The 72,089-nt window shown below is 48.9% G+C and overlaps 1 protein-coding gene and 1 pseudogene across 1 annotated transcript; both read right to left on the bottom strand.

Moving 5' to 3' along the window:
* Nucleotides 1-3,951: 3,951 nt before the first annotated feature.
* LOC144126360 (uncharacterized) lies at nucleotides 3,952-7,882 on the bottom strand (annotated as a pseudogene).
* Nucleotides 7,883-25,337: 17,455 nt separating this feature from the next.
* LOC144123930 (uncharacterized) lies at nucleotides 25,338-60,477 on the bottom strand. The gene is made up of 6 exons (XM_077656641.1): nucleotides 60,234-60,477; nucleotides 59,383-59,476; nucleotides 58,773-58,848; nucleotides 56,609-56,738; nucleotides 52,124-52,206; nucleotides 25,338-25,376 (listed from the first exon to the last, which is right to left on the bottom strand). Exons 1-6 carry the CDS (start codon nucleotides 60,247-60,249, stop codon nucleotides 25,338-25,340), a joined length of 438 nt encoding a protein of 145 aa, XP_077512767.1. The 5' UTR covers nucleotides 60,250-60,477.
* Between the last annotated feature and the right edge of the window lie 11,612 nt (nucleotides 60,478-72,089).

The following is a 72,089-nucleotide window of genomic DNA, read 5'->3' on the forward strand; positions in this document are numbered from 1 at the left end:
GAGCAGCCCGAACAGCACCAGGGTTGTTCATCCTGATAGCACCACCATCCTTAGACACCAGCGCGACAGGGATACTGCCGACACCACTGCGCAAAAAAGCTTCCAACGGTAGGAGATCAGTTGACAGAGAAGCCGACCAGAGGGAACTCCCCTGGCGGGAGACTGGGTGGACATAGACCGGGCTTACTGCCTTACCGCGCAAAGACGCAGAGAGAAAATGCCACAATCAGCCACCCGAAACTTAGCCGATCGTTCCCAGCAGAGCAGAGCCGTCGGGGCAGCGATGAACAGGACGAACGCCACTGGGTCGAACGATGTCCTCCTAACAGAGCCAAGCTGGTGACCGGTATGATAGGCGACGACTTTCTCTTCTTTCACTCCCGCCTTCCGCCCGTTCCTTATGGCCTGGTTGAGGCGTCCACCATGAAGTGAGACAGTTACTGGGACATTTCCTTTCCTCAGTTTATTTTCCTCAGAACCAATTCTCATTACACAGCGTGGTTGAGGTGTCCGCTAAAGTAATGGAGTTACTGCGCCTTTTTTAAAGATGAATAGTTAGTAAATTCTCACCTGCTGCGTTTTCCTCGGAGCGTCCAACGTAGGCGACCTCGAGTGGACCGAACCTGTACCCCAAGATAATTCGGCGATACTAAATTACTACAAGGGCTGCAGAAAGCGGTATCCACCACCGCACAACTTCCTAAGCAGAGAGGACTCTGCCGCGTGGAGGCAGCTACAAACGGGCTCGTACCCGAACCTAAACGTACTCAGCAAAATGTATCCCACACAATACAATGCCAAATGCCCCACGTGCCACGAAACACCCAGGCTGTATGACATAACGTTGGTATGCCAGAAGATAGACGTGGTAACCGTTATATCAAACCCGAGTGCGGAGCAATGGGAGGGAGTGCTCTTCAGCGATCGCCGGGTCGACCAAGAAAGTTTGATTCGGTGAGCACAACTGGTAGCTTCATCCAGCGGAGCCCTGGACTAAGGGCGACCGACCGTTGTGAAAGAAGATGGACGAAGCCATCTGAAGACCGCAGAAGACCAGCGAATCTAGAGCTCAATAAAGTTTTTAACTAACTCACTCCTTGGAGCTGCTTTAGGTCTAGCCTTCTTGTACATCACTTGTTATTATGACGTAGCTGTGAATTATTAAAAGAAGTTATTATCAGCACAGTGATATGTATGGTCTAATCATCCGATCCGTGCAGAACTCCTGCTTTTAAACTTTGTCCATGAGCTCGCGCCGAGTAGTAAAGACTGCCTTTGGAAACCAACGGAGTGAACTTTGGGCAATATATAGCAAAAAACTTAAAGCGTCCCGAAGGCTGATCTGCGGATATATTGATTTTTGTGGAGTAGATTTAGGATATGTAAAATATTGCATTCATCAGCAGCGTCACGTTGAAAAAATTCGTTTTTTCAGAATTTCTGGGTGCGGTAAAACTTTCAGTATTTCCTCTTTTGTTATCGCAAGAATTTCGCTTCTTCCGCGCCACTATTTTGGTTATTATTGCAAGTTATTTCGTCTCGTTTTAATACCCTTAGTACACCTTGTTACCTTTGCCATTTTATCCAAGGTGTTAGCACTATGGCTGTACATGTTGCGTACTCCAGGCGTCTGAATTTTGTCCATGCCTGACATTTTTGTAGCTCCTTTAAAGCTTCGTTTTTAGAGTCTTGCTAAACGCTTTATGTATTGTACTGTAGCACCCTCTCTTGGGCGGCGCCGACAACCCGTCTAGCGCGCGCCACCCTGCGAAGAGAATAAAGACGGCACCTGGTCGTGGCTCGTGCGGCCAAGGCTGGCAGCTCTGTTCTGGTGTCGGCTCGTAGCAGTGGTCTCGTTTCCTTCGCTCCTGAGGCGTTAAGCCTACAGATTAATGGTGATTGATGGAGATTGACGTTGGATGCCTCCAGCGTGGCCATCGGAGCCGTCTTACAGCAGTACATTAACTCCGAGTGGAGACCATTGTCTTTTTACTCTCGGAAGCTACTTCCTGCTGAGACCCGCTACAGCGTCTTCGGTCGAGAGCTCCTAGCCATCTACTCCGCTATCAAGCACTTTCGGCATTTTGTAGAAGGATACAAGTTTCACGTGCTAACCGATCATAAACCGCTGGCATATGTGTTCCGGACCAACTCATCGAAGTACGTGTCACGTGAACTCCGTCAGCTCGCTTATATCTCGGAGTTTACTACCGACATCCGGCATGTGAAAGGTGCAGCTAACACCGCCGCTGACACCCTCTCTCGTATAGTCGCGGTAGACGCTCCATCCTCCACCGTCGACCGGGCCGCATTCTCTTCTGCCCAGCAGAAGGACGATGAGCTCGCCGCTTTTCGAGCGAACCCTCGTTCTCTCCGATTAAGGCTTGTGCCCCATCCTTGCTCGCCTGAGCCCTTGTGGTACGATGTTTCGACGAACTTTCCTCGCCCTTTTGTTCCGGCTTGACTACGTCGCCCTATCTTCCATTCTCTCCATGACATATGCCATCCAGGCATTCGGGCCACTCAGCGCCTTCTCACCCAGTGCTATGTTTGGCCCGGAATCAACGCTGATGTGCGTGCTTGGACGCGCCGGTGCCTACTCTGTCAGTCGACCAAGATCTGTCGACATACGAAGACACCTTCCCAAGCCTTTCTACCCCCTGGCCGTCGTTTCGACCATGTTCATCTCGACATCGTGGGCCCTCTACCCATCTCTCGAGGCTACTGCTATATCTTGACCATAGTCGACCGTTTCACTCGCTGGCCGGAGGCAGTCCCATTCCTGACATCACAGCAGAGACTGTTTCGCACGCCTTCATTTCTGCGTGGGTATCTCAATTTGGTTTTCCTGGCACTGTGACAACCGACCGTGGACGCCAGTTTGAGTCCTCCCTGTTTGCTTCCCTTAATATTATTCTCGGCGCCAGGCATTGCCGTACCGTGGCATATCACCCGTGTGCTAATGGCATGGTGGAACGCCTTCACCGCCAGTTGAAGGCCGCCCTCGCTCCCCGCCTCAATTGCGCCTCCTGGGTCGACTCCTTGCCCCCTTGTGCTACATGGTCTAAGGGCCGTCATCCGAGAAGACTTACAGTGCTCAGCTGCAGAGCTCGTGTATGGTAGCGCTTTGCGTCTTCCAGGCGACTTCATTACATCCCAGCAGCTTCTAGCCCATCCCCAAGAATTCCTCCAACGCCTGCTGGACTGCGTTAAAGACCTCCGGCCTACTCCCCCACGTCCGTCCTGCCACCATACTATTTTCGTACACCCCGACCTGGCCACTTCGACCCACGTTTTTGTGCGCCGCGACGCTGTCCGAGCTCCACTCACTCCGGCTTACGACGGACCTTTCCGCGTTCTCCGCCGCACCCCGAAAACCGCCACCATCCTCCAAAACGGCCGCGAAAAGACCGTCAGTCTAGACCGCCTTAAACCGGCTTACATGGAGACCGCCCTGGAACGACTCCCAGCGCCGCCTTACCTAGTGCCCGACTGCCATCGCCGGCCCTACGTCCGTTTCGACTTCCAGTCCAGGCGGGGGCCCTGTAGCACCCTCTCTTGGGCGGCGCCGACAACCCGGCTAGCGCGCGCCACCCTGCGAAGAGAATAAAGACGGCACCTGGTCGTGGCTCGTGCGGCCACGGATGGCAGTTCTGTTCTGGCGTCGGCTCGTAGCAGTGGTCTCGTTTCCTTCGCTCCTGAGGCGTTAAGCCTACAGTACTGTTACATCGTTACGACACACGTGGCGTGTCTTACTGTATAAGACAGTACGCCGTTCGAAGGTTGCAACATGAATCTTTATTTCTTCCGGCTCGGAGCGCAATATATACGAAACAGAGAGGGGGAAAGGGGAGAACAAGGGAAGGATATCAAACGATAAACGCACGTGCCGTCAGCGCTGGCAAGGCAGTCTGATTGCGGCTGACGTCACTTTACAACATCTCTTCTTCCTTAATAGTGAAGTCGCTGTACCGGTTTTCTTTGACGTGTAGAGCGCCGCAAGACTTGGGGTGATCTGACGGGTTCAGCGTTGCTCCCTGCGAGTTCCGGCTGAAGTTCATGCTCAGGTTCTGTTATGCCCCCTTGTTCGGCTGGCGTTCTCGGCAACAGTGGGTAGTCGCTAGGAGTACCTGTTATCGAGTCTCGTTTTGCCGCTTCTTGGTCTTTACCAAACGGTGGCGTCGCATCTTCCCGGTCCCACACCTGGTCAACATGTCGTCTTACTGATCCGGCTGGTGTTCGAATGCTCACCATCCGAGAGCCTGTTGTAGACTCTACAATTCCTGGAGTCCATTTCTCACCCCTTCCGAAGTTGCGGGCGTACACGGTAGCTTCAGGCAATGGCAGTGACTACTCGTCTGCTTCGTTCGCTGGCCCTGCGTGTACAGGAGGGAAACGTGTATCTAAACGGGATCGAATTTTATATCCGAAGAGCAGCTCTGACGGCGATTTTCCAGAGCGGTTAGGTGTCCTTCTGTAATTGAAAAGGAGCTTGTTTATATTATCTTCCAGCCGCCCCTCACCAATCTTCTTGAGGCCGTCCTTAATTGTCCTGACAGCACTTTCTGCTAGGCCGTTCGATTGAGGGTGATATACAGCTGTGCGCATATGCGTTATCTTGTTCCTCTTGACAAAAGTAGCGAACTCGTCAGCGGTAAACTGCGTTCCATTATCGGATACGATGGTTCGTGGCACGCCAAATCTGCAGAAGGTACCGCGCAGGCAGTTGATTGTGCATGAAGCGTTTGCTTGTCGGAGTGGCACAGCTTCAATCCACTTACTGTATGCGTCCACGACCACGAGTATCATGTTCCCTGCAATAGGTCCCGCAAAATCGATATGTACCCTTGCCCATTTTTCAACAGTATCGGGCCAGCCTTTTGGCGTTGCTGTAGCTGGCATGGGCAGGTTTTGGACACAACTCTGACATGACGCTGTCACTGCCTATATTTCGCGATCTAACCCTGGCCACCAGAATGACGATCTAGCAACCGCCTTCATAGCGGACGATCCCTGGTGCGTCTCATGCAAAAGGTATAAGATGCGACGTCGCGCCTCCATCGGAACAACTACTCGCCGGCCCCAGTATAACAACCCGTGGGCCAAAGAAAGCTCCAATTTCTTGTCAAAAAAAGGTGCAACACTCGTGTTCAAGCCTTTCGCGCAGGGCGGCCAACCGTTCTTGGTGAATCGCATAACTTGATTCAGAGCAGGGTCGCCCGCAGTCAACTGCCTTAGCTCCTCAACTGACACAGTTCCCTCATCGAACACACTCAAGGCCAACAGATAGTCTGGTGGGTCCGCTTCTGGTGGCTTCGGCTCAGACGTCCGTTGTGGCAGTCTACTAAGGGCGTCAGCGTTGAGGAGTTGTTTACCAGGAGAGTATTGAAGCTGATAGCGGAATCCACCTAAGTACAGCGCCCAGCGCTGTATTCTGGCGGCTGCCAATGCTGGAGTTGGTCGATCCGCCTTCAGCAGGCCCACGAGCGGCTGGTGGTCGGTGACCAATACAAATTCTCGGCCTACGAGATAATCACGGAATTTGGACACTCCAAACACAAGAGCAAGGACTTCCCTCTCAAGCTGGGAATAATTTTTCTCAGCCCTTGTTAGCGTCCTAGAACGGAAAACGACAGGTTTGTTTACCTTTCCGAATGTATGGAAAAGCACGGCACCTATTCTGTCCTGTGAAGTGTCACACTCTAGCTTGAGGGGTCTCTCGGGATCATAGTGAGCCAGCACAGCCGCTTCCCGAAGGCATTTTTTTGCTGCACAAAAAGCTGCTTCTTGCGCATGTCCCCAGAACCAACGTGTGCTGTTCTCCAATAACTTGTACAGCGGTGCAAGTACGGAAGACATGTTGGGCACGAACTTCGAATAAAATGTAATCATGCCCTGAAACGACCTCAACTGCTGAACATTTTGTGGGTTGGGGGCTTGCGCGATTGCTTCAACATGCTTCTCTATCGGATGCAGACCTTCACGATCAAGTTTATGACCCAGATACGTCACTGCCTCTTGGCGAAAGCTGCATTTCTCAAGTCTGAGCTTCACTCCATGCTCACAAAAACGCTGCAGTACTTGTCGTAATCTGTCGGTGCTACCAAGTTTTTCTGATACCAAAACGTCGTCACGGTAAGCCTGAACACCTGTCAGGCCCTGCAGAACTGTTTCTATTTTCCGCTGGAAGATGGCAGGCGCGGAAGCTATGCCGAACGGCAGTCGGTTGTAGCAAAACAACCCACGGTGTGTATTGATTACGCACATCTTCCTTGAGTCCTCATCGAGGGGGACTTGGTTATACGCGTCTCTTAAATCCAGCGTGCTGAAGCAGTCCCCACCGTTCAGGCATGCGAAGATGTCATCAATAGCTGGCAACGGGTACTGCTCCAGTTCACAGACGGGATTCAAGGTCACCTTAAAATCAACGCAGATTCTAACCTCGCCGTTCTTCTTCATTACAGGCACAATGGGAGTAGCCCATTCGGCGTGCGTTACAGGTGACAGTACTCCAAGCGTTACGAGCCTATCAATCTCTTTCGAAACTTTGTCGCGTAAAGCAAATGGAAGGAAACGGGCCTTACAAAATTTCGGCATGGCGCCTTCCTTGAGCTTCAGATGAACAGGGTGTCCGTCAATTAGGCTCAGCTCGGGGCTGAAGACGTCTTTGAACTCTGACAGGACGGCATGCATGGCGGAGGTATGGCTGCTTCCTGGACCAGAGTTTTGTTGCACTGATACGTTCAACACCGAGGTTCCTGCGTCATTGAACTTGGAAATCAACTCCCGTCCACAAAGGCTCGGACCTGAACAGTTCAGGACCATCAAGGAACTCTTGACCGCCTTGTCGTTGTAGGACACTGACATACCCAGTTTCCCTAATACTGGAAGTTGTCCAAGATAACAGGACAGTTTAATGAATGCGGGTTCTAATTGCGGCCAATGTTCACGGTTTTTCTCAAAAATTTCTTTGGACACAACAGACGGGTGAGCCGGTGTCCACAATCATAGGTGCGTCAATGCCACACCATGTGAAAGTACGAAGAATAGGTGGTGGTAGCCGACCATTGAAGGGTGCGGTTAGTGTACAAATGTGCGCATCGTCTCCATTTTCCTCAGAAACATCCGCTGTTACTGCAAACGCTTCTCCTTGCCTGCATTGTGAACGTGCCTTTGGGCGTCCTTTCCGCACGTCGCTTTGGCACATCTTCGCCATATGGCCGTATACACCACAGCGGTAACACCTCGCTTTCGCCCAGTCGCAGGCGTTTCTGTTGTGTTTCTTACTTCCGCAACGCCCACATACTGACACCAGTTCATCAGCTTGTCGTGCATTGACCTTGAGTACGGGTTCATTGTCAGAAGACATCTTCTTTGTATCGTTTTCCGCTGCTTCTGCTGATATGGCAATTGTTTCAGCCTCCTTCAACGTCAAATCTGTTTTCGCTAATAGCTGCTTCTGAATAGCGCTTGACCTCACGCCACAGACGATTCTGTCGCGAAGCATCCGGTCTAGCATGTCACCGAAATTACAGCCATCCGCAATCCGGCGAACTTCAACGATGAACTGTTGAATGGGCTCACCTTCCAACTGGCAGCGATTGAAGAACCGATAGCTCTCCGTTATCTCATGACGCTTGGGGTCCAAGTAGGCATCCAAAACTTTGACTGCTTCCTCGTACGTCAGCGAGTTTGGCTTCCTCGGTGCAACCTGTCCTGAGAGCACTTGCACGGTTCGCGTACTCAATGCTGCTACCAGCAACGCCCTCTTCTTTCCCGAGTCGCTGATGCCAGTTGCCTCAAAATTTGCTGCTACCTTCGTGATGTAGGCCTTCCAGTTGTCGGACTGGTCATCGTATTCCTGTAGTTGATGATGAGCCATGGTCGGTATTTCCGCGGCCGCTGTTTCCTGCTTAACTGCCTGGCTTACATCATTTTTCACCTCAAGGGTTCTTTCTGGCCTCGTCGCCACTGTTACATCGTTACGACACACGTGGCGTGTCTTACTGTATACGACAGTACGCCGTTCGAAGGTTGCAACATGAATATTTATTGCTTCCGGCTCGGAGCGCAATATATACGAAACAGAGAGGGGGAAAGGGGAAAGGGGAGAACAAGGGAAGGATATCAAACGATAAACGCACGTGCCGTCAGCGCTTGCAAGGCAGTCTGATTGCGGCTGACGTCACTTTACAGCAAGTACCTTCCGGTGTCACTCGCCTCCCCTGGGCCTATTGATTAACTTGACAGCAATGGCCTATTGGCGCCTGAATGTCCTATTGCTTTCATTATGCCTATAAGATCCGAGTTTCTGAAGCGGCAATAATGTCTATTTCTTCCTTTTCCGCAGGAGACTCCGATGGGCATACCAGCTCCGGAAAAGGTTAACAAGCACACTGATCAGCGATCCTTAGCAGCGCACTGTGGAAGTAGGCCAAAGGCTTGTCGACAATTTCGATGCAAGCAACTTATACCCCTCTAACACTAGCATTGAGGGGCACCATCAATAAATAAAAAGTGGATGTGGCTTAACTGCACGCAGACACCTCGGCATTCTTCCCTATGGTGCCTGCGCTCGCACGCTCCGGCGCGCCAGCTCGCTCTTCCTCGGTTTCTGACGCCAGCTTTGCGCGGACGTAGTCAGGCGGCGACCCAGCAGCGGAGAGCGCATGAACCACGCCCGGCGGCGGCGCAGAAATAAAAGTCAAACTGCAGCCCACGGCGAAATCGGCGCTGCTATGCCTGTAAAGCTTTGGCTTTAAAAAATTCAGGGGGACACTTTGTTGACCTAAAGTGCGGTGAGGTGAAAGCCTTTTGCGCGGTGTTGCTGCTTGTGTCACTGATGTGGGGTTAAGATGTTAATTAAGTACACAATTGTTCGTGAATTCTTAATGCTGGAGACACTGGAAGGCGTTTGGGAGGCTTTCGTCTAATTGGACGCCTTTCCGAGAAACACTCTCCAGCGTCCTAGACAAGAACTACATATGCGTTGGCAAGAAGTAGCATAGTCATTAGCACGCACGGCTACGGAACGGAGCGATGGTGGTTCGAATCCCATCGTGTACAATTATTTTTTCTTATCGGGTGGAAGAGCATATCTAACGGACGGACGGACGGATGCGAGCGTGAGCCGTTAAAGGCTTTCGGCTTCAAAACATGCCCTATGCACCTTGGGTTCTGTGACTGCTTCCGTCATGTATGTCATAACGGGCCCCTCTTTTTCCTTCCCTTGTCTGCTGAAGAGCCAGCGAAGGCCTCGATTCCTGTATTCGATGTGACGCGCTTTTTGGTCTCTTGGATAGAAATGGTCCACACATAATTGTCCAAAGACGCGGTCTCTACGCACGACGTCGTTATCTTGAACCGGAAAAGGTATGCGTGCGACGCGACCTTAGCGGCGGCAAAGACTGTTCGGGTTCGGCGGTTCGGGTTCGGCTCCCGGCGTCGAGCCCCTGCGACCCCCGGTTCCCGGCGCCGAAGTTTGCGGCTTTGTAACAGATGTCACTTTTTCGCAAGCGCTACAAGAACACGGACAACGAAGGAACAGACAGGACGAGCGCTTCTTTGTCTGTTCACTCAGTGAAAAATGCCATGCGTATGGCGACGTGCATCGCCATCTATTTGCGGCTAGCTGCGGTAGATCTGCTAGTCACCCAGTTTTCCTTTGCAAACATATTCAGCCGCAGTAGGAGCGGACTTACGAAAGCCAGCTACCTGCAAATTGAGTTTGGGCCCTCCGGGAACGGGAGTTTTGGTTACGACTTATTAGGCCACACACTGCACATTTACTGAATGGAAAGAAATAATTATGAAATTGTCGGAAAATTGTAGTTCTAATTTACCACTGTTCTTCGCTTGCCTGGCTATGCTTTTGCATTGTGAACGACTAAAACTTAAAGCGACACTTTTTAAAACTTACAGTTGCACTTCACACGGCTCCACGATTCCAGGAAGGCAGCCACTTCGCAGAACGGAGAATGTAGCATTGCTATAAAGCAAAGCATTGCTATAAACTGCTCTCAGTTTTATCTCAGAAAAAAAACATGATTAAGCCTTCTATCAGAGCACTATTTAAACGAGTTCTGTTACCATTTCACAAGCGGTAAAAATTTCTTATTCCTCCACGAAAGCGAAAACTATAACAAAAAAAGTGCGTGTCACTGATGCTCATGGAGTTGTCATTGGTTGAATGTGTTTCGTGAATTCATAGCTGAGTTACTTTGAATTGCATCGACAGCAGCGCTAGCTTCGATTTGACGTGTGTCACTGCTGTCGTTGAGTTTATGACTGCCAGCTTATGCCAGTTTATGATATCTGATCAGGAGCACCGACCGAAAATCGAGTTCCGCGCGCGAGACAGCCCGCCGACGATTAAGGTCGGGGTTTTACTGTTTTAAGGCGTGTCAGTTCTGGTTCAGAGCGATACGGCACGGCGTTGTGCTTTTTGAGAGCAACTATTTAGCTGCCACGAACCTCGCTGTCAGAGATTCGGATATCCACGTAAAAGTAATTCAAATAAAGTGGAAGAGAATTGCCACCGCACACCGCTTTATTTACAGACTGCAACGCCAGCGTGGGAATGCGGCAGCGGCACACGGCGCCGCGCCGAGCAGTACGTCCGGCCGCTGATTTGAGTAATCTGAATGCGCCGAACAGGCTCTACATACGTCAATCTGCGAGTCGCGATAGATCGCATCCTAGGTTTCGTCTGCTAGCGCGGCGGCCAAGCCGAACAGTCTCCACCTCCGTGAAGACTGAATTTGTGTAGAACTCTTCGGCTACATTGACTACCTTATCCATATTGCGAATGACACTGCTTTCCTTGTCACTTAATGCATACATCTGGTTTTGGCCAATCCGTAGCTTCCTCTTCACCGCTTTCAGGCTACCTCCGTTCTTTAGAGCATGCTCGACTCTTTCCATATTGAACTTCCTTATGTTGGCTGCATAGCGCTTATTTATTAAATTCGATAGTTCTGCTAGTACTATCCTGTCTGTAGGGCTAGACGCCCTCATGCTTTGGCGTTCCTTAATTAGGACTTTCGTATCGTGAGATAGCTTGCCAGTATCCTGTAGAGCCGCCCTACCGCCTACTTCAACAGCGCTCTCTGTAATGATAGCTGTCAGATTATCGTTCATTGCATGGTCATTAAGGTCGTCTTCCTCAGTTACGGCTGAATATCTGTTCTGCATCGATATCCCGAATTCCCTATTTTCCCTCTTTTTTCTATCTTGTTAATGAACTTCCCCTTTGATGGCTTCTTCCCTTCCCTCTTTAAGTGTAAGCTAATTCGAGACCTTGCCATTCCGTGGTCGCTACAGCGCACCTTTGCGAGGATGGCCACGTCTTGAACGATGCCAGGATGAGCGCATAGTAGAAGTCAATTTCATTTTTTGTCTCACCATTGGGCCTCTTCCAGGTCCACATCCTGTGCTCTCGTTTCCAGTAGAAGGTATTCGGGAACCGTAAGTTATTTCTCTCTGCGAACTCTACTAATAACTCCCTCCTTCTATCCCTGGAGCCTATGCTGTAACAGCCTACCGCCTGGTCGCCAGCCTGCATTGAAGTCACCCATCAGTAAAGAGTACTGTGATTTAGCTTTGTTTATTCCCAATTACACGTCTTCATAGAAACTTTCAATGCTCTGGGCATCATGGCTGGATGTATGCGCGTAGGCCTGCGCTCCCTTCAGCGTTTACCTCCTATTGAGCCTAATTACGATAGCTACCACTCTTTCGTTAATACTATAGAGCTCCTCTACATTGCCAGCTATATCCAGATTAATCAGGAACCCCACAGCTACTTCTATCCGCTATCCCGCGATAGCACAGTATGTGCCCGTCCTTTGTACTGTATACGCCTCACCTGCCCTCCCAATTTAACTGAGCCCTATGACATCCCATTTATTACAGGCTAGCTCATCGAACCACACTGCTAGGCTAGCCTCACTGGATAAGGTTCTAGCGTTGAACAATGCCAGCTTCAGATTCCAATGGCGGCCTGTCCGTAGCCAAAGATTCTTAGCACCCTCCGCTGCGTTACAGGTCTGGCCGCCGCCTTGGCCAGCTGCTCCGCAGCCGCTGGGGACTGAGCGCCGAGGATTAATTGGTTCGATCTGGTGAGGGAGTACGTTGTCGGTTCTCGTCACCGAGCTCAGGCCGCACCCCAGGTCTGGTTGTGCCATTCCATCGACACGCGGAGTTGTTTTTTTTTAAACCCCGTGGAGAATTGCGCGGCACCGGGATTCGAGCCCTGGTCCTCTTGCTCGCGAGGCGGATGCTCTGCTTCTATGCCATCGCTGCCCAACGAAACAAAAATATCACTGTTCTATATTAATTATCTAGCCTGCTATTTGGACGTCCTTGCTCTATTGTGATGCTCGCAATGGTATGCCGAAAAAAGCGCTCTTCAGATTTAAAGAGCTTGCTTTTAAAATTGAGTTAAATATTACTTTAAACACATTGAATATAGACCCCCTACTTTCAAGAGCAGTGCTAATCATTGCTTCTTGCTAATACAATGTAAAATTAAGATTTTTGCCTTTGCTGATGACGTCACCCTCTTTTGCTTGGATGTAAAGATTATGATAAACAATTCACGGTGGCACATTTCTGACCTTAATTGCGGTGACGCGAACGCCTTTAACGCGGTGTTGCTGCTTGTGTCACTCATGTGCGGTTAAGATGGTAATCATGGACACGATTGTTTGAGAATCTTCAATACTGGAAAAACTGGAGGGCGTTTGGGAGGCATCCATCTGATTCGCGACCTTTCTGAAAACTCTGCAGCGTCGTAGACAAGGAGAACTAGATATGCGTTGGCAGGAAGTACCGTAGTCGTTAGCGCCATGGGCTGCAGAACGGAAGATGATGGTTCGAATCCAATCGTGCACAACGATTTTTTTCTTATCGAGTTGAAGAGCGTAACGGACGGATGGTATGAACTCACTTCCGTTGTCGTGACTTCCGGTTGGCGATTTAAGGGACGGACAGGATCTCGACCGGGAGTATGAGCCTTTAAACGCTTTCGCCTTAAAAATGCAGGCTTCGATGATTTGGGAGCACTGCTTGTCTCGAATACGTTTGTTTCGACTGTGTTGCGACACAGTTGCATGCGTTGCATCGTGCAAAGAAGTAGTTACTACTGGGGACAAAAGTTTCCCGGACGCAACTTTTCGGAATAACGTTTATTGCAGCTCCACCTAGCTACCCAGTCGACTGATATTGCATGAAGGCATTGAAGGCTAAATGCTCCTTCCTCTCTTCACAATATCAAGCGACCAGATATAATAGATCGGAGCTGCAATGAACCTTTTTATTAGAACTCGTGTCCCGGAAACTTTTGTCCCCAGTACTACATAAATACGCTAGATAGGATTTTTGTAGCCTTTCTGGAGTGTCATGAAAGGGAGCCAATGCGTCGACAGAATTTCTTGCTCCCTTTATAAAGTCTAGTGAATCTGACGTGCACCTTTTGCCCAACAACTTGTTCCAGAGTTTTTTTTTTCAAACGACAAACTATCCCTTTCTGGCAGCTGTGCTTAACCGACGACTAAGTACTCGTTTGTGTTTTATGGATATGATCGTTCGAATATTTTGGGATGATACATTCGGTTTCCTGAATCTTCGCTTTTTCTTAGAACACCTGTACGACCTCTTCAGAAGGCAGATGGGAAAGGCTCTTACCGGTCGTTGCTTCCTCTACCCAGATACCTGTAGTCTGGCCCTTCTTGACAGAAGTATACTACAGCGACTTTCTCGGATGTAGATCCAATAGGTGGCAAAAAACTTTTGTGCTCTTCGAACGCGGATGTTATGCCCTAGGACATGCCTTCGCGCGAAAGGCATGTTTGCGCTGTGATCAGTGAATTGCTACCTGTAGGAGCAACGAGAAACTATTGAACAATGAAATGGTTGGTACTCTCTCGTGATGCTTTATTCTTTTCCGAGACACTTCCGCACAGTCTTAAAAAGGACATTGAGATGACGTCTGACACCGTGAGATTTCTGCCTGTGATGAAAGACAGCGGAATTCCTTGTGAACATTTCGTGCTGATAGGACTGTTTAGCGTGTGGAAAAGCTGTATGATGGATAAAGACACAGAAACACGACTTTCAGCAAGGTCATTGATCAGAGAACACTGCATTTTAACCCAGTAGATACGTGCTGCGGAAGCTCAACTTCCCGCGTGGTTGCTTTTTTTTAATATGTGCGCCTTCCGGAATATTGAAGAGCGGGCTGAGTAAGGCAGTGATGTTGGCTTGAGGCCGTACGCCGACATCTCTGAATTCGACCATGTAAAGCAGGTCACGTGGAGTGTCAGGGAGGTTCCGGATGTTCCATGCAGCATCAATGAAAAAAGAAGCTTCGGAGATGGCCAAACTGTCTAAGTTATCTAAGTTACCAGTTAACGAAGCATCTCTGTTGCGTCGCCACTCTTTCGAATAACACTCGAGGTTAGAGTGCAGTTGTTTCTTTTTTCTCGTGCATTAGTAGTATAGCCTTCTTTCTTAAAAACAACTGCGTGTGCACGTGCAGCCCCTACCCTTGATGCACTGTCTGGTTGGCGCACATCCAACCATTCCGCGGAAAAAATGCATCTTAACCCATCTCAAACAACCTTCACCATCGCAACGTATCCACCGCAGCCGATATAGGCGGGAGGGATGTTGCTTTGAATGCTCCGCGTATGCCGCCATCCAAGCGTTTTACGAAAGTACGCCAACAAGCATAAGCCACTTGTCTCAGACACCAAGAGCCCGAAGTGCGACAGCGAGAGGCAGATAAGCAGCCCGACAGAGAACTGAAGATCCAGGAGTCTGTGAACAGCGTGACGAAGCCGCCGGCTAGTGAATGGCATCTATTTTTTTTTATAGGCAGAAAAATTTAAGCGCCTCGGCATAACCCAAGATCACTATGCCAGAGTTACATTTCCTTGCAGTAGTAACTTTCTAGGCGTAATCCTTAATGCATGTCAGCGAGCGCATGTATTTCCGCATTCTCCCTTCCTGTAATTCCTATCTGATTTTTTCTCTTAAGTATCTGTACCACTGCCGCAAGTGCCCCTTTCCTTGCTTATTTCCGTCGAATGAAAGAAAGGGTGTTAGGATTTTGCAAAAAAGGTGCACTAATTTATACATCCTTTATTTTTCAATAGTATTTGCAATATCTAGGCTTTAACATGCAGAAGCGACACGAGATCTATGAAGGAATCGGTAGTGGATGGCTTCTAATCAACTTACACAAGCTGATGTTGTTCTACGTGCGCTGAGATTGGTCAACACACGCACGTTTTTTATCAATTTCGCCCCCATCGAAATACGGCCTCCGCTGCCGGGATCAAACCCGCGACCTTGGGATCAGCAGTGGATGGCCACAGCCACTTAGCCAGCGTGAGCGGTCTTATTTGGTATCTGCTGTCTGAGGCAATGGATGCCTCTGAAAGCGAATGTTGCACAACGCGTTTCGGTCGTTGCACCTATTTTAACATATTTATCGTAGAGGACACAAACGAAGTGAAGCTATTCTCATTCGGTGCTTTATGGGTTCGAGCCGTGGTACCTTTCGATTAAAACCATGCGGAAACATGTGAAAACGAGAGACTGTAATAATTTAAAGATTTTACATCAATCTGGCGTACAATGCTTCAGAATTGCCGAAAGCTCATTACAGAAGCACAAATTAGGTTCCTTTCTAGACTCCTGATTTCCTTCAGTTGCCGCATAGACTGGGTGCCATTTTCGCGCTGTCTAGGCAGCCTTCGGTGGGCAGCTCTGCGCGCTAGGACGCCGCATTTTGTCTTTACAAAAAAAAGTAAAGTATGCCAGGTTGGAAAAAATTGTCAAAAACCTAATTTGGCTAACCATGGAATTCAGCGAGAAAGAAGGACCCATTCTAAGTGTCTGAGGCTCGTCCATAGCAGCTCCGCTATACGCTCGCGACAGCCGTTCTATATATACACACACGAGCACTTGTATATGAAGAGATATCACATGGAATAATGACACCACCATCGGAGATGTCATCGGGAGGCTTCACATCACCCCATCGGATTTTCTTAAAGTCAGAGGTCACCCAATGTCAAAGGCCAACTCAACGTCAGCGATCTACCGAAGGTCAGAGGTCAAACGTCAACTAAAGTTCATGGCTCAAGGTCAGGGGTTCCACACCATAACTGTACCACATATGGTCGTACACGGCTAACGTGGTTGGGCTGAAGGTCGTTGAAGGCCACTTTCGGCCTACGCGACGACTGCGTTACCTAGCGTAGTGAAGCTTTTTGCTTTAAAAATTGCTGGTGGTTCAGCTCTGGTGAACTCTGGTCGAAATCGAAAAGCTGCATCTCCCTGGCTACGCTTGTGGTCGAGCGACTAGCGGTCTCCACGGCAGGCGTCGCATCGAACGCACCTAGCGTTAGCCTGAACGTATCAAAGTGCACTGGCGTTTTATGCAGAACCCACTTTCATGACCGGCGCATGCGACGCCGGTAGGCGCTTCCCCGCTTGACCGAAGGTCAAGCTCAGAGTCGAGATAGTGTAACAGCTGCTGGTGTCGCTGCTATAGCTGCCGTCACGTGTCGAACCTGACTATTACTAGTTATGCTCATGGTATGACCTATAGCTACATTCAAGGCCAAACTTACGGCACGCTGACGGCTCGAAAAGCTGGTGCGGTGAAGCTTTTCGCTTCGAAACAGGGTTTTAGTTGGCAAGCGTTTTTGGCAGAAAGGAGTGTTCGGCCAGCCTGGCAGAAAGCCTATGCCAAGAAGTTCTTTCGCACCGAAAGACAAGTCCGCCAGCGGCACCTGGTATTTCTGTTCTTGGATTAGAGTAATAATTTAGATCCACGGAGCTGTAGCGCCTGAAGCAGACTGCTTTTTTAAGTGTATTCTAAGTTCGTCACCGTGTTAGCCCTGTCTGAGAAGCCCCAATACTGCCAGGTTCCATGCCGAACTGTTGTACGATGCAGATGTATATACTGTATACAAAGCTGTTATCCTTTACTTCGCCGACACCTTTGTTTGACTGACCTGCCCCTGCAAGGAAGCCGTGTGAACTGTCAAATTATCTGCGCTATCGTGACGACTTCGACGCAATAAGAGTGCTGGAAGGGGTGAGATGCCCAACCACAACAACGCCCATATGTGTTCATTATACTGTCAACACATATAAATGGGTCCTCATGAGTTGACGAGGAAACCACCGGACCACTTTTCATTCTGAATGCGTATGCGGACGGCTTTGCTCTTTGTGCGCTTCTATTTTGAGTGTAAGCGTGCAGCCTTTCAATCTTTAGACGTTAATTTTGAGCGGTGTATAATTTGTCGTCACCCGAAGCGCGCATGAAAGTCCGGATACGTGTAACCGCTAGCGGTGCCACTCCGGCACCCAGAAAGGAGGCTCCACCTAGTGTTTTGAGGGGACGAGGCCAGTAGAGCCCCAACCCAATCGCCTCTTGAAACTTTTTATTAAATTTTTTTCATCACCTCTGGCGTCTAGGACAGGCTCTAAGAAAATGGCGGGGGCAGTTTTGGTAACGTTTATGATTGAGTTTTTACAATCCAAGGAAAGTTCAGAGCTCTGAAGTGCTCTTCCAAAAACGCTAAAGCGCATGAAGGTCTCCAGCATCGCAGAAATTGCAGCTTCATTAACGTTGACGTTCACTCGGAGAGATTAGAGATCAGCTACCGTGAACCAACACATTGAACGGCAAAATGGATAAGACCAGTTCCTGCAGAAGAAACCTTTAGAATAGTTCAGCATGCGCAATAGCCTTCCTCTTTCGCTGTTGCAGCACTATAATATTTCCAATAGATGCACAGTGCAGCCGGGAGTAGCCGCAGGCCTAGAAGTGCGGTCACGTGGCGTTATATCATAGTGATAAGCGCGTCTCAGAATGGAACGTAATAACGCACATCCACAGGAAACAAAGGGAGAGCGAAGGCAGCAACCCGGTGCTGCTGGCCCACTTTAGTCACCCCCTGAAGAAGGGACCGAGTTGGTCCCGAGACGTTGGGTAAAGTTAACATTATTGGTTGGCGTCAGTTTTCTATGAACTAAAACTGTTGATGATTTGCGTGCCGGTAATTGTTAGTTAAAAAGACGACGTACGATTGCATTTTAGGTAAAAGATTCTCAATCTGTTCTGGTACGTTCAAAACCAGAGTGTTTAACCCTTGCACCACAGTAGCAACGGAAGCACGTGTTTCAATAGGGCTGTTCTATTAGGAATAATATTGAGGAATGTTTCCCGAGCATTCCAAAATATTTTGTTAGGCATGGCTGCTGGCTTGCTCTGTATACCAGTTAGCACACGTAATTTCGCCTTCCCAGATACCAGCAAGCATGTAACAAGGCAGCTATATTTCCCAAAATTTGATACAAGAAATCGTATCTCGTGTCACAAGTTCTGACACTTCTTCGTTTGTTATTGCAAATGTAAATCTGTTATCTAAACTCATACTGGCAGATCAGGCATAGGGACCACGACGTAAGCGAGTCCGTGCATTGCAAAAGGCACGCACTACCTGCACGGACGCTGCACACAATCCGCCGCGGTGGCTCATTGTTTATGGCGCTCGGCTGCTGACCCGTAATACGCACGTTCGATCAGGGCCGCGGTACTCGCATTTCAGTGCAGGCGAAATGCTAGAGATCCCGGTACTGTGCGATGTCTGTGCACGTTAAACAACCGCAGGTGGTCGAAATTAACCGGAGCCCCCCACTGCGGCATCTCATTCTCTTTCTTCATTCACTGCCACCTTCCTCCATTTCCACATAGTGCGGTTTAGGTGATCATCGAGCAGTGAGACACGTACTGCGCCATTCCTATTCATTAAAATCCAATAATTTTTCATGGTATAGTGACACCCGCATTAAACAACGAACGCTCAGTGTGATGTGAAAAAGAAAAAAAATTGAATGCTCCAGTTTACCAGTAATTACTATATGGACGAGCGGTAACCGCAATTTGATTAAATTTAGCCGGAGGGGAAAGTATCGGTGCTAAGGAACAGACAGCGCCCTAATATTTACAGCACCGAGTGGTGTCCTCATTCACTGAACGAGGAATATTTACCTCCAAGTTATTGCCGAGGCGCTCTTTTGCACACGCAACTAAAAGATATATTATCTGCACAACTTCACACAACCGTTTTGTGTTATCAGAACATGCCACACCACCGATGCGCTAGACACGTTACTTCCGATAGTTAGCAAGAATTGATTGGAAACAAATGAACGGGTGATGTTAAGAATTTATCTGAGAAAAGTTAGATTTTGCAAGCGAAAAAGGTCGCATCAGTCCTCATTAAGTTTGGACACATGACTTCACCATAGTACACCAAAAGCGGTCATGTGAGTAAATACATCATTGCCTTAACCTAGCACGAATAGAGCAAAGGCCATACTTTGCCATTGGAGAATCTATTGAGCAATGGAACACGGTTGCGAAATCATTGGCATACATTATTGGCGCGTTAACATAGCGAACAGCTTGCGGAAACTCCCAAAGCGGACAACGATAGTAGATAGAAATTGTGTAGAAAAGCTGCCCATGCGACATCTGAGCAATACTGAACGCTGTGCGAAGAGTGTTCCAGTCGTGTCGATGAAATGCACTACGAATTTTTTAAAGACGAAGGGTCGCAGAAATCGGAGCATTCGTCACGAAGGAACTTTCGTCAGTGCCCAAGTTAGCTCTTACGAACCACGCTTCCTGTTTTTTGATGTTAGCTTGAGGTTTGGAATTCCATCCAACGCCGTTCAGTACTACAAACCTGATTGTTTCCGCCAGGAGCCAGCCTAGGACGGCCATCTTCCGCAACTCCGAGACAGATGAGTCAGGACGAATGACATCGTATATTACCGTGGGCAGCAGAAAGTACCGGCCGTTGAGGATCCTCAAGATGCTGATGTCATGCATATCTGCAACTTGCAGGCCACACTAACGCGCCCTAGAAGCCTCGAAGTGAATGACATGGCACCGCAGGAAGATTTCTGCGAAGTCGGGCGTTAGCTGTAGAAGCGGAGCTGAGACTCCACTTGTCGCTGTCGGAGTCAGCTGGGCGAAATCTATAAAACGGCTCTCCAACCTTCCAGCGTCGCCACCTTAGAATAGCCAGCTACGACAACAATTCCAGGATCGCTTCCCTCACGGCGGGGAATGTCACACTTACCATCTCGTCTTTGTCTGGTGGCGTGAGAATTTCAGTTTTAAAGAGGTCCCATATTTCTCTGACGGTCCGCACGCTCCGGTTGCATATTGAAACACCTGTTCCCAAGAACCATCTTTGGAAGCGTACAACGTATCCGCTGCGCTTGCAACGCTGTGCCAGACTAAGTAACCCCTCTTGGCGACGGCTGTGGCAGCGTAATTGACCGTTGAAAACAAGTCGTGTTTATCCCGGATTTTACTGCGTCCTCTAACGATAATTCCCACTTTCATTCTAGGAGAGTAGCCGATTGCGCCGAGGGCATCTCGCAGGTGTTTTAAATCCCAAACATCGCTATCTAAAGCATCGCTTTCGTTTGAGGTCGAGCACAGTGTCTCCGCGTCGCTGGGATTGAGAAATGTTGCGCACATTTTTGCATGAATTCCTGAAAGTTCTTCCGCAGTAATCGTATCGTGACACTCATTCTTTGAAGAAACCAGGCTGTCTGACATAAAAAGAGACGAAAAAGAGTCATTGCGGCATCGAGCACTTATGCTGAGGAAAATGTGAGCAGTCACTTGGCTGTAACTAAAATTGAAGACTGAAGGAAGCCTACATGTACTGCACTGACGCTACAGTGGCGTAAACGAAAGCGTTTCTGGCGTTAAGTTTTCTAAGAAGATCCCAGTTCTTGTTGACCAGCCTGGTGGCTACGGAGGAGACGACAGTATGGCGGTTCAGTATGGCTGTAAGGAATGACTTGTAGTAGTCGATTATGAACCCTGCCGCCCCGAATTTCTGTACTCCTTTCGGCAAGGTCCCTGTGACCTAGATCTTTTCAAGATATTTCCTTTCCGCCACTTGAAACCATAGCCGCCCTTGATGACGTCGGAGCACACGTGCGCAAAGAAATTCCGGCAGGGACTTACGGTTGCGTTCCCGTATATTGCTGCATCCGGGGCGTCATCCGGGCAGCAGAAGGAATTTCCTCCGGGCTCCGCGGAGCCGCATTGTTTGCTCTAGCGGTTGTTGAAGTAGTTGCTGAGTGCTGCGACGGCTACGAAGACCACGGCTAAGATCTCAAACACACAGCTCAAGAAAAGGAATCGCTGCCTGGACTCCTTAGTTGTTACAAAAGTGCTCAATCTCTGCACGACTATAGTCCGCCAAGTTTGGAAGGGCTAGCTCGTAAGTTCCGGCGTCGCTGCTTGATTCGCCATGACACCTCCTCTTCTTTGCACTTTCTTCTTCTAAGCCGATGCCTCCACGTGCCGTAGCGAGACGGGTTGTAGTTTTTTTCTATTGGGCGATCTTGCGTTAGTCGCCGGATTATGCAGGGCGATGGGGATAGAAGACATTAATTTATAATGAATAATGCATTCCAGCAACACATACCACTCATCTATGGTGATTAGTGGCGTACCCAAGACAACAAATACGCCAACGTCCAACCAAATAAACGCAAGAAAGACGATGAAAAGCTGGTATTACTAATCGAGATAATTAGGCCTTTTTCTAACCTTCAAACAACACTGTTCCTTTAATTCAAATGGATCGTTTGAACGCCATAGCGCTAAGGATGTTTAAGTGGAAAACCCGGCGCAGCATTTGGCATTGACGTGTCCACAAAAATGGGCTTGTTCGGGAAGGCCGTCACATCACAACCAAATCGTGTTGTGACGGTAATTCAAAATCCACAAATCATCGCAAATTACAACAGAGATCTAGTTAGCGCTCCTTCTCTCGAACGGTGGGAGACCGTGCTGGCTAGCTCTGACCCCTTAACGTAAGTTCTAGCAGCGGAGTGGGCTGACAAAGTCATCGAGGGCTATGTACTCTCGACCACTTAATGTGACCTCTTAGCAAGCTCTTTCCGGCGAATGAAATGTTTTACAATGAATACAGTAGCGATATGACGTCGCTAAACAATTATTAATTGGTGTACAGAATCGTGACGTCATTCCAGCGCGAGTATATAGTGCCTCTGCTTACAGAAAAGCAACGGCAAAGAAATGAAAAATGGCCGAGCCAGGACTCGAACTTATGTCCCCTGGGTCGCGATCCGGGCTCGCTAACCCGTCGACCACTGAGGAACGTCAACTGGTCAGTTGGGCACGGACGAGGGTATGCGTCAATAAGGATTTGAATTCCTTATTCTTTCGAGTGCAGTGCTTGATAGTTTGTTGGTATTGATTGCGCTCTCGGGATTCAGAGCGACCCCGGGAGGGGCAGGAGGCCCGGTCTGCCCAGCTCACCCGTCGGGTAACGGAGCACTCTCGTTGCCCTCGCTTTTTCCCCTGTTAGGACTGGCGCTGGGAGCCCTGCATTGGTTTCCCTGCTTGAGGTCCGGAATGGTCTCCTGTCGTCTGGTACCGCGTTAGCTGGACCCTGGCTCCCTTCAAGAGGGCGGAGTAAGTTGCGGCAGGGTGGATTAAGCAGGGTGTAAAAATTTGGATTACGCATGACTGTAGTGGATTAAAAGTGCATTATTGCAGGCTTTTGCATAGGCTTCAGTTAAATTGGGTTGGATTAGTGGGATTAGACTGAGTTAAGAATGGACACATTCAATTGTTTCAGTAGAGTAGATTAATTTGGATTGAGGTACATTGTAATAGATTCCGGGTGTAGCGATGGTGGATTAAGAGTGGATTCTATTGAATTAGCTTGGATTAGGGTGTACCATGTTGGATTAAAAATGAAGTGCGCTGGATTAAATTGGCTTAGAGATTACAGTGAATTATATTAGGTAATAGTGGATTTCTGGGTAAATTAAAAGGAATTCAATAATTTCTCTTTCACAGCACATAATTCCTAAGTGCCTTCAGAAATCTTTGCTTAATGCTTGCGTACCCACGTGTAAACCACGCATCAAGACTGCTGACGGCCATGTTAACGCGACAGCGTTAACGGCCCCGTGTTACAGAAAAGCCAGTGTCGTCGGCGACGGCGGCGTTAGCCGTGAGCGAGAAATCCCAGAAGCATTAATACATAAATCCGAGTAGGAACCTGGTCGCGTTGAGTCGAACAAGGGCTTCCGTAGCCAGACGAGCACGCTAACCACTCTGCCACGCCGATTCATGTGTTTGGATTGAACAAATGCGCGTCTAGTGAATACAACGTTGTCTTAGAAGTGTGCTTTAGATACGTGTATTGTGGTCAAAATATTAGTAATATTGAGCATGGAAATTACAGAACTCGCAGTCAAGCGAGTAGCACAGCACGTTTCCGCTACATTTCCTCTTCGCACGTAGCGCCATCAGACGGCGCTCACTAAAACCACTCCCTCCTCCTCCGCCTAGCAAAGTACGCCACTGCCCCTAATATAGGGCGCGATGGCAGCGCCTGCCGCTCGTCTAGTTGGGGAAGTAGAGGCGGCGCTGGTCGGACGCAGCGAGTAGTCACTGAAAAAAATTTCAGAGCACCGCATTCGTTTTCCCTGCGCCGCCGACGCATTCATTGGCCCAACCGCGCCACGTGACTTTCGGGTGCCACTTACCTTCCACTCGCCGGGCGGGCCGGCTGAGTTAGAGCACAGGCAGCGCAGGTTACCTGCGTTTCTTCGTGTTCAGATTCTCGCGCTCGCGTTTGACTGCAAGCAAATCATGCCTGGCTGCTGCTCCTTCCGATGCAGCAACCAAGCCGAGTCTGGAAAAACATTTTTCTCGATTTTGACCGGGAAACATTACCGAGAGCGTCGTTCTTCGTGGTTTCACGGAATCGACCGGGAGAATTTCAAGCCTACAAAAAACGCCCACGTGGGAGAGGCAAGCACACCTTGCTTGTGCTCTTTGGCACTGTTCTAGAATATACTATAGCGAAGTGCAGGCGGTGTTAGCGATGCTGCGGAAATAGGAATTCAATGCAGGGATCGTTAGCGCCTTGCACACCTGACGCGGGTACACATGTACGCGTTTGTTGCTCAACACACGCGACTATTCCGTGCTCGTGGCACGCGGAGGCACACTTGTCACGCGAGAATTCCGCGTCTTCACGTGCACCAGCTACTCGCATGATTTCTACGCGGTCGTGAGCGCGCTCTTCCCTCGAGTCATTCGATCCATGGCACTTGTTTTTCGCAGACCGTGACGATCACAGTCAATTAAAACATGAAAAGTGCATGTCATGCGTCCACATTACGGCCGCTTTCTGTGCAGTAGTGTTGGCACTGGTAGAAAAATAGAAATGGGGTGAATGTTAGCAATCCTTGATGCTGCATGTTTGCAGCCACATGCGCGTTTATATCCCAAATGAGCTATTTTGATTGTATCACTGCCTAATCTTCTAAACCTTTATAACGTACTCTTCGTCTCTTTAGTTTGGTCTTTCAACTTATTATTACAGCTATCTGTATTTTTTTTTCACATGTCTGAAACAGGGCTTCATTCAAGAAAGCCCTGGGAGCCTCCTTGGGCAGCCCAGCATTACGGTGACCAGCATCACACTTCTACCCATACAACAAACATTTGCAGGACCACTTTTGTGCTGAAGACTTTGAGAAGCCTAGAGTGGATGGGAAGAAGAGGCTAAAGTATAAAGCTGTGCCAAGCGTTTTTTGCTAACCGTGTGCCAGAAAAAAAATCTCAAAGCCCCCATTCGCCCGCCTTCCTAATTCATTAGCAAACAACTTGGCTTAAGAAGAGGCTCAACCTGAAGGGGAAAACTTGCTAATAGGTTTCCCCCAAATCAAAACTTGTGTTTCATACATGCACTGCAGCAGTGCCTTGTCGGGCGGTTATCATGTAGCCACATATAATGCAAAACGAACAATTTCGTACCTGAACCTATACTGGCGTTCATCTTGTAACTTTCTTTACGATTTGAATCATGGCCTGATACGGTGACCAAACAAAGAAACATCAATTAGTTCATTGGCACTGCACTTTAAGTGTAGCACTTAGAAGTAATGTGGTTGCATATGTGGGTACAAAAAGTGTTGGAAACAAAAAAATCGCTATGAAAACTTTTCCAGCTGCTGACAGCATAGCAGATGATCTCAACTCTTCAAAAGAGCCACAGGATCAGGCTGAATCTGCTGATGTGGCAACAGAAGTGCCCAAATCCTCTGATGTTATAGAGGATGCACCTCCCAACATGTTCAGTGAAGTTGACGTACTGAAGCTTCAACTTAACTTGGAAAGAAAACAGCGTGCATGGGCGGAAATGCAGTGTGATCCACTGAGAAGATCATTTTGTGGACTGCTTGCAGAAGATCAGCTCCATTTCCTGCAAAAGGGAACAATTCGAGTGTCATCATGGACTCAGAACACAATCCAGCAGCCTCTGAAGGTCAGACTTGCCTGTGGAGGAAGAGGATTAGGGTACCTGACCGGTGCTGGCTGGCCGCTCCCTGCTGAACGCACACTTCAAAAACATATTGAAGATATCAAGTTTATCTCAGGTATGCAGCAATGTTTGCAGCTCTATAACAAACATTTTCCAAATTGCAGGTGCGACTCAGGACTAGCTATTGACTTCACTGATGTTCACATAACAATCATAGCTACAAATATTGAGTGGCAGCAGAAAGCTTGCACTGATCTTTTTAGAAAAGATTTATAAAGGCTCTGTAAGTGACCAGGGAGGTTGTTTGAAACAACTGGGCTGAAGCTTGCACTTTAGAATATAAAAGAAACGTAGCAGTGATCATTCCAGCATGCATGTTTGTTAGAATGGATACACTGTAACTACGCTTTCTACAATACCATTGGGCTAATTTTGAAGCTATGAAACATACTAAAAGGCTCTTTTCTTGTCATTCTGGGTATTCTTGAGGAAGTGTTTCTAGCTTTGGCATCAAAAGTGGCAACATTCAAGATTGAGGTTGAGGTTGAGGTGTGGAATGCTACAGGTGGGGTTAGCCTTGCTTTGTCTGCCGGCAATTGCTCCACCGCAGCGTCCCTTCGATAGTAACAATGTCGCATCTACCCCACTAAGCGCACTGTCTCTTATAATAGCACACATTCTCTCCCGCAGTCACCATCTATGCACACAAACAATCCACACAGTTCACATCACAGTCCACTCCAGAAGTCACCATCTATGCACATATTCAGTCACAGTAGAACATAGGCCATTGTAGTGCCACACTCCATACGCACATTCACTCACAGTATAAAGTAGTCCACTCCGGAAGACACCATCTACGCACACATTCAATCACAGTAGGCCATAGCCCGTTCCTGCTGTCACCATTTAAAAACAAGATCCGTGTTCTCCAAAAATGTTAAAAGAAGGCGACCAGCCTCCCTTCTGCATGTCTGGTTTCCACATTGTCCTGCACTGTGCTCTGACGGGTTCCTGTCATCTTGAAGGAAGCGAACATCACATGGCTTTCCGCGTTGTACTCTGGGCAGTACATAATATAATGTTCGATATCCCCGCACACACCACATAAAGAGCAGAGCGGAGACGATGCTATGCCGGTCTTACGCATCCATGCAGGAGTGCGAGCAGAGGCCGTGCGAATTCGATGTAGAAGGGTCGCCTGAGATCTTCTCGGTCCCTTGGTCACACATGGCTTGTGGGACGTACTCCACAGGGTACTAAAGTGATCGAGCACCGTTTTCCTGCAGTGACTTTTCCCATCTTGAGGTACTTTTTTCGATGGAATCCTTGAGAAAGCTTTATGGGCGAGACTGTTTGCCTCCTCATTACCGTTGACTCCTATGTGAGAGGGCACCCACTGGAAATGTAGAGTAAAGCCTCTGCTGTGCAGATTCTGCACCAAGCGCAGAGAGCTTTTAGGCAAGGCGTCAGTAAGGAATCCGCGCTCTAACCTCTGAAGGGCAGATTTTGAATCAGTTAGGATTGCCACAGGTTGAGCCGGACAAGACCGTAACTTCCGTAAAGCCACCTCAATAGCAACACTTTCAGCCGTTGTGGACGATACGACAGCAGTACAGCGTACGAACCACTTACAGTCCAAAGAAGGAATGTAAAAAGCCGCTGCGCTAGATTTGTTTGACCTTGTCCACAGAACCATCCGTGAAAATTTGAAGATGGCAGGCATACTCTGTTTCCAAGTATTCCAGCACAAGCGAACGCGTTGCTGCCAAAGGAGAGCTGGGCTTTTCGCTGACATGGGGAATTGTGACTTTACAGTCGAGGGTCGGAAAAGACGAGGGGGGTTTCAACCGTTTCCTTTGCCTTCGGACATTAATGCTTAAAGAACTAAGAGTATTGAGTGCCAAGTAAGCCTTCAACTCATATCTCTTGCAGAGCCGCTGAAGAAGGGATCGCCCGGCTACCGTCTCTCCTAAGCGGTCAAGATGCATTAACAGTCTCTGAGAAGCGATAAGGCTAAGATGTTTCGATAGGGACACATGAAGTACTGCCTTATTCGCAGCCGCCTGGGGGACTCCAATGGCTCTTAGGCCCTTTCTGTGGACAACTTCGAGACGCTCAAGTTGTGATGCCGAGGGGGAAATTAAAGGTAATTGATACATTATCCGGCTGGCCCCCAGCGCTTCATGAAGTTTGACCATTGAAGAAGGATGGTTTCCCCATTGCTCACGTGCAATTCTACGGATCACTTTGAGACGAGAAGATAAAGATGAAACAATCGCGTCTACAACTTTTCGCCACTGTAGACGGGAGTCAATAATGACGCCCAGGAAACGCGCGTGGTTGAATTGACGGATGCAAGAGTGACTGAGGTCTATCTTCAACCGCGCTTGACGTCTTCCTACACCTGGAAACAGAATAAAGCCGGATTTGTCCACTGACAGAGACAACCCCACACATTGAAGGTTAGCTTGAGCCGAAAGTATAGCCTGTCGAGCTATCAGGGCTAATCGCTTGTGTTGGTAGCCAGTAATTCAAATACAGATGTCGTCAGCATAAAGTGACATACGCACTTGACATACGCAGTGACATACGCAAGATTCAACTCTGAAGGGCGTTATGCAGTCCTAATGTTGGATGAAATCCAACTGACAACTGGCTTGGACTATGATATTACAACACGCTCTGTCATCGGTAAGGCTTCATGAAAAACAAATGCGGTCTGATGTTTACATATCAGCCAGTGTAGTTCTCTTGCAGCTCAAACCAATGCAGTAATGAGCACTGGCTTGTGATACTTAATGTAATAGTGTGGAAACAAAAATAAAATGAAACTAATTTTTGAACTGCGCTAATTACAATATCTAAAGATTAATGGCTAAGTGTGTGTGGACAGGTACACATAAAGCCATTAAAGCATCTTTGGGATACCTTATATTTTTGTAGTTTTAGATATCTCATAAACAAATTAATCAAAGTGGTGTCCAACTTAACTCACTTAAGCTTGGCGCATGACAGCCTTAGATGCTTATGTGCTACTAAACCCAACAGACCAACATTTGTTTTCATTCTATTTTTGATGTTTTCGTGTGCTAATAAAGCATACTCCATGCTTGCTTTGTAATGTATTCTAGACAGCTCTGCACTGCTATGCCCCAAATAAACATTCTTTAAATATTCTTCAGGCCGCCCCACTCTCCCCTCCTCGGACCCAAGTGCAGAGCCTGTACTGGCGACACATGCTTTGATTTCCATGCTTGGTGGAATTGCATTAAGATAGAAGCAGACCGTCGCATATCATTTCACAGGTAAGTAGCAGTTGAAAGTTACATCATTAAGTGAATGTTTGCAAGTAACGTTGGGGAAAACACAATATTTTCATTTTTGGTATAAGCATAACAATAGAGACTATTTGGCCAATTCTTAAAGAATTGCGTGCCAGTGGTATGTAACATGGAGTGGCAACGTTCTTCCTAAAATCTTTACTGAGCTGCCTACTTTTTCTTGGATGGTAGCGAGCTAATGCACAGGGGAGGCTTACAGAAAGTGGAGTTGGTGTTCGTTAAGACCACCTAGTGTCACAGACAATGACAACCCACAGAATAAAGCCGAAATGAGTTGTCCGTACTGTGTAGACTTCATAGGTATATGAAGTGATGTCTCGCACAACTAAAGCAGGATCCTTGGCATAACTACTGGTGACATGCTGTCGTCGCTGGTACTTAGAATTCTTGCGTGCTAATTATCTTAAGCGGCTGATGAGTGAAAGAAGGTAGAATGAAAAATGAAGCAAGGCTTTAAGAAAGTAGTTATCGACTTGTCCTTGTGCTCTGCTGTGTTACCTGTGTGCCAGCCAAGTGTGGAGCGGGTGAGAGGCACCACTAATAAAAGCATAATGCAATAAATGCAGCATAAGTATGCATATCTCTATGAGTGCAATCTGCAATTATAAATGAACAGATTCAGGATTTTTATTTTCATTTCAGCTGAATCCTTTGATGCAGCCAAGGTATTGGACTTGCTATTTGAAATCATCAGGCGCTGTGAAAGCATCGGTCTATCGGTAGCCTGCATTACATCAGACATGGGTCGAGGAAATCAAGCCATTGGAGGCTGCGTGGAATCATGGCCACAGAATATGGTCGCCCAATTACCACCTATCCCCATCCATGTGGAAAAGACCGTAGCCTCCATTTTCTTGCGGACGCACCCCACCTGCTGAAGAACTTGAGCGGGCACCTGGTTCGGCAACAAAGTATCCTCCTAGACGACGCCACGCTGCGGAAGAACAAGTTGACATCCAAAGAGGTAAGTTGCTGTATAACAGTCTCACATCGTCTTATATTGCTGTTCACCACATAGCGTGCACAATGAATTTTAATTATTTGAAAAATGTGACTTCGGCATCTGCAATGAAGATTGTATACTGCAATGTGATTCATGTATAAGATTCAGCTCAAGTAAGTACAAATATGGTTTTACAGTTGTATTTATTCATAAAACTGAAGAGCCCCTATGTGAGGGCATTTTATGAGAGGCAGGCACTCGCAAACATAAATATGCTGTATTAGCCGACACATGTAAAATGACAATGATCATTTGCTTCTTCTGCAGGTCTCCATGAAGTACCTATAGCAGCTGAGAAGCTGTGACCTTCCTGAGTGACTTCATGGAGGCCTTCAGGAACCTCTGCATCATTGACAAAGGAAAGACGAATGCAGCATGGAAGCCTGTCCAGGCCGGTATAATCATGATTACAACTGCACTTGCGAACAGTATGTGCAAAGCAAAAATCTTAAGTTTCTGCTGTTGCGTCGCCTCTTCCAAGAAGCACTCGAGAACCCATTTAGCGCGATAAGAGTTAAGTCGCCCGTGCCCAGGGCACGGGAATTCAAGTACACCTTAAAAGTCATTGTCCTGGCACAATTTTTCAATCCAAGCAGGCATGGCTCTTAGGACATTTATGACTCTGTTCAGCTAACAGATTTTCTTTTCCTGCCAACCTGACTTGGCTGAAGACCTAGAGAATATAAATGTGCCAGAGGAAGTAGTAGACCTCGAGCCTGAAGAACAGCAGTCTCTACAGTATGTCGCTGGTTATGTGGCACGCAAGATCATGAAAAAGCACTAGCTTTGTAAAAGCTGCAAAGCTCTATTGGCTCAGCTGCAAAGAATGAAAAGACGCCTTTGGCACTCAAGGATACGTTCCTGAGAAGCAATCTCTTTGCACACCATCCGAAAATGTTAAGCACTTCATAGAGCGTGCAGAGACATACATCAGGGAGAATGAAGTCTCTTGTCTTGGGAAAAGCAAACGTTCATCAAGTCAGAATCCTCGTTGCAGCCGTGGATCCTACGTTCACTGTTTCTCCGGCATGTCGCAATGTTGCAGACAAAGTTGTGCGTGAATTTTTGTTGTGTAGGTTGCGCTTTGCACTGCGTTCAAAAATGAAATGCTGCAAAGGAAAGCAGCACAGAACTAAGTGCAGATCAAAAAGTGTTGGCATGCGTGCAGCTATGTCAACTGTGAAGTGAGCTGTAACTTTGTGAATGGTCTAGCTCTTCAAGCATACATTGTGTCCATATCAGTATGTTGTTGCACTGTACTAAAAATTGACAGCGGGGTACCATTATGCCACGTTTTGTTTGTCTCAGGCTGAAAAGGCTGACGTGTTTTTGTAATATGGCCTTGGTACACTGTCTTTAGTACCCTTAAAGGACTATAGACACCACCGTTTTCCTTGCGTGTTTTCTGGTTTGAAACGATGCATTAGACATTCGTATACATGGAGCAGCCTGTGGTATTTGTGCGCAAGCGTTAAATAATCTATAATTGAATTTCTTCTTGACGCTTTTCCTGTTTCACCGAACGACGACTGTGACGTCAAGTTGATGTTTTATTCACGTGACCCACTAGAAAAACTAATATAATCGCTGAGAGGTCATTTTTTGTCGTTCCAGGTCTTGGAAAAGGCTGGATTAAATGTCGTAGTGAATTAAAACTACATATCAGCGATTATAATAATTTTTAGTTGATCACGTGACCAGAACATTAACTTGACATCACAGTTATTGTTCGGTCGATGAAATCGAAACAGCATGGGAGAAGACCTTATATTCTAAATTATTTAGCGGTAATAGGCCAATACAACCCGGTAGCCTATGTATTCTGATGTCAAACGCATCGTTTGACAAAAGAAAACAAGCAATAAAATTAGGGTATTATAGTTCTCTAACAACAACGGCCGTGTGTTGGGTGTGAAATATGCATTGAATTTGGTCACATATGATGTTCCATGCTAAGTTCAGCCTCCATAGTCTGGCAAAGAAGATATTATTTCAGTTTGCAATATTTATTTTTTTCTGCCTCATTTATTCTTGACACCTGGCTCATCACTGTAAGCTGGTTCCGCTTTCTTTTCAAATCTGGCCAATTCTGTGCTAGGGAAGTCGGATGGCACATATATTGAATGCCTGTGGCTTTTTGGGTAGTCTCCGTTAACAATCCCACTAATGCTTAATTTGCTGCACTATGTGGAAAACAATCCCTGCAGGAGTTTTGTGCCACATCAGCAGATTCAGCACAATCCTGGGGCTCTATTGAAGAGTTCAGATCATCTGGTATGCTGTCAGGAGCTGCAAAAGTTTTCATAGCAATTTTTTTTGTTTCCAACACTTTTTGTACCCACATATGCAACCACATTACTTGTAAGTACTACACTTAAAAGGCAGTGCGAATGAAATATTTGATGTTTTTTTTGTTTGGTCATCGTATCAGGCCATGATTCAAATCGTAAAAAAAGTTACAAGATGAACGCCAGTATAGGATCAGGTACGAAATTGTCCGTTTTGCTTTATATGTGGCTACATGACAACCGCCCGATAAACCACTGCTACAGTGCAAGCATGAAACACAAGTTTTCATTTGGGGAAAACCTATTAGCAATTTTTCCCCATTCAGGCTGAGCCTCTTCTTCAGCCAAGTTGTTTGCTGGTGAACTAAGAAGGCGGGCGAATGGTGGCTTTCTGATTTTTTTTTTTGCACACGGTAGCAAAAATGCGTTGCACAGCTCTGTACTTTAGCCTTTTCTTCCCATCCACTCTAGGCTTCCCAATGTCTTCAGCACAAAAGTGGTCCTGCAAATGTTTGTTGTATGGTTAGAAGTGTGATGCTGGTCACCCTAACGCTGGGCTGCACAAGGAGGCTCCCAAGGCTTTTTTGAATGAAGCCCTGTCTCAGACATGTGGAACAAAAAAAAATGAAAGATAGCTGTAATAATATGTTGAAAGACCAAACTTAAGAGACGAAGAGTACGTTATAAAGGTTTAGAAGTTTAGGCAGTGAGACAATTGAAATAGCTCATTTGGGATATAAACGCGCATGTGGCTGCAAACACGCAGCTTCATGAATTGCTAACATTCAACCCATTTCTCTTTTTCTAACTGTGCCAACACAACTGCACAGCAAGCGGCCGTTATGAGGACGCACGACATGCACTGGCCATGTTTTAATTGACTGTGATCTTCACGGTCTGCGAAAAACAAGTGCCATGGATCGAGTGACTCGAGGGAAGAGCGCGCTCACGACCGCGTAGAAATCATGCGAGTAGCTGGTCCACGTGAGGACGCAGAATTCTCGCGTGACAAGTGTGCCTTCGCGTGCCACGTGCACGGAATAGTCGCGTGTGTTGATTGGTTGGTTGTGAAACTTTATTTCCAGCGGATATAGAGGAGCGACACGAAGTCGCCCCCCGCTTAAACGGCGGCCGCTATCCCTTGGGCAGCGGCGGCGTCTTCAGCCAGCTGGAGGAGCTTGATCTGTATCCCCGGGTCGGGGCTGAGCAATAGAGCCTCCCAATGAGCAGAGTCGGTAATGAAGTGACTCGCGGGTAGAGACTGCGGGCAGTTCCAGAACATATGATTTAGATCGGCTTTCGCATCACAATTTTTGCATTTGTTTGAGTAGAGTCCTTCCGTGTGTTGAGCAACAAACGCGTACACGTGTACCCGCGTGTCAGGCGTGCAAGGCGCTAACGATCCCTGCATTGAATTCCTATTTCCGTAGCATCGCTAACACTGCCTGCACTTCGCTATAGTATATTCTAGAACAGTACCGAAAAGCACAATCAAGGTGTACTTACCTCGCACACGCGGGTGTTTTTTGTAGGCTTGAAGTTCTTCCGGCCGATTCTGCGAAACAACGAAGAACGACGCTTTCGGTATTTTTTCCCGGTCAAAATCGAGAACAGTCTTTCCAGACTCGGTTCGGTTGCTGCATCCGAAGGCGCCGCTGCCAGGCATGATTTCCTTGCAGTCAAACGCGAGCGCAACAATCGAAACAAAAAGAAACGCAGGTAACCTGCGCTGTCTGTGCTCTTAACTCAGCCGGCCCGCCCGGCGAGTGGAAGGCAAATGGTACCCGAAAGTCACGTGGCACGGTTGGGCCAATGAATGCGTCGGCGATGCGGGGAAAACGAATGCGGTGCTCTGAAATTTTTCCATTGACTACTCACAGGCCATGGTTCGACTCAACGCTACCAGTTTCCTACTCGCATTTCTGTAACAATGCTTCTGCGATTTTTCGCTCACGGCCAACGCCGGCGACGCCGACGACACTGGCTTTTCTGTACCACGGGGCCGTTAACGCTGTCGCGTTAATATGGCCGTTGACAGTCTTGATGTGTGGAGTACACGTGGGTAGGTATACATTAAGGAAACATTTCTGAAGGCACTAAGGAATTAAGTGCTGTGAAAGAGAAATTAATGACTTCCTTTTAATTTACCCAAAAATCCACTGTTATCTACCATTAATGCACTGTAGTCTCTAAGCCAATTTAATCCAGCGCACTTCTTTCTTAATCCAAGACAGTATACCCTAACCCAAGTTAATTCAATAGAATCCGCTCTTAACACACCATACTACGCCCGGAACCAAAGAGGTTATGCCCAAACGCAATCATAATAATGATTCACATGATCCTTGTGAGGTAGATAAGGATTAGATTCTGTCAGCTAGCTTCTCCCCAGGAAATTAGGACAGCCTTTCCTTTTCATACTGAACGACTTTAGCTACCCGCATGACAAACCAAACCTCCTCGCTGCAGTAACAAACACTTTAGATATGGCCGGGAACACTCCGCTTTTAATGGTGGGAGATTTGAAGGCTTCCTACATAGACTGGTGGTATGGGAGCTCCTTTTCTAAAGGCAAGCACTTGTGGGACTTTAGACAACAGCAGCAGCTGATTCACCTCACCAACGTCACTCGTGTCACACGCCCGGGCATCAGTGAGAGCAGAAACACGTGCCCAGATCTCACACTAACAAATAACTTCAGGTCAAGCGCCGGGAACAACACAGAGGTTTCTCTTAGCAGCGATTACTTTATTCTCACGATAATATGCCAGGCTCGAAACCTCAGACCCAAATTTCAGCTCAAACCCGTAAATGACTCGGCTTTATTTAGAAAAAGCCGCTGGGATGGCTCAGTGTTTATGGCGCTCGGCTGCTGGCTCGAAACACGCGGGTTCCATCCCAGCCGCGGTGGTCAAATTTCTTGAAATCCGAGTACTGTCGCTGTCAGCGCAGGCTAAAGAACCCAAGATGGTGGAAATTTCTCGAGCCCTTACTACAGCGTCCTTCACAGCCCGCGCGACTTTGGGATGGTAAATCCCCAGAAACTAGACTAAACTTTATTCAGAAAACTCCGCGACGAAAACAAACGGCCAAGTTCCATAAATTGCCCGACTTGAGTAGCACAGCTACACGAGAATATAGCTCATTTCACCAAGGAACCTCCCACGACCTTGGAGGCCGGTTAAGTAGACAGCAAACTGCTTCAGCTCTGGCCGGGCTTCCAAAAGCAGAAAAGAATTGGATGATTGCAAAACACAACCGCAAGCTTAAAGGAACCATGACCCGAATATTAGACCATATCTAAGAACAAGCAGCCTCCTTAAGTAACAATAGACGCAGGACTGCAACCGTCTAGACGGGGCCTTGCACATTTAGGAAAACTTGGTCGCTGCTACAACAGTAAGTGTAGTGAGATTGCTCGACGCGCTTTTCCCAGTGGGCGGCGACCCTCAGATTACCGCGCGATTAGAACACAACGCAGAAAAGTGCTAAAATCTCTTAAACTGACAAAAAGTTCGAAAATTGAGGTCTAGTCTCGGATAGCTGCTATGCCATACATAGTTATATAGTTCCCCTTGTTGCTGCCCTCGAGACATCGTGCCCACAAAGGTGACTGGCTATGACCTGGTGGTGGCTAGCAGTTCTTTAAGGATTGACTGCAGATGTAAGAAGATAAGATACCCATAATATTACCCCACAAAATCAGGGGAAATTTAAATTACGCCTTAAGTGTTTGACGCAATGTCTTTAAGGGTCCCTTCTACCTCCTGGGGTCCACTTTGCGTACCGCATAGCAGACACGGACACTGCTGTTTGTTTTACTGATTTTTATTTTCTACTATTTTTATTTACCACAAGACACAGAAGGCCTCCTTTAACAAAGGCGCACGAGCGTTCCTAAGTGGTGGAGGGTTAGCGAGCCCGGATCATGACTCCACTCTACTGCTAGAACTTGCGTTCTGGGGTCAAAGTTAGCCAGCACGGTCTCCCACCTCTCGAGAGAAGGAGCGCTAACTAGATCGCTGTGATTTGGTTTGATGTGACGGCCTTCCTGAACAAGCCCAATTTTGTGAACACGTCAACGCCAAATACTGCGCCGGGTTTTCCATTGAAAGGGATCCTTAGCGCTTTGGAGTTTAAATGATCTATTTGAATTAAGTAACAGTGATGTTTGAAGGTGAGAAAAAGGCCAAATAAACTCGATTAGTAATAGCAGCTTTACATCGCCTTTCTTGCGTTTATTTGGTTGGACGTTGGCGTTTTTGTTGTCTTGGGTACGTCACTAATCACCATAGATGAGTGGTATGTGTCGCTTGTATACATTATTCATTAGAAATTAATATTCTCTATTCCCATCCTTCTGCATAAGCCGGTGACTAACGCAAATTCTCCCAATAGAAAAAAAAACTACTACCCGTCTCGCTTCGGCACGTGGAGGCGTCGGCTTAGAACAAGAAAAACACACTAGAGGAGGTGTCAAGGCGATTCAAGCACAGACGCCCGAACCTACCAGGTCACCCTTCCAGACTCTGCGGACCATATTCCTACCGAGATTGAGCACCTTTATAACAACCGAGGAGTACAGGCTGCGAATCCTTGTGTTCAGGTGTGTGCTTGTGATCTTAGCCGCGGTCCTCGTAGCCGTCGCAGCACTCAGCAACTACTTCAGCAACCGCTAGACAGCAACGCGCATCCGCCAAGGCCGGAGGAAATTTCTTCTGCTGCCCGGATGACGCTCCGGATGCAGCAAGATACGGGAACGCCACCGTAAGTGCCTGCCGGAATTTCTTTGCGCACATGTGCTCCGACGTCATAAAAGACCGGCTATGGTTTGAAGTCGCGGGAAGGGAGTACCTTGATATCTAGGTCACAGGAACCTTGCCGAAAGGAGTACAAAGAGTCGGGGCCGCAGGGTTCATCATCGACTACTAGAAGTCATGCCTGACAGCCATACTGAACCGCCATACTTTCGTCTCCTCCGCGACCACTAAGCTGGTCACAAAGAACAGGGATCTTCTTAGCAAACCGAACGCCAGAAATGCTTTCGTTTACACCGCTTTAGCCCCCGCCGCGGTGGCTCAGTGGTTAAGCGCTCGGCTACTGATCCAGAGTTCCCGGGTTCGAACCCGACCGCGGCGGCTGCGTTTTTATGGAGGAAAAACGCTAAGGTGCCCGTGTGCTGTGCGATGTCAATGCACGTTAAAATCCCCAGGTGGTCGAAATTATTCCGGAGCCCTCCACCACGGCACCTCTTCCTTCCTTTCTTCTTCCACTCCCTCCTTTATCCCCCCTTACGGCGCGGTTCAGGTGTCCAACAATATATGAGACAGATACTGCGCCATTTCCTTTTCCCAAAAGTCAATTATTATTATTATTATTATTATTATTACGCCGCTTTAGCGTCAGTGCAGTACGTGTATACTTCCTTCAGTCTTCAATTTTAGTTACAGCCAAGTGACTGCTCACATTTTCCTCAGCATAAGTGCTCGATGCCGCAATGACTCTTTTTCTTCTCTTTTTATGGCAGACAGCCTGGTTTCTTTAAAGAATGAGTGTCACGATACGATTACTGCGGAAGATCTTTGAGGAATTCATGCAAAAATGTGCGCAACGTTTCTCAATCTCAGCGGCACGGAGACACTGTGCTCGACCTCAAACGAAAGCGACGCTTTAGATAGCGATGCTTGCGATTTAAAACACCTGCGAGATGCCCTCGGCGCGATCGGCTACTCTCCTAGCAAGAAAGTAGAAATTATCGTTAGAGGTGGTAACAACATCCGGGCTATACACGACTTGTTTTCCACGGGCAAATACACTGCCACAGCCGTCGCCAAGAGGGCTTACTTAGTCTGACAACAGCATTGAAAACGCAGCAGAAGAGTTGCACGCTTCCCATGATGGTTCTTGGAACAGGAGTTCCAATATGCAACCGGAGCGTGCGGACCATCAGACAATTATGGGACCTCTTTACAACTGAAATTCTCACGACACCAGACAAAGACGAGGCGCTAAGTGCGACCTTCACCGCCGTGAGGGAAGCGATCCTGGTACTGTCGTCGTACCTGGCTATTCGAAGGTGGCGACGCTGGAAAGTTGGAGAGCCTTTTTAAAGATTTTACCCAGCTAACTCTGACAGCGTCTAGTGGAGTCTCAGCTCCGATTCCACAGCCAACGCCCGACTATGCTGAAATTTTTCTGCCGTTCCATGTTTTTCATTTCGTGGCTTCTAGGACGCGTTTATGGAGCCTACAAGCTGCAGATATCCTTGACTTCAGCATCATGAGGGTCCTCAACGGCCGGTATTTTCTGCTGCCCATTGTAATATACGATGTCATTCGTCCTCACTTATCTATATTGGATTTGCGGAAAATAGCCCTCTTAGGTTGTGTTCTGGCGGAAACCATGTGATTTGTGTTACTGAGCGGCGTCGGGTGGAATGCCAAAACTCAAGCTAGCATCAAAAAATTGCGAGCGTGGTTCGTCAGGGCTTACTTATGCACTGACAAAAGTTCCTTCGTGACGGATGCTCCGATTGCTGCGGCCCTTGACTTTTTATCAATTCTTGGAGCATTTCATCGACCCTACTGGAATACTCTTCGCAAAGCGTTCAGTTTTGTTCAGAGGTCGCATGGGCAGCTTTTCTACACTCTTGCCATCTACTATCGTTGCCCGCTTTGGGAGTTTCCGCAATCTATGAGCTGGGACCCTCATATTAGCTTCTCTTTAACCAATTTATCAAAGTGCGTCGGAATTCTCGCGAAATTTCGCTCCTATCTACCCGTATCGATTAAATTAATAATATACAACACAATATTCATGTCGTATGTTAACTACTGTTTCCTTGTCTGGGGCTATACTACTCAAACTAACCTGCACAAGATATACATGCTGCAAAAGAAAGCAGTACGTTATATAGCAAATGTTGACTACCTCGCATATACCGAAGAACTGTTTAAGAGATTCAAAATCATACCCGCTCATAAGCTATACGAATTTTTCTTAGCCATAAGATATAAAAAATCCATTTCTCACGGTGACAATTTCTTGACAGCATTGTCATCCCTCGAAACAAACTCAACGCCATACTCATTTCGAAAACACGAACGTTGGACCATTCCCTTTTGCCGTACAGAACATGGTCGACAGATGATGCGTCATGCAGTTCCAAGGTTACTAAACAAATTCATCTTTGAACGTTTTTCTCTTGAAACATCTAGTACACAAACTCTAAGAAATCATTTTTTGTAAGCCACTGTATTCCCTTTGTGTGAAAAGTGTGACACGAATGACTTTTGCATCTATGTTAACACCAATGTATTGCGTAATAATGAACATGTACCAAGAGTTTATATCAATTGTTCTGAAATTCCTGTATTATATTCTGTTAGGTAGCGTGTGTGGATTTTGTACTTTAAAAAAAAAAATTTTTTTGCCCTTGCTGTACGCCATGTAGGGGGGCTCGGGCTCCCTCAAGCGAAAATCGTTCGCTTTTTGCTGAGCCTGCCCACATCATAATGATGCAAATAAAACTGACTTGACTTGACTTGACTTAACACGCCACTCATACATTCCAACGATTTTGGAACCGTGTTTCATTGCTCACCAGATTCACCAATGGCAAAGTATGATCTTTGTTCTATTCGTGCTAGGCTAAGGTAATGATGCATTTACTCACATGAGCGCTTTTGGTGTATTATTGTGAAGTCATGCGTCCGAACATAACTAGGAGGACTGATGCGACGATTTTCGCTTGCAAAATCTAAGTTTTCTAGGATCAATTCATAACATCACCCGCTCTTTTGTTTGCACTTGGTTGGTGCTAATTGTCGCAAGTAACGTGTCTAGCTCATCTGTGGTGTGGCATGTTCTGATAACACAAAATGGTTGTGTGAATTTGTCAGAGAATATATCTTTTATTTGCGTGCGCAAAAGAGCGCCGCTCACATAACTTGGATGTAAAGAATTCACGTTCAGCGAATTATGACACCACTCGGTGCTGCAAACATAAGGGCGTTGTCTGTTCCTTAGCCAAGATAGTTTCCTCTCACGCTAATTTTAAGCAAATCGCGCTTACCGTTCGTCACTTTTGTAATTACTGCTAAAATGGAGCATCAAAAATTTTCCTTTTCTTACATCACACTGAGCGTTCGGTGTTTATTGAGGGTGTCACTATACCATTAAAAAAATATTAGTTTTTAAAGAAAAGAAATGCCGCAGTACGTATCTCACTGCTCGATGATCACATCAACCTCACTGTGTGGGAAGGGAAGAAGGTGGGAGGGAAAGAAGAAAGAGAATCAGGTGCCGCTGTGGAGGGCTCCGGTTAATTTCAACCACCTGCGGTTGTTTAACCTGCACTGACATCGCACAGTACACGGATCTGTAGCATTTCACCGGCATTCAAATGCGAGCATTGCGGCCGGGATCCAACGTGCGTATTGCGGGTCAGCAGTCGAGTGCCATAAACAATGAGCCACCGCGCCCGTGCAGCGTCCGTGCGGGTAGTGCGTGCCTTTTGCAATGCACGGACTCATTTACGTCGTGGTCCCTATGCCTGATTTTCCAGTACAAGTTTAGAGAGCATATTCACGTTTGCTATAACAATCGAAGAAATGTCAGAACTTGTGACACGAGATACGATCTCTTGTATCAAATTCTTGGAAATATAGCCGCCTTGTTACATGCTTGCTGGTATCTGAGAGCGAAATTACGTGTGCTAATCGGCATACAGAACAAGCCAGCAGTTGTACCTAACTAAATATTTGGGAATGCTTGGGAAACATTCCCCAATATCATTCCTAATAGAACAGGCCAATTAAAACACGTGCTTCCGTTGCTACTGTGGTGGAAGGGTTAAACGCTCTGGTTTTGAACGTACAAGAACATATTGAGAATCTTATATCTAGAATGAATTGGCACGTCGTTTTTTAACCAATTACCGGCACGCAAATCATCTGCAGTTTTAGTTTAGAGAAAGCTGACGGCAACCATTAATGTTAACTTTACCCAACGTCTCGGGACCAACTCGGGCCCTTCTTCAGGGGGTGACTAAAGTGGGCCAGCAGCAGCGGGTTGCTGCCTTCGCTCTCCCTTTGTTTTCTGTGGATGTGCGATAACGTTTAGTTGCATTATGAGACGCGCTTATCACTGTGGTATAACGCCACGTGACCACACTTCTAGGCCTGTGGCTACTCCCGGCTGCACTGTGCATCTATTGGAAATATTATAGTGCTGCAACAGCGAAAGAGGAAGGTTATTGCGCATGCTGAACTGTTTCAAAGGTTTCTCCTGCAGGACGTGGTCTTATCTCCATTGCTGTTCAATGTGTTGGTTAGCAATATACCTGATCTCTGGGATCTCCGTGTAAACGTGCACATTTATGAAGCTGCAATTTCTGCCGATGCCGGAGACATTATTGCGCTATAGCATTTTTTGCAAGAGCACTTCAAAACTGAAATTTTTCTTGGAGAGTAAAAACGCAATCTTAAACGTTACCAAAAGTACCCCCGCAATTTTCCAGGGCCAGTCTTGGGCGCCGGAGGTGGAGAAAAACATTTATTCAAAGGTTGCAGAGGTGATTGGGTTGAGGCCCTATTGGCCCCTTCCCCTCACATTAGTATGTGTAGCCTCTATTCTGGGTGCCGGAGCTGCACCGCTAGGGGTTCCAGGTATGCGGACTTCCGTGCGCGCTTCGGTTGATCACAAATTACACACCGTTCAAAATTAACGTATAATAATTGAAAAGATGTACGCTTACACTCAAAATAGAAGCACACAAAGAGCAAAGAAGTCCGCTTACACAAGTAGAATTAAAAGTGGTCCGGTGGTTTTCTCGTCAACTCATGTGGACCTATTCTCCACGTATATGTCTCGACAGTATCCTGAACACATTAGGGCGTTGTTGTGAATGGCCAGGCTGTCCGAACACTCCTTTCTGCCAGAAGCGCTTGCAAACTAAAACCCTGTTTTGAAGCGAAAATCTTCACCACACCAGCTTTTCGAGCAGTCAGCGGGGCCGTAGGTTTGACCTTGAATGTAGCTATAGGTCATACCATCAGCATATTTAGTAATAGTCATGTTCGACACGTAACGTCAGCTATAGCAGCGACACCAGCAGCTGTTACGGTATCTCGACTTTGACCTTGACCATCGGTCAAGCGGGGAAGCGTCTGCCGGCATTGCATGCGCCGGTCATGAAAGTGGCTTCTGCATAAAAGGCCAGTGCACTTTGATACGTTCAGCCTAACCCTAGATGTGTTCGATGCGACGCCTGGTGTGGAGACCGTCAGTCGCTGGACCACATACGTAGCCACGGAGATAGAGCTTTTCTATTTCGACCAGAGTTAACCAGAGCTGAACCACCGGCAATTTTTGAATAGAAAAGTTTCACTATTCTAGGTAATGCAGTCGTCGCGTGGGCCGAAAGTGACCTTCAATGACCTTCAGCCCAACCACGTTAGCCTTGTATGACCAAATGTGGTACAGTTATGGTGTCGAACCCCTGACCTTGACCCATGAACTCTAGTTGACGTTTGACCTTTGACCTTCATTAGAACGCTGACCTTGACCTGACCTCTGACCTTTGACATTGGGTGACCTTTGATTTTAAGAAAATCCGATGGGGTGATGTGAAGCTTCGCGATAACGTCTCCGATTGGGGTGTCATAAGGCCATGTGATATCTCTTCATATCCAAGTGGTCGTGTGTGTATATGTAGAACGGCTGTCGCTAGCGTATAGCGGAGCTTCTATGGACGAGCCTAAGACACTTAGAGAGGGTGCTTCCATATCGCTGAATTCCACGGTTAGCCAAATTAAGCCACTGCCAATTTTTTCCAACCTGGAATACTTTACTTTTTTGTAAAGACAAAATGTGGCGTCCTAGCGCGCAGAGCTGCCCACCGAATGCTGCCTAGGCAGCGTGAAAATGGCACCCAGTCTATGCAGCAACAAAACTGAAGGAAGTCAGCAGTCTGGGAGGAAACGTATTTGTCGCTTCTTTAATGTGCTTTCGGCAATTCTGAAGCATTTTATGCCAGATTGATGTGAATTAAATCTTCAGATTATTATAGTCTCCCCTTTTCACACGCTTGCGTATGGTTTTAACCCATAAAGCACCGAGTGAGAATAGCATCACTTCTTTTGTGTCCTGTACGATAAATATTGACACAGTGTTAGCCATTTACTAGCGCCGCCATGCGGTGGGACCCGCTGGTCCTGCCGCTGATCTTCTTTTTCTTCCCCGGCTGGTGCGTTCGTTCATCTAGTGTGTCTGCCTGGTTAGTCCTGGTGTGCCCTTCTGCCGGCTTTCGGTGACATTTTGGTGGAGGTGCTGGGATTTTTTTCCTTAGGCACAAAGAGCTCCCGGGAGCCTCCGACGACATCCAGCTACACCCCGTGGACACGACACCATACCTCAAGGCAAGCCGCCGCTTGCGAGGCTTAGATCCTGAGTTCCGACCCCTGACGGCACCACGCCGCGCAATGACGCCCACTGCGACAAGTCAGACCACCCAGAACGCCGTGAGTTCCCCACCGCTGCTTCTTCATGCGCCTCGTACTCCCACGTTGTTTCATGGCGACACGTTCGAAGACGTGAGAGACTTGTTGGCCAGCTACGACCGAGTCGCTGCATTTAATCTGTGGGACGAGGACCGCAAGCTCCGCAATGTCTATTTTGCTCTGGAAGACACCGCCAAGACACGATTTGAAAACCACGAGTCCGCTATTACCACATGGCGAGACTTCCGGCGAAAGTTGCTCGATACATTCGGCAGCAACGAACGGAAGGAGCCAGCTAAGTTGCCCTGCAGTCCCGAGCGCAGCGGCCAAATGAGAGCGTCGCCATGTTCGTAGAAGACATGATGCGGCTCTTCAACCGCGCAGATCCTACCATGTCTGAGACAAAGAAGACCAGCGGGTTCTCCCCCGCCGCATGGCGGCGCCAGTAACTGGCTAACACATTGTCAATATGTTAAAAATAGGCGCAACGACCCAACCGTTGTGCAGCATTCGCCTTCAGAGGCATTCGTTGCTTAAGAGAGCAGATACTAAATAAGACCTCTCACGATGGCTAAGTGGCTGTAGCCCTCCAATGCTGATCATAAGTTCGCAGGTTTGATCCCGGCAGCGGAGGCGGCACCTAGATGGGGGTGAAATTTATAAAAAACGCGCGTGTGCTGACCGATGTCATCGCACGTAGAAACACATCAGCTGGTGTAAGTTGATTAGAAGCCATCCACTACAGATTCCTTCATACCTCTCGTGTCGCTTCTACACGTTAAAACACGTTAAATGTAACTGCGGCGAAGTGAATTTGCGTTATGCCGAGGCGCTTAAATTTTACTGCCTATAAAAATTTAAATGCCTTTCACTAGCCGGCGGCTTCGTCACGCTCTTCACAGACTGCTGGATCGTCAGTTCTCTGACGGGCTGCTTATCTGCCTCTCGCTGTCGCACTTCGGGCTCTTGGTGTCTGGGACAAGATGCTAATGCTTGCTGGCGTACTTTTGTAAAAGGCTTGGATGGCGGCATTCGCGCAGCATTCAAAGCAACATCCCTGCTGCCTATATCGGCTGCAGGTGGATAAGTTGGGCGGATGAAGGTCGGTTGAGATGGGTGAGGATGCAATTTTTCCGCGGAAAGTTTGGATGTGCGCAAATCGAAGTGTGCATCAAGGGTAGGGGCTGCACGCGCAAACGCAACTGTTTTTGAGAAAGAAGGCTAGGCTGCTAACGCTCTAAAAAAAATGAAACTACTACACTCTAACACTGTGTGTTAAAGAGTGGCGACGCAACAGAGATGCTTCGGTTACTGAGAACTTAGATAACTGAGTCAATTGGGCCATCTACGAATCTTCTTTTTTCATTGATGCTGCATGGAACGTCCGGAACATCCCTGACCCTCCTCGTGCCCTACTTTACAGTGTCGAATTCAGAGATGTCGACGTATGGCATCAAGCCAACATCACTGCCTTACTCAGCCCGCACTTCAATAATCCGGAAGGCGGGAATGTTAAGAAAAGGCAACCACTGAGGAGGTTGAGCTAGCACTGCATATATCTCCTGCGGTAAAATGCCGAGTTCTCTGAACAATGACCTCGCTGAAAGCGGTGTTTCTGTGTCTTTGTCCATCATAATGTTTTTCCACACGCTAAACAGTCCTATCAACACGAAATATTCAGAAGGAATTCCGTTGTCTTTCACGAGAGGCAGAAACCTCACGGTGTCAGACGTCATCTCAATGTCCTTTTTAAGACTGTGCGGAAGTGTCTCGGAAAACAATAAAGCATCACGAGAGTACCAACCATTTCATTGTTCAATAGTTTCCTCGTTGCTCCTACAGGTAGCAATTCACTGATCACAGCGCAAGCATGCCTTTGGAGCGAGGGCATGTCCTAGGGCGTAAGGTCCGCGTTCGAAGAGTTTTTTACCGCCTATTGGATCTGCATACGAGAAGCTCGCTGCAGTATACTGAATTGAACAAGGGCTAGACTACAGGTATTTGGGTAGAGAAAGCACCGACCGGTCAGAACCTTTCCCGTCTGCCTTCTGAAGAGGTCGTACAGGTATTCTAAAAAGACCGAAGATTCAGGAAACCGAATGTTGCTTCCGAAATTTTCGTACGACCATGTCCATAAAAACAAGTGAGTACGTAGTCGTCGGTTAAGGACGGCTGCCACGCCGCGATAGTTTGTCGTTTTGAAAAATTAAAAAACTATGCGACAAGTTGTTGGGCAAAAAGTGCACGTCAGATTAACTTGACTCTATAAAGGGAGCAATAAATTCTGTCGACGCATTGGCTGCCTTTCATACCGCCCCAGAAAAGTAACAAAAATTGTATCTAGCAAATGTATATAGTGCGTGGGACAAAAGTTTTCGAGACACGAGCTCTCGGAAAAAGGTTCATTGCAGTTCCACTCCAGTATATCTAGTCGCCAAATATTGTCGAGAGAGGAAGGAGCATTTAGGCCTTTAAAGCCTTCATACATTATTAGGCAACAGGGTAGCTAGGTGGAGCTGCAATAAACATTTTTCAAAGAACTCGCGCCCGGAAAACTTTTGTCCCCAGTAGCAAATACTTCTTTGCACGATGCAGCGCATGCAACTGCGTCTTTTTTATGCAGGCAAAATGCTAAGGCGCCCGTGTTCTGTGCGATGTCAGTGCATGTTAAAGATCCCCAGGAGCCTTCTAATACGGCACCTCTCTCTTCCTTTCTTCGTTCACTCCCTCCTTCATCCCGAACGCTCTGCGAGTTCTACCTTGAACGATTAATAATTGGACGCCCCACTCGAGTTGTAACCAACACAGTGCTGTGCGCGTGTGTGATTTAATTCCTCTAAAATGAGCTTATCGCGCGCACAACCTGGACACATTTTTTATTGTGTTTATAGTTTGTACATTTTACTTCTCCCTCTATCATAATTGGTGTTTGGGGAAGGAAATCGCGCAGTGTCTGTCTCATATATCTTTGGACGCCTGAACCACGCCGTAAGAGAAAGGATGAAGGAGGAGTGGAGAGTCGAAAGGAAGAAAGATTTGCCATAGTGGAGGGCTCCGGAATAATTTCGACCACCCCGGGATCCTTACCGTGCAATAAAAATTGGTTTTTGAGAAAAATAAACCGGGTGCGACCTCAAAAAATCCCGCTGCACGAGACCAGGCTGCGGCTGGGACTTCGTCTGCTGGAAGCGAGTTCGCCCAAGTCCGCGGCGCGCCGCAGCAATGCACCGCAGACAGCGGCGATGCTGATGCTGAAGCCAACCTGGTCCCGTGGCGCACCATTGCTACCAAGGCGCAGCGGCCTCGGAGAACTGCCCTGGAGCGAGCCGCGGCAGCCGTGGAGGTCCCGTCAAGTCTGGTGGGGACGGTGCTGTTTCGGCCGGCGAACCGGGGCATCGCCTTCACCAGGTAACAGGGCTGGGAGTTGACCGATGAGATCGGATCCCGCCCGGGCGTCCTCGCCGTCCGGGTAAACATGCGGCGGAATGTGGTCGCCGTGGATGCGGGCAGCAGCGATGCTCTCCATTCCCTGCTAGCCACAGCCGTCATCCGCAGCGTGTCGGTCTGCGCCAAGGAGCCTCCTCCTCGGACCCAAAGCTTCGGCCTGGTCTTCGGTGTGGACGGGCGCAGGACGGCAGAGGAGCTGCTGCCAGCGGCGGAATCAACGGTGCCGATGGTGTCGGCGTCTCTGTCGGGCAGCACACTCGCTCTCCGTTTTCCGGCGCCGACACCACCGGCGTTAATCACCATATTCAAGCGCAGGTTCGCGGTCCGCCCCTGCCGTCCCCGGCCGCTCCAGTGTCCCAAGTGCGCCAGCCTGGGGCATGCCACAGAGGTGTGTCGTGCTCCTGCACGATGCACCCGCTGTGGCGGGCCGCACAAGCCTGGTACCTGCGCGAGCAAGCGCCGCTGCATTAACTGCGGGGGGCGGCACGCAGCCAATGACCCAGCGTGCCCGCACTGGCAGCGAGAGCGTCACGTGGCCACTTTAATGGCCACATCCATGCACCGATGTCCAGGCGGGTTGTCCGAGCTGTCGTCCAGGCTGAAATAGCGGCCCCAGCCCAGCAACATCAGCAGAAGGCGGTGCGCGCTTTCTTATTCCCAGGCCGTCAGGGGAACACCCCAGCAGCAGCAGCCACCGAAGCAACCGCAGCGCCGGCAGTGACAGCGGCGATCGGGTTGCCCGGCGTCCCGTACAGCGCGGCCCGAGCCTGCGGCCGCTTCTCATGGCCAGCCCCCTGACACACGGGACGCAGAGATCGCGCGCCTAAAGCTGGCGTTGCGCGCCCTCGGCGCACTTTTTCCCAGAGGGCACCGATAGACACCGAGCTTGCTTAGAAGCAGCGGGGGCTCCCGCACAGATAAGCCAGCATGAAGGCTAGCCGTCGGACTCTCTCCCGCATACCATCCATCCTGCAGTGGAACGTGCGCTCACTTGCGGCGCGGTACGCAAAAATTCGAGTTCGCATCACACAGGATTCGCCGGAAGTTATCGCGCTGCAGGAGACGTACGTACGTTCACATGATGGGGAGCCCCAGATGCGGCTACCTGGCTACATTGGCTACCACTCAGCCACCACGTGCCGCAGCGCCCTGTTGTGACACATCTCATCGCCCCGGGAAATCAAGGTGCGCAATATACGTGCGTCAGGACGTCCAGCACACCCTCGTCGGCTCGGCGGCGGCGACATCTGACGCCCAGGAGTGCGTGGTGGTGACAGTGCGCATCGGTGGTGTTGACACGTCGGTGGCCAGTGTTTATGTGCGCCCAGCTGTCGCGTGGAACGCGCTGTGTTTTCGTGCTGTGTCTTCGGGCTGTGCCCGCGCCAAATCATCTGTGGTGATTTTAACGCCCACCATAGTGCGTGGAGCAGTGTGCGCCACTCCGCGCGTGGAGACGACCTGCACTACGCAACAACGCAGCTGGGACTCACCCCCTTGAACACTGGCGAGCCAACCTTTCAACGACGCGGAACAACCGGCTCCTGTATCGATGTTGCCTTCGCATCCAGAGGCATCGAGGCGACATGGCGCCGATCACCATCTCTCTGGGGGTCGGATCATTAATCCATCCTAATCGAACCCACTGCGTTGGAGGAGCGCCCTAAACGTGCCTACTCCATTACCAACTGGAGTGCATTAAGGCGGGCGGTTGACGACGTGGCGGCCACTGGCGCAGATTTCTTTTCAAGTCTAGTCCGAAGCGCTCTCGCAGCCACCCAACGACCAGAGGGCAGCCTACACCTGATAGCTGCTCAATCTGCGCGAGAATAGAGATCGCGCAGAGCGACGGGCTCGGCGGCCTGACAGAGCCGCCGACTGGACTCTCTACAACCGCTTGGACGCAGCAGCGCGCCGCCACGCCAACAAGCTATACTGCCGGCAGTGGGCTTCACTATGCCAACGGTTGGAGGAAGATGAGGGCTCGCGGAGGGTGTTTGACACCCTACGGCGCATCACCGAAACACAGGCAAACCGTCAACCACTGGCCGCCTTCGCAATCTCCAGCGGGCTTGTAGAATTGGAAGAGCGGTTTGCCGATCAGTTTGCGCCGCCCAGCCCCGCCAACGCCGCTAACATAGCTGCTCCTGAGAGCCCCAGAAGCGACGCCAGTCTCTCGCCCGTCGCCTCGGAAGGTCCATGTGATGTGCCGTTCACCGCGCCGGAATTGAACAATGCGCTGCAGCGCTGCCGCAGCCGCTCGGCGCCCGGACCGGACGGGGTGACATACCAAATGCTGCGAAACCTGGATGCGCAGCAACGACAGATCCTCCTGCAGCAGATCAACCTGGTGTGGGAACGCGGGGAGCTACCGGAGGATTGGCGAACCGCGGTCGTTTGTCCCATCCGAAAGGCAGGGCGCACACCTACAGAGGTGAGCGGATACCGGCCAGTGGCATTAACATCGGCGGCAGGTAAGCTCATGGAGCATACGGCGTTGCAGCGTCTGAACGAGCGGGCTGCGGAGGCTGATTTGTTTGACGAGCGGCAGGCGGGTTTCCGTGGGATGCGGTGCACGGCTGATTCTATATCTAACGTTGTTACAGCGCTGGAGCATGCCAGGGCAGCAGGCCAGGTTGCGTAGCTGCTGCTACTGGACGTCTCGGGCGCTTTTGAGAACGTTCACCGGGCACCAATTCTCGCGGTGCTTGAGGGGGCTGGTGTGAGCGGGCGCCTTTTGCGATACGTTCATGGCTTCCTGAGCGGGCGCACCATGCGCGTACGAGTAGGGGGTAAGCTCTCCAAGCTTCGCCCGGTGGACATGAGCGTGCCGCAGGGCTCTGCCCTATCACCTTTTTTGTTTAATGTGGCCATGTCGGTGGTGCCGGCCTCCCTTCCAACGAGCGGCCGAAACCATTTTTACATGTCCATATATGCAGTCAACATAGCTCTGTGGTGAAGGGGACCACCGGGCGAGGCCTTCCGCGTGCGGGGGTGTTTTCAGGGAGCCCTGACAGCAATTGATGCCAGCTTGCGCGGCCTTGGTCTGTCGCTGAGCACGGACAAATCGGTGGCCATGACCTGCGTTTCGCGCTTGCGCGCGCACCTTGCGCCACCGTCACTGGACGGGACTCCGATTCTTTGGCGTAAATCGGTGCGGTACCTTGGCCTGGACATCGACTGGCGCCTTTCATTACAACCGGAGGCGACCAAGGCCTGTCTGCAGATGAAGATAATAACCGCCGCCGTGCACAAGCTCACCGCTCGAGGCAGGGCATCTTCCAGCGAGCCGCGCTGCGGCTATGCAATGCCGCAGCTTTGGGGGCGGTGCTCTTTGCGCTGCCGCTCGTCACGGTGGCAAGCCGTGCTGGAAGAAACTCGATATTCAGCACCGCAAGTCCCTGCGCGTGTGCCTAGGCCTGCCCGAAAACTCGCAGTGCGCCGCAACGTTGGCCGAGGCAGGAGCGTGGCCATTTGATGTCCAAGCAGCGCGCTGGGCATTGAATCACATCGACCGGCTTCACCGCGCACCGGACAGCGGCTCGCTGCTGCAGCCTATGCGCTCGCACCCGCGCTCACGAATGCGCGCGGCGCTGCTAGAGTATGAGCAATTGACACAAGGCCCAACCCACTACGGCTCCTGCGTGCCCTGGCCTGCTGCCTCGGAGGTACAGCGAGATCGACGGCATTGCGGGAAAGCGGAGCACACCCCTCTGTGCTGTGCAGCAGCTGGCCAGAGCCGTTATACACGAGGAGCTCCAGGACCATCTCCTCGTTTACACCGAAGGCTCAGTGGCCCGCGACAGCTTCTCCCTTGCTGCGGCGGCTACCATCCCCGCTCTGCGACTGCACAGCCAGCAACACGCAACCTTCCTTGGCTCTTCCACCACGGCGGAGTAGATGAGAATCCGGCTCGGGCTGGACCTTCTGCTCACCCTCGGCCCTCCGCCGCCCAGGAGTACTCTGCTGTGCGACACCCGCGCCGCCCTCAGCCGCCTGCAGTTTAACGGCCGCGGTACCCAACTAGTGCGGGAAATTTGCTCGCGCATCAAGCGCCTCGCGCAGAGAGGATGTGCAGTGAATGCACAGAGGGTGCCCGGTCACTGCGACATAGCCGGCATTGAAGCTGACGACCTCGCGACCACTGCACACCAAGCACCTGCCAGCGATCTGCTCCTTGCGCTGGAGGACGTGCGTGCGGCCATCCACGACCATCTCCGAAAGCAGCACCACAACCCACGCATCGCAGGAGGTGAGCGCATCGACAGTATCACCGGTTGTCGCGCGCTTACACGGTCACAACGTGCGATCATCCTCCGCGCGCGCATTGGCTGCGTGTGGCCCGGGGAACGACGGGTGCGTCACGGAAAAGCGACGAGTGTTTTTTGTGATGGATGCGGTGCAGTGGAAATACTAGAACACCTGCTCCTTCACTGAATAATAATAATAATAATAATTGGTTTTTTGGGAAAGGAAATGGCGCAGTATCTGTCTCATATATTGTTGGACACCTGAACCGCGCCGCAAGGGAAGGGATAAAGGAGGGAGTGAAAGAAGGAAGAAGAGGTGCCGTCCCAGTCAAAACGCACTACAGGATTCTAAGGCAGAAAATTTCTGTAGTCTGTAGTCTTGTCGTATTTGGGGCATGTCTTGTGTAGTCTGTCTTGTCTTCTGTAGTCTGTCTTGTCTTTTGTAGTCCTGTCTTCTGTAGTCTGTCTTGTCTTTTATAGTCTGTCTTCTGTAGTTTGTCCTCTGTTTTGTAGTCTGTCTTGACTTCTGTAGTCTGTCTTGTCTTCTGTAGTCTGTCTCTGTAGTCTGTCTTGTCTTCTGTAGTCTGTCTTGTCTTCTGTAGTTTGCCTTGTCTTCTGTAGTGTGTCTTGTGTATTGCTCATACACTGTGTAACAGTCGTTACTGTCACCTGTCAATTAACACAGGATTTGTGTTCTGGAGTGGGCTATGCACAAAAATGCACAGCTTGTTAATGGTCGCCTGGCAATTAACACAAGCTTTGTGCATTCCAGAGTAATTCGTGCACAAAACCACTAGAATTGAAATGAAAATGATCAATATTTATTTACTGTTTCGTGCTTTTTTTTTCGAACTTGCTGATGCATGCTGTCCAGCGTTGTCCTGGCCGCAGGTTCCTAGACACACCGCCCATGAGCCAAGAAAAATGGTTTTTGTCTTGGCTGAAAAAAACAAAAAATAGAGATCACCGCTGCTACCTGCGCAAAAAAAATGTGAAAGCGTTGATGCTTCCTCGACACTGGTCGCCTTTCAAATTTGGTGCCATGGTTGTTTTCTCGTTGACTTGATTGGTTATCAATTAACTCTTATTTTACCCTCATTTCATTCCAGCAACGATTTCGAGTTTTCAAATTTCCCTCCACGGATCGTTCCTGCCCACTCACTGAATACCCGCCCAGTCTAATCACGCGTTCATTGCCTTTCGCTTCTCAATAATTACCTAATTGCCTCTAATTTATCATTCTTTTTCCTATCTCCTGGTTAAGTATAGGACACTTATCACTTGTCACGTGATTGCTCATTTCGAGTTTTCAAACTTGGCGCCAAGCTTTGGCTTTGTCCATACTTTCAATTTTTCAAACTTGGCACTACGCTGTAGCTCCACCTACTTTCAGCGTTTTCAAATTTCGCGGCACATTTTCTCTGGCCCAGCCACTTTTCGGACATTTTTGGCTGTAAATAATTATCCGATTATGAAATTTTCTTTTCGAGCAGCACTCTCACATCATCCTCTGCCAATTACACAACCAATCGTATGATGCAATCTCTTCTGAGTTGCCCACAACTGCTGCGGACACGATCCCCGGCAACATAGCCTAGTAAACTTCTCACTTTATTCAAAATGTTGTAATACTGAACAAGGCTTAAGACTGGCCGAGTTGGTACTGACTCACCTTAAAACCAGCCACAACACGCAAGAAGACATGAGCTCAAGAGGCGGGACTAACAAAAATTTAATTGAAGATTTTGATTATTTGATTTGTGATGGTTTAACGTCCCAAAGCGACTCGGGCTATGAGGGACGCCATAGTGGAGGGCTCCAGAAATTTCGACCACCTGGGGTTCATTAGCGTGCACTGACAACGCACAGTACACGGGCCTCTAAAATTTTGCCTCCATTAAAATTTGACTGGTGCGGCCAGGATCGAACCTGCGTCTTTTGGGACAGCAGCCGAGCGCCATAACCACTGAGCCACTGCGGCGGCATCATTGAAGGAAAGCCGCAAAAGGAGACCCGCGAAGAGATACAAGCGCACAATAACCCAAAGTGCAATCAAAGGTCACTGGCATACTAATGAATCATCTAAAAAAGCAAATTCCTTACGGTGAAGGTTTTCCGATGGCTTAGCCACACGTGTCCTTAGCCTTACCGATGTAGTAAGCCTCAACTATCTACCGACAGATTTATCCCTTCCATAAACCACTGATGTGTCGTGGAAATTAGGCGTGCAAAGAGACATGTCATCCTCAGATTTGCATTCACAAGATTGAGCATACAGTGCCAGATTAGAATTTGCCTTCCCCCTATAGAATGAAAGTGCTCAGTCAAGTGCAAATTCAAATATCTGCCTGTCTGCTCATATTAGTTGCAGCCATAAGGCAGTAGAACGCAATAAACTCAATTACTTTTGCAAGTGGTGAACCTTTTTTGTGACACTGTCCATTGTGGACAAGTACCCAGTTTTATCAAGCCTTTTTAATGGCGGCGCAAAGGCCTCCTGACTTGCACTTCACTGTTAAGACAACAGCAGCATTACACTTTCCCTTGACTTTCTTGAGACTGTGAAATACTGTGGAGGTAAGGTGTATCAGCATCATCGGAGTATGTGCTCCTTACCCTCGAGCGAGTGAAAACATACGACAGGTTGTTGAGATGGGCAAGTGGGAACCCAGCTGCTTGGAAACCTGCTACAAGAATGCGTCCTCAGCAGTGATGGCATGACTTATCTAAAGCTGATGTCATGCACACGATTGCACACCCATCAAGTGTTTCCATCTTTACTGACCTTAACCAGGGTCAAATACACCTCTTCACCATCCTTCCCCAACAACGAGTGGTCCGACTCGTAGCTAAAAAGAGCCTTCCCCGATCTTTAGCTGTAGCCCCGACAAACATATTCGTCCACAAAGCGCAAGTCTGCATCAAGAAACTGCTAACGGTTCTGCTTAGACAATTCTGATGTAAAAGACAGCCCTTGACCGCATGCCTTAAAGACTCCTAAAACATCTTGTGCCAACTTATCGGAGCCTTCTATGTCCAGAAAACTTAGTCATGAACATAACGAAATCCTACTATGCCAAGGTCTTCCAAACAGGGCTCTAATGCCTTATTGACTTTAGACAAAAAAATGTTGCTGAGCAAAGGTACGACCTGCGTGTAAATACCGCCCTGCCAACTGACAAATGCGGATTTGCAGTAAAAGGACAACAGCCCCAAGAAGCCAGCAACCGAAATCACGCAATCATCTGTAAAAGCATGTTCGTTGTTCACCCTGATGCCGTTTGCACATACCTCAGAGGTCTATCATGTGACAATGAATAGTGCAGGCCCTCCATGTCGATGCTCACTGCAGAGCACCTGCCCAGGTTGCTGTCCACAAGAAACTAGAACTCCACAGAACTCCACTTTTGTGAGTTGGCAAGGCGGTATTTACATCAGAAATCAGGCATATGCAGAGGGTCCCAGGTTGCACTGTTCCTCCGCGACATTCTTCTGTCCAGAGTCGATACCGCATTAAAGCCCTGTTTGGAAGGCCTCAGCATAGTCGCATTTCGTTATGTTGATAGCTACCTAATTTTTTTGCACAAGGAGGGCTCAGATAAGTTGGCACAAGACGTTTTAGAAATCTTTAGGCATGTGGTCAAAGCCTATCTTTTAGGTCTTAATTTCACTAAGCATAACCGTTTGTAGCTTCTTGACTTAGACCTGCGCTTTGCGGACGACCACATATGTTGGCGCCAAAGCCCAAGATCAGGAAGCCTCTTAGCTACGAGTTGAACCACTCGAGGCTGGTGAAGGACCGGCTTGGCAATCACATGCATCACGACTGCTTTATGGAAGTCATGCCATCACAGTGTTTAGAATGCATTCTCAGAGCAGGTTTCCAAGCCAATGGCACCTGGGTTCCCACTTGCCCATCTTGCGCACCTGTCAGAGTGTGTTTTTACTCTCTCGAGGGAACGGAACACCGTTCACATGATGCTGACGTAGCTGAGCAGCACAAAAAGACGGGCTCTATACTTTACCTCCACGCCATTTCGCACCATCCCAAGAAAGTTGCACCAAAGTATGATGTTGCTGTTGTCTTGACCGCTAAAAGTAAGGTATGAGCCCTTTGCTTCTTCGTTCAAACTAGGCTTGATACAACTACGGGTAATCGTCCGCTATGCACAGTGGCAGATAAAAATGTTCACCACTTGCAAAAGTAAACCGGTTTTTTGCATTCCACTGCCTCGTAGCTGAAACTACTATGGGCAGACAAGCAGATATCTGAATGTGCACCTGGCTGAGAGCACTTTCACTGTACAGAGAGGAAGGCGAATTTTCACCTGACACTGCACGTTCAATCTCGTGAATGCAATCGGAGAACGACCTTTCTCTTTGCACGCCTGATTTCTGCAGCACATCAGTGGTTTAGGGAAGTGATAAATCTGTCCTGATATAGTTGAGGCTTACTACATCAGTAAGGCTAAAAACAAGTGCCTGGCTAAACCATCAGTGAACCTTCACTGTAAGGAATTAGTTTTTTAGATGGTTTACTAGTAAGTCAGTGCTTTCGGTTATTTTTTGCCCTCTCATTGCTTTGGGGTCTTGCGTGCTTGAATCCCTTTGCAGGTCTTCTTTTGCCACTTTCCTTCAATAAAATTTCAGTTGTTAGACCAGCCTCATCTTGTGCTCATCTCTTCTCCTGTATTGTGTCTTCCGGCTCGTTTTAAGATGTAATACTGAATGCCGAAAGAAAGCCATTTTAGAGTCAAGTGCACTTATAATGGCCACAGCTGTAACGAATGTTCATTTATTACAAAAAATAGTGCTTACTTCATTATTTTATGCATGAAGTATATGACACTGCATCAAAATAAAAAAGGGCTAAGCCTCTAACCCTCATGGCCAAACTGCAGTTACAGCAAACAAAAGGACACCATAAACCGGCCCCACATGCAAAAGCTTGCACTACAGGCCAATGCAGAAATAAGATCAGATTACTTCCCAAACTGCGTGACACTGCCACTCAAAGTAAAGATTGTGACAGGCAATAAAGGAGCAACAAAAAAGCAAACTGTAGGTAGCAGCCAATCTCATGCAGACAAGCTACAAGGTCAGGCCAACATAGACGTGGAAGAAATTTGAAAAAAAAGCCAAAAGCACATAATAATTTTTAAGGTTTTCACAGCCCTTTAAATGGCAAATACTTTCCTGGAAAAACATAACAGAAGCGCCAATATTTTTTTGGCAATCAATTTTTTTCATGAACTTCATTATTGTTGAAGCATGGGCGGGCATAGAGTAGTCAGATTAGTGCATGCGTTCCTAAGCAATGCCATGCCAAAAACTGTACTTACAGAAAAAGCTTGCCTTACTGAGTGAATACCACTGGCCATCCACTAATTTCCCAGCCTGCTCCAGGTCCCTGGCAAAAATCACATGCAACTTGGTGGCTTGCACAACTTCCATGCAACTCTTGGTCTTTAGCTGGAAAAAATTGAGGGATCAGCGAGATATAAAATTTTACATGCATTGCTTTGTTTCAATGACCGACTAACAAAGAAACAGCGGTTTCTGTGAGCGCAACTATTTTTTACACTAGCTTTCTACAGTAAACCATGTTTATCGCGATCTAATTCACACTGACTTGCTGCATGGCCCCAGCACTACTGTGTATGCCTCTATGGTTTCAAATGCTTGTTAGCTCTGAGCTCTTGGGCTTGCACTCGTTAATGCAGAAAACCTCGGAAAGGGCAACCAGCACTTTGAGCTTTAAGCCATAGGTATTCAGAAGCTCAGTGGTCTGTGGGAGAACTTTTGGCTGGGTGACAGTAGCAAATGCTGCTCCAGCTACTTTCACTCCATTGCAAAAAACTCGCACAGCAGAGACCTGTCTTCCATTTTGCATTGCAGAAACAATAACTGAAATTCAAAGCACGCATACTAAATACCCACTTACCTTCCAACACAGCTTCATAATAATGGGTATAATTATTGGAATAAAATACCAGTCAGTACATGTAGCTTTCAGTTTATCCAAAAATTATAAGCAACCGACAAACAATAAACATTAAAAGAGAAATAAAATAACCAGAATTGTTTAAAAAATCTGTCAGAAGAATTATGTGACATCCACAACACTCCAGCAGTTCTTGGGCTTTGTGCACCTTCAAACCACACTTTCTTACAGGCACATTTGCACAGAAATTGTGTTGAACCTGATCTTTAAGAATCTTTTTTGGTGCAACAGTAGGAAGAAACCAGGTTTTACCCAAAAATGAAGGACCCTACACATTGCATCACAAGCCCAGATGGTGCACTTGAGTAGCCTCTTATGCTTATGCAAGAAACAGGAACAGAGATATCTTGACTAAATAAAAAAAAAGGAAGTGCAGTGCATGTGTAATGCAGAGAAGATATAAGCAATACCACACTAAAACACTGGGAGGATTCTAAGAGTAGGTGAATGCATGAATGGGTGGCAATCAGGTGGCTAAATGAGATTAGGAAATTTGAGGAAAAAGGGTGGTAGCATGTGGCACAGGAGACAGTTACCTAAAATGAACTAGAGAACCATTGTTCTGCACTAATTTGAACAGCACATTCGCACGACAGACAAAATCACTAACTCCAGGAACAGACTGAGCATCATGCAACTCAATGTCAATCACCATTGCAAATGGCACCAGCACCGCAGACTGCACATGAGGAAAAGTAGACATATTTTTGCTCTCAACTTTGAGCAGCAGTCAGCTGCGCTTTTAGGAGCAAAGCTCTAAAGTATGGCAACATTGGCACTCTGTTTTACTGACATGAGGGTGCTTGTGAGCGTGCAAGTCCCATGTTTGTTTTGCACCAAATGTGTTAATTGCGAGGTATGTTTAACTTAAGAGGGGCATCTAACACGGGCATCAGCTCTTCATTACTTCCCTTCTATATCCCTCCCTTATATCACTGTTCAAGTGTCCACCAAAATTTGAGACAGTTACTGTTACATTTCCTTGAATTTTCCTTCAACTAATTTTAAATTTTTCAAGTATACAGCTTTAAGAAGGTAGAGGTACAGACTGTGCAGTATAACCATATGCTATGGCAATAAACCAGCAATAAATCGGTGCTGACAGCAGCTTGCCCAGTGAATTGCAAGGATGTCATCGTGCAATGTTACATTACTGACTGACAATTTGGTCTCTGTGTCAGAAATACTGGTAAACCATCATTGTAGAGCACAATGTTTTTAAAGAGATAAATGAACATATAGGTCCTTTTCAAAGACACATATGCATGCCAGGCAACATGTGCGCAATGTCAAAGCACATTTATGTTAACAGCAGCTGCGTCAAGAGCTACATCAGCGACTATATTTTGTACAAGTCTACAGTTCCGGTAATTATAAGCTGAGGTACTGCTGTGAAGTGCATGTAGAGTTTCATGCATTTCTAAACCTAGCTTCAAGCCTATATTGAAAATATTTTTCTAAATAGGCAGCTAAGATATGCATCACTGAAAAAGAATAACTACCATGAACGGATCAGGATGGATGACACAGCCGAAGGCAGGAAGCACACATGGCCCAATAGATGCTGGCCGCTGGCAACTGAAAACAAGTACATCCAGAGCAACAGCTGTCAGTGGCTGTAGCCATGTCATGAATGACAAGAGAGGAAATCGTCTACTGCTTTAAAAACCAAACTTAGACGTTATATAAGTAAATAAAAAACCAATGAGCTAGCCCATGACAAAACAAATGAACAGATTTTATGTAATGCACCCATATACATTCTTTGAGAAGAGTCACAATGACTGTTATAACCACACTGAAAGATGTGCTGGCTGAAATACCGCACACCAATTTGAATATAGGATGTGCAGGTTTTCATTAATTCCTATCATGGTGCCTTGCACCAATGTCTAGGTATTAAATTGAAAGTTGCAACCAGTCTGCCTTGGTTAAATGAGAAGAGAGAATGGAAAAAAGCATGCCTTCACTAGCAAGAAGCTTGATATCTCACAGCACAGCTTGACATCATAGAAAAATTGCTAGCGCATTTAACAAATCTGCATACAATTAAAAGCTGCGCAAATTTGTCGACTGGCAATGCAAGTAAAGGCATGAGAAACAAAAAAATACCAAAGAACACTCGTGAGTGCGGCGAAGGGAGGTCTGTGGGTAGGATCCCGTGCCTGGGATGAGTTCCGAGCTCGGAGAATCGCCGGCACCACAGCTGATGGCACGCAACCAAGAATAAATAACAAAGCGAAAATAAGTAACAAAAAACCATCGACAATGGCGAACGACTTGAATGCGGGCCACAAAAGCGAGGGATATAGCAAAAAGTAGAAATCCTAAATTGTGCAGTTGCATATCCGACAGCTCGCAGTGCTCAGAAGGAGAGGAAGCATCAACGTTTACAGCTCAGGAGACGCAAGATTGATCTAACTTTGACATAACACTGCCTCAAATCCTGTTCCACTGGGGAAGCACAGACAAGTTTACAAATGACAAGGCGATGAATATGAACTAGCCTTTCGCATGCGATCACTGTCTCAAAATTTAGTATGACGCATATTAAGGCACAAGCACTAATCCGATGAGTACTAACTCTGAGCAAAATAGTGCGGTGTCTGATCGCAGCTGGCCTAGCGCGAGCGCTCCGCCGCGCGGCACTTCTCGCTCATCGTGTTCTACGCACTGCAAATCCATGCTTTTGCACCGAGTGTCGAAGCGCTAGCAAGCGAAAGCGTAACTCTGTTGTGATATCTGGTGCCATTTTTATTTACCACGGCACGCGAGTAATAAATGCACATAAAGACAATGAGAACAACACTTGTCATGCAGGATATAGGCCCTGCTTTTTTGGCGCCGCATTTTAGCTGCGGCAACCGCAGGCGGACTGCCTCCACTCACATCCCTATATAGCCGCATACAAATAGCGCGTGTGAATACAGATCATTAGCAAACAAACGCAGAGCGGGACTCACCGGCCATGCGATTCATACAGGCTTAGTAAAACGGCGCAGGAGTCTTCGTTCCCCTAACAGATGAAAAGACGTAGCAGCACTCTTCATGGCTTACCCGTTGAAACTCACCAATGTTGACAGGCCGAAATCCTGGTCGTTGGCTTCCAAAACACACTCCTGCTCACCTTCCTATTGAATGAGTTCTTCACACGTGTCCGCCGTACAAGTACTCAAGCAATGCCTCAAAGAGGCAAATAATACAAAACACGCGTTGTTGGTTGCGCTGCAATGGCGCTGACGGCTGCGCTTTCGTGTCAGTGAAAAATTACAACCGACAAAAAAATTTGTTTTTTGAACCATGAATACTTATATTATCTTCACAACAAAGACACTGCATTTATTTTAAAATATTTCTAGATTATTTAAGAATACTAAAGCGCTTTCAGTTACTTTTTCTGGCATGTCGTTTGTAGAAGCTGCGATCCTGTGATCCCCTGAAGTGACCCGGATGCACTAGCAGACGACGGAGCAGACGACGGAGCAGACGACGGTGTTGACAGAATGCAATTTCGTTTGATGCCAGATAAAATCACTAAGTTGCGACAAAAACAGCGAAGACAAGCGCCGTATCTCAAGCTGCCGAATATCGTGGATAAGTTGAACGCAATTGGCCCGATGGAGAGTAGCTGCTATGCATTAATTGGCGCGACACTGGCACGCTCACCGGAGATCATGAAACTTAACAGCTTAATTGGTGACCAGTACAAGCGGAGTGCTTTGATATAAACTGCGTTACGAAACTACGTCGATACTTGCGTCTCACTTTAGCTAATATGCAACAGTGGCTAGCACTCGCCGCATCCTGATCGCGTGTAGGTTAACAAGCAAGAGCCCACTAGCGCATCGAAGCAGGCGTGTTTTCGAGCTCGTACCGTTACGAAAAATACGAGTTGTTTCGGCACGTACTGGAATTGAAGTTCTCAGCCTGTGCGTCACGGACGGTGACGATGGCGTCGCGGACGCTCTTAACTAAGACTCGCCGCAAAGCAGCCGATAACCCAAGCATATGTGCGTTAAAGGTTGTTCACAAGTAGTGCAAGCGTGGGCATAAAGTATCGCTCAGTCGCAGCGCCAGTCACTCGCTTCTCGATTTTCCAGCCTTCCGAGTGAAGGTCGCAAGCTGTTGAGCCAATCAGTGAGCCAGCGGGAGTGAGCGAGGCGAGCTTTTGGGAACGACGCTGCCCGCGGGCGCGCCGGGCAATGAACTACGCGCTACCCCCTGGCTGCCCTAGTCGTCGCTAAGCCTAGCCGGTTTCGCATCGATGCAGCTGCTGAGTGCACTTCGAAACTGGCTATCGCTGAGGTGCTGCTCTCGTCATCGTTTTACTGTGAACCTCGTTTCATAGTAAAACAAAGATATGCTCGGTTTCCGCGACACCTTCAGGAGCGGAGCCAGCTGAGGCCAGTACAGCCGCGATTGAGCAGCAGCAATTAAAGGCGCCGTGGGGAGACATTTGTTTGTATTCCTGTTATCGCTTCTACCAACGACTAGATATTGGCCAACGATACTCCATCCGACGGCTTAGTATGAACTTGAACAAACATTACTGTCGCATTTTTCTGACGCTGGCGGCCGGTATTCAGGCTGGCATGCCGCGCTCGTACGTTATCATGTCGCTCAACTGTATGGCCGTGGTGCACATCAAAACCCCCAGACATCCTCCTTTTCGCTCAGATTGTCATAGCACATTGTCACACTGGGACCAGAGTAGTTTAGAGAACCGAGCGCAGGTGCACATGAGCTAGACTGTGTCAAAGCAGGCGAAACTCTTTAAAGCGCGCGGTTGATGTCAGTCCCAAGACTTTATTCTCATTTCGACCGAGAATCAAATCGGTTCAAACTCGCCGGCCGCCGCATTTCACCTTCGGCTGCATACGCTGCTGTCTAGATTTAGCGACATTTTCGTGTCACCGTCATGAAATTTTCAGTGAAGGCAATGAACGACATCGTAAAGTATTTTTTTTGCTATTTTATGATAAGCACCACGTCACTGCCGCTAAAAAAAATTCTCCGCCAACACTGCATCAGCGTTGGACTTAAGAGCGTTAGCTACGAGAGCTTCAAGTGTTTAGATCGGGGTGCTAGATCGGGGTGCTCAGCAAACGTGGAGAAGTCAAAATACAAACATCTGAGGGCATTTCGTTTCGGAAACATTCGTTCTGAGATACAAGCAGCGTCATCTACTTCAAAGATTTTGCACTACTATTGCGATTTACAGCCACCTTCGCTATATCCGGTATGTTTCCTCCTTATATATCAGTTAACGAATTTTATAAACGTGTGCATTACAACAAGATGAATTGTTTGACTGCATCCGGAACTCTCTGCGACAAACGATTAGGCCTTATGGCTGTCTGGAAGTCCCCGGAATCCACGGTTTGGGGGCGAAAAGGTCGCCGGTGCGAATCCCACACATATTTTGGGCTTCATCTAAATATTTATTTTATCCTCAGGAACATGACAAGTCAAATGACACCACTTCGATCGTTATGCGTCAAACGGGCGGCCCCCAAATTTGATGCAAATGGGGGTCCCCGGGGTTCCACTTCAATAGCCGCTATACTGGCATATGTAAAACGGATCGAAGGTGTCTGTGACAACTGAGGCTCTACGCGCCCGCTGTTGCTATGTGATTTAGAGTGGTAACTGTCTTGGCTAATTTGACCTTCCCTGCAGACAGACGTGTCCTTGACAAACGTAAGTAGTAAGAGCTGACGCTCTTAAAACTGAAAAGCGCGGAAAAATGATATCGGGGTTGCTTTGAACATTTATACAGAGAACTGCGTGCATGTACACATATGCTGCCTTTGTGTAGCCGGATGGTTATGGCGAGTAATTTTTCCTGATTGACGATTAACGACATTCTTTTCCGCGACGCATAGAAGTGTCCTTGGTTTTTTCTGCGCATATAGTAGTAGCGGTACATTATGTTACATGGCTTGAACATGTCACAGAAGCCAAGAGGACACTGACTTTCAGTAGCCCCATTCGACTTGCGCACACCGACTGGTGTGCAGGCGCTGTCATGGCTGCAGCTACATGCCGCCACCGCAAGAGCGTGCGGATACGCAGGCACCGCTGGCTTCGCCGCTTGTGCATACAGCTTTTTGGGCTTTCAAAGCCGCATTATACTCTTGAGCATGCACTACTTTCGTCACATTGTCATGTGGGAACAGAAGGGAATTAGGTGAGTGCTCGAGCAGTGCCTCTCCTCTAAGCCAATTCTCGTTCGGTGAGAGAGCCAGGTCGCGGGAAGGGAGTTGAAAACTCGATTCGCCAATGTGAATGAGCACTTCATTTCGCTCGGTGCCCGTCACCAACAGACCAGAGCACCTCGCATCCTCTTCGCGACTCGCCACAGTGAACGCGCTTTGAAGCATCTTTGGTCAATTTTATCCTATCGCTGTCACACGACCGCGCGACAGTATTTCTAGAATTCTGCAGCAAAATAATTACCCTCACCAGGAATCTGTCGTATGGCACATCCCACGATAGGTATCTATCGCGCGGCACAATCCACGACAGGTATCTGTCGCGTGACTCATCCCACGACAGGTATCTGTCGCGCGGCATATCCCACGACAAGCTGTTGTGTCGCGCGACAGGCCGCACTAGTTACTTTTGTCGCGTGAAAAGAGGCGCGCAAGAATTCTGTCGCGCGACTGAACCCTCGACAGGCAACTTTGCTGAGGCACGCAATCTCTGTCGCGCGGCACGACTCCCACTGTCGCGCGACAGTACCTGCGACAGAAACCTGTCGCGCGACAAATGTTGCGACAGGGATCTTCTTCGCACGACAAAATGCAGGAAAGATGTCTGTCGTGCGGCAGAACCTACTACAAACAACTTTGTCGCGCGAAAGAACCCACGAAACGAAGCTTGTCGCACGACACAAGGCATGACAAGACAGCTTGTCTTGCGACACAAAATTGTGTCGCGCGACAGATGCGCGACAAAAATTCTGTCGTGCGTTTTGATCGGGGTAGTGGGTGCCATATTACTTGAGGAGAAGAAGAAGAAGGCTCCGGAATAATTTCGACCACCTGGGGATCTTTAACGTGCACTGACATCGCACAGCACACGGGCGCCTTAGCGTTTTTAATCCATAAAAACGCAGCCACCGCGGTCGGGTTCGAACCCTGGTCCTTCACTGTGCCTTCACTGTGCCGAGTTCGCCGATGCTCGTCGCGATATGCTCGCGGCCTATAGGGCGCTGGGCATACTACCAGACTCCACCAAGACGCTTTTGTGGCCGTAGGGCAGTGCGCGCACTCGTGAGCGAACATTGGTGAGCCTCTGTGCATTCCTCGAACACACGGGCTGGACGTCCACTCGGTTCTCCGTCAGGTAGTTACACGCAGTGACCGAACGCTCCGCGAGTTCTACCTTGAACGATTAATTACTGGACGCCCCACTCCAGCTGTAACCAACACTGTGCTGTGCGCGTGTGTAATTTAATTCCTCTAAAATGACCTAATCACGCGCACAACCTGGACGCATTTCTTATTGTGTAAATAGTTTGTACATATTACTTCTCCCCTTATACTCTCTTCCTGTCCCCTCACCGCTTTCATTTCATTTCTCCATTCTACGTGTTATCCTTTATATCCGCTGCCTCAATTAAGGTGGTTCGGTATCGATGGCAGATGCTGGGGCTAGCAAAAATCTTTTCCTTCCTTTTGCTATTATTTTTAATAAAACCACTACCACCACCACCACTCTTTCCCTCCCTTCTTTATGCCTTCCTTTACGGCGCGGTTTGGGTGTCCACCGAGGTATGTGAGACGGTTACTGTGCTTTTCGCGCTCGCCGCGCCATCTGGCATGAAGTCACACCGCGCGGCTCGCCGCCACCGCCGTTTGGTATGACGTCACACCGCGTACCTCGTCGTTGCGCTCGCCTCCGCTCGCTTCGCCAGTTGCGTCGCATGCCTGATAACATGTCGGAGGATTGAAAAGGAGAGCTCGCGTGCGCCGCGACCACTGTTGTGTCGTCTTTAATGCGACAACAAAGCAAGACAATCGTACTTACCTGAACTTGCAATGAAAATAATGAAGGCTAGCCATGCTAGGCCTTAGCTTTCGCTACATATATCCTAGCATAGCCCATCTAAGCCACTGCCAATTTTGTTCTCTCTCTCCATCCGTAGTCACTGCTGCGCATGCGCCACTAACAGCACCGAGCCTCAGGAGTTCCGCCGGTGTGCTGCGCCGCGACTTTCCTCAAAATACTACTTTCAATTTTCAGTTTTCTCTTTCCTCTTTCCCTCCCTCCTTTATCCCTTCCACTGAGAAGTGTGAGACGATTAATGTGCCATTTACTTTCCTTAAAAAACCAAACCGAACAGGTGAGCCGACGGCGTTCATAGAGTTCATTGGAGCAGACAAATTTGCGAAGAGCGTTCGAAAGAAATGGCGCACAACCGGCTCCATGGGTCAGTGGAGACTTCAATGTTGCTTTCGATTTGCATATCCTGGATTCGCGGGGCTAATCCACGTTACCTTTTTTTGATTGAGGCAGAACGGCTCTAAAGGAATCGAGCGAAACTGCTCAACCTGCAGACAGGAAAACTTTCCCTTTAAAGATTGCTGACGGTTTAACTCTGGTCAAACCTACTGTGTACGCGATAGCTCGCCCGAAGAACACGTAGCTTCGCTCCCGGCTTGCTGTCGTTTCTCCACTTCTTGACGGCGTAGTTTTGGCGGGCCGTACCTCTTGTTCCGGCGACTCAGTTGCATGCTTGGCATTGCTGTATTTTATGGCTTTTTGTCTACTCGCCTTACACCACGTCAAAACTTCGGGATTTGGCGACGTGGATTCCCGCAGTCGCCGTTGATATCGGTCGCAGCAAACAAGTGGACATTCGGCTTTTTTACCCATGGTTCATCTGAACAACGACCGCTTCACAATATCTGTTGATAAAGTGGCAGAGCAATAACGCGCCTCTGTTGCCCAACTGCGCATGCGCAACGCACCTGTAGCTACATCGCATGTGCGACGCACCCATCGAGGCTGCGGCGTCGGCGGTGGCAGCGCATCTCTGATGTCACGGGGCGCGTACCTGGTGCCCGGCGCATGCGCATTAATGGCTCCGTCTCGGACCGGTGACCTTGGCTTTAAATAGCGTAGTGAAGCTATTGTTCAAAGAAATGCCCGAAGCCTGCATTGGAACCTGATCCTCCGTTTTACTAGCCCAGCGTTCGAACCACTTAGCCGCAGGGGAGGGTACAGTGGACGGCTAAATTATGATTCGTTATCAGGAAATGAAAGGCACAGAACCGGTCCCACTTCTTGGTGGATGCCTCAACCGCATTGTGAGTTAAAGGAGGAAGGGTGGAATGGAAGAGGAAAGAGAGAAGGGGCCGTAGTAGAGGCATAAGGAATAAATTCGACCACCAGGCTATCTTTAACATGCACTGATATATCAAAGCACAGGAGCGCCTTTTGCATTTTGAATGTAGAGAGCTCAAAAAATCAGGCGTGAGTAAAAGATGTGAGAGGTGAGGTGGTGCAGCGGCGGAATAATTCCACCACATGGAGTTTCTAAACTCTAAATTATGGCGCACAGCACACGCGCGCGTTTTAAGGTTTGTAGCTCTTTGTGCTACGTTTACTGCTCCAGAGCCAGAGCAAAATTTTTATAGCTAGTCTATCTAGCTTGAGGTACGTGGCGAGTCACAATAACTCGAGCCTTCGGATTGGTTATTATTAAAAAATTGTAAATAGGGACGTTTAATGTCCCCAAGTGACACATCGGGATTGAGGAACTCTGTAGTGGAAGGCGTATGATTAATAGATACCTCTCCGGGTCTTTACGTGTGCTCACGTCGAAACAGCACACAGTGAACTTTTGCGTTTTGCCTCATAGAGAAGCTGCCACAGCTGCCGAGATCGGACACGGGTCCCTCGGCTCAGTAGCCGAGAGCTCTAATCACTGAGCCACCGTGGCAATGGTATTAAAGCGAAAGAACAAAATAGAGGACTCTTAAGCTGCGCCTTGAAGTGTGGAACGCGACAGCGTGTTGCAGCACTGCCAGGGAGTCCTTGCAACGCCTTGCTCGACGCACATATCGTGAAACGGATGCGCGGGGCGGGAAACCACGTCAAAGCGCTGCCAGACGCGCGTTGAAACACGCGGAACTGAAGTTGGAGTCGTAGTTCGTAGGCACATCGTTCTCGATAATCCCGATCCCATGAAAGAAAGCATAGCTTCCGCACCAAACAGACTGGCAGCAATCCGCAAGCTGGTGAACGCGCCTTGGATACGGGCTGCGTTGTTCTCTCCTCCCCGCGTGATTCCTGCGTACACGGCCCCTCTGCGCCCGAACAGCGGCTCCTCTATTTTAAAGCGAAAGCTTTACTACGCCGTCCAGCGAGCCATTTCGGCTCGTCGCCAGGTAAGCCGTATGTCGGCTGCGGTGTTGCCTAGTAACACTGCAGCCGCGCTCCAACGCATGCCGCCGCCGTCGACATCATTGTCGTCGCCGCTCGCTCCACGAGATGTGGTCCGCTGAGGTAGAGGTGGAGCGGCGTTCGGAGGCCGGGTGAGCGGACGCGCTTCACATGCGCTCCGCAAACGTTTTGCTTTACGACGACATTTACTCATCCCAGCCGCCTGAAACTATTGTCATCAGCCTCCGCTTCTCGTCAGGAACCTGCCGATGCCAACATTTCCCAATTTGGACCACCGCATTAGGAGGCAAATCCATATCTTTTCATCACCCCACTAAGCTGAGGCTAAGCCTCGCGGCACAGCAGCCGCCGATACCGAACTCCGCTAGAGACGCAGCTTCGCGCTCGGACCACCGGCGCGTCGGCGCCTCGACGGCGGCATGGAGGCCATTGTAGTAGAGGGAGAAGACATAAATGCCTCGGAACTTACCTCTACTAACAGCTGGCAGTCAGCGCACGACCAGCGTAGCTCCAATTGCAAATCCGCTCCCACCGTTACTCCGAATTTGCCTCAAGCCCCGGCCGACCCAACTGTCTTCCCTACGCCACCCTAAGCTCCCCATCGACGACCGTAAGATCATCCTCCGTCCCCGTGGCGGCCTGAACCTTCCGACCGTAAAGGCATAGTGCTTCGCGATGCCATTCTGCAGGCAGCCCGCCTCAGAGCTCAAGAGGCCAAGCCCGACAGTCATCAACACCCTCCAACATTTCCTCCTTGTCTAGACTCCCGACCCGCTGCGCAGACTCCGCAACCTCGACATCAAGTCCATACTGATCAAAGGCACCACATACGACATATACTCTAACCAAGCGGCACCGGTGGACTGCGCCCACGGCGTGGTCCACGGGGTCCCTCTCAACCTCTCATACGGAGACATCAAGGACCGTCTCAGTCACGAGCGAAACCCTCCCATCCTCGACTTTAGACGCATGAGCTCGACCGAGTCCATCATCAGCCTCTTCGAACTAGACGGGGTGCCCAAGCACATCTACTACTCCTCTGTACTCTATAGGTGCTAAATCTTCAAAAAGAAGCTCGAGCACTGCCGTTACAGCGGCGCACTCGGCCACCGTGCAAATGTGTGCCCGGCTCCCAAGCAATGCCGCTGTCCCGGCTGCGACCAAATCGAACACCCTGAGCGCCACTCCTGCACGCCGGAATGTAAGGTCTGCGGTAGAGCACACCTGACGGGGGACAGAACGTGCAAGGCGCGCTCCGCACCCCATACCTCGTCAAAAAGAGGTACTGGAATGCCAAACGAGCCGCCGAGGCAAACGCCAGCCAGACTCCCCCCAGTCAGGCTCCACCCCAACACCGCAGCCGCTCCACGATCCGCAAGCGCCAGGCCCCGCAGCTCACATCGAAGTCCTTTCCGGTGCTACACCCTGCCGCACCAAAACAGCCGTCCACCCCTAACACACTCAAGGCCCGGTCTCGCTCCCGGACTGGAACATGGCCACCACCACCTCCAGTCCCACCGAGAACACCTGCCCAGGCACCCGACCGCTGCACCAATGAGGTGAGCTGGGAAGGCGTAGTTTCCCAGGCCTCCGCCAACCCCCTCAATGAAGAGCTGTTGCGTGTCCGCGCGCAGCTCGCCTCCCTAAAAACAACCAACCTCCTCCTCTAGGCACCGCTGAATGCCCACAAGCAGGTCCAAACCCCTAACCCTACCCGGAACCAGCGGCCCCGGCTGTTCCTACCCCCTACTGTTCCACCGCCACCTCTCAGTAACTCGCCAACCGCCGGCAAGAATCGGGCCGCAACACCCACTACCTCCCTGACCACACCAACCCCGACAGAGGAAACGCCAGCCCAGCCTCCCAATTTCGAACAACTCATGGAGACGAGAATTCAGGCCGCGGTGCAGACGGCCATCCAGGCGTTCACAAATTAACTCGCCAACCTCACTACTCGTTAGACGAATTTTCTCTCCAATTTGACGAGCGATTTAAGGAGCAAGAGGATCGCCATGCGACAACCTGTGCTGCCGTGCGGCCTAAAAAGACAGCCCGGCTTCACACCGTCTCGAACTCCGCTACGGCAAGCTACAGCTTCAATGATGGCGAGACCACGCTCTAGCCTAACCTTCTGGCAGTGGAACTATCGAGGCTTTGGTTCCAAGCGGGGGCTGCTTCGCCAGTTCCTAGCTCGAATAGGCGGCCCCGACGTGCTCGCGTTGCAAGAGCCCTCCAGTCCCCTCAACATACCAACCTACGTGCCCAGCGTCCCCTATTTTTCTGCACCCCTTCGGGTTGGATTTCTTGTACGCCGTGCGCTCACTACTATCTCCCATCTCTAAGGCGTCCCAGAAATAGATCGTGCAGAGTAGGTTGCGCTTAGGAGAATCTGTGTCGGTGTTGCCCTCACACCAGCCGTAATTCGTAAGTGGCCTCAGTACCGAGAATTGTTTCCTCTGCCAGGGTGTCCGATATGTCAACGCGCTCCTCAGGAGCTGCACGAAGGTTGCCCTTCGCCTACCCCCCAGCACCTCTACTACCCGGCTCCTGAAACTCGGTATCCTCAACACGTTTGAGGAGCTGGCAGAAGCCACCCTAACAGCACAGCTGACTCGCCTGTCGAATACCACTTCAGACCGCACTCTACCCTGTCAGCTAGGCTTCACCCCGATCACCCATCCTACCGAGGGGGTTCCCCTACCTCCAGACCTACGCTCCCATCTCATCATCCTTCCAATCCCTACGAACAGGCACCCCGAGCAGGACGGAGAACGCAGTGCTGCCCGCGCCAAAACTCTGCACGAGATCTACGGCAACAGTTCCGAGGTAGCCTACAGTGTACGCGGCAGCGTACACGTCGGGCTCCCGCATGGTTCTCGCAGTCGCTAATTCTCAGGCCCGACTAACCGCATCAGGATCCATCACCACAGACTCATCGGAAATTGCAGAGGAATCCGCCATCGCACTCGCTCTCATCTCCACCTCTGCCACCAAAATTATCTTCTACTGAAAATCCGCTCTATCCAATTTCGCCAAAGGCCTGTTATCCTGCACCGCGGCTCGGCTTCTACGTTTCTGGCACCCCACCCACCCCGTAACCCTTATCTGGACTCCCGCACACGCATGCCTCCCGGGTAACGAGGAGGTCCACTCCCTCACCCGAAGTCTCAGTTTCCAGGCCGGAGTTAGGCGTCCTCCACCATCCCAGTAGCGTCTGCTTACGTTCAGATATTCTTTACTACCGAGATACTCGGCACGTTTACGCACCGCCGGCTCCCTTCCTAACCTTAACCCAGGCCTCCCACTGGCGCCGACTCCGGACCAGAACTGCTCCCTACCCTACTTTCCTTCATGTCCGCTACCCCGATCAATTCCTTTCTTCTTGTAAGCTCTGCGGGAAACCGGGAGACTTCCTTCATGTCCTCCTCACATGTCCTACGTTCCAATGCCCTCCGTCCCCAACCACGGCGGAGTCATACTGGAAGAATCTCTTGGCCAGCTCCTCTGCTGCTGACCAGCACAGGATAATTACCAACGCCCGGAATCGGATAGCCCTCTAAGGGCTCTCTTTTGCCCTTTAATGGAAGCCTCCTTATGACTGCCTCGTGCCATGTTAGGGGTTTTTCTCCCTCTGTATTTGGCAACAAACGTTTCCACCACCACCACCTCTGGAGTAAAGAGAGAGGAGGTGTCGCCTCGCGGGGGGCGTGTGTGTGTGTTTGTGTGCGTGTGCGTGTGTGTTTGTGTGTTTGTGTGTGTGTGTGTGTGTGTGTGCCTGCGTGTGCGTGTGTGTGTGTGTGTGTGCGTGTGTGTGTGTGTGTGTGTGTGCGTGCGTGCGTGTGTGTGTGTGTGTACTGCAGTGTATTTCAGCCGTTACGGAGAGCGCGAAAGAGACGACAGAACGAAGAACGACCGAACAAAGCGAGGAAGAGACAACGCGCACAAGAGACGCCAGGAGAACGCGCCGCACGACTTGAGAAGCGTGGTAACGAAGATGCGGCTAAAAGAAGTGCCAAGTCCCGGAGTGACTCTTCAACTTCGGAAGAGACCGGTTCGAATTCTCGAGAGCGTCGGAATGAGACGCGGCGTAGACGACTTGCCAGGAGGAAACGAAGCTTTCGCAATTCAACTAGGGTTAGCCAGATCATAACCACAGTCAATTTTTTAAAGCGAAAGCTTTATTTTCCGCAAACTTGCGATTTCGCCCTGGCGGTACTCTACCGAGACACGTGACGTCACAACGCGCGCCTCGCCACGGAAGGTTACTGTGCTTCGCGCGCTCGCTGTGCCATCTGGCATGACGTCACACCGCGCCGCTCGCCGCCGCCGCCATTTGCTAGGACATGACACCGCGTCCTTTGTCGTTGCGCTCGCCTCCGCTCGCTTCGAGATCTGAGTCGCAT

This window comes from Amblyomma americanum, chromosome 3 (genome assembly GCF_052857255.1).
Source record: "Amblyomma americanum isolate KBUSLIRL-KWMA chromosome 3, ASM5285725v1, whole genome shotgun sequence".
NCBI classification, from domain to species: Eukaryota; Metazoa; Arthropoda; class Arachnida; order Ixodida; family Ixodidae; genus Amblyomma; species Amblyomma americanum.

Excerpts from the sequence above, each read along its gene's own strand:
- LOC144123930 (XM_077656641.1), bottom strand. Across the intron at positions 58,849-59,382 it reads GCACTCACGAGTGTTCTTTG|TTGCCAGCGGCCAGCATCTA; the intron begins GTATTTTTTTGT and ends ACTTGTTTTCAG. Across the intron at positions 56,739-58,772 it reads TCCATCCTGATCCGTTCATG|CTAAAGACCAAGAGTTGCAT; the intron begins GTAGTTATTCTT and ends AATTTTTTCCAG.